We start from the raw sequence: 60,948 nt of genomic DNA, 5'->3' as shown, positions 1-60,948 counted from the left end.
CTCATGAAGAATATCAGTAGCTAAAGCACAGTACAGTAAATTCATGGCATATGAATTTGCATGCATTAAAGTAATATCATTTTCTACAGGCATACAAATTCCATTTATAATCACCTGTTAGGCCCTCCAGTTCATAAATTTTATGAAAACGTTCATTCTGATTTTCCACGTGGTGTAATCGACACCAAAAAATATAGGAGGACTGAAAGGTGACTGTCCCTCACCGAATGAGGATACACCAATTTGAACCATTGTTATCTTGTTGTAAAAACGTTTAAGTCTAGTGCAACGAGGCTCTGATACCAATTGTTAGAATTAATGTATTCCCAAGAGGGGGGTGAATTGGAATTTTAAAATTTATCTCCTAGGTTAAATGAAATACTCGTATAATGTATGCAATTCCAAATGCGCCAATAATATGCGTAAATTTAAATCAAGCACATCATTCACACCATAACATACATGTGCAGTAAATATAAAGCGTAGAATTATAAACAAGGCATACGATATGTTATCGGGGTTCGGTCAACTGTGCCTACGTCCCCGCCTCTAGATTGCAAGCCCAAGGATTTTACTAAAGGCTCACTTAACGGGTAGAGCGGCACCGATTACAACCAGGTCAATTAGCACAAGGCTGACCTCAATCTTTACAACTAGGTCAATTAGCGGGGCTGAACTCAACCTACACCTTAACAAGATGGTGCACCTAGTTTTCCTAACCGGGTCTAAGCCAATCTGGGACTATTTCACAGGGCTAGTCTCCCTCTTCAGGCCCGTGCCTAGAAATACAATAGTATGTTCACAATCAATGAAGTGGTACAGTGATTATGCTTTCAAGTAAAGCAGATGTGTACCCAGATACGCTCAGTCACATATACCACAATATGATTTAATATGTAAGCTCAGTGTGGTTTACAATATGTCAACTCTCAAATAAATATTTGTTATCGATGTAATCAGTGCGTGAGAGTGCAAACTAATATAATCTTTGTATCACAAGATATTCAATCAACGTGCTCAAACAAAGATGTCAATCAAGTCTCAAATATTCCAATTAGCAGAATACTTCAATCATGCAAATATCAAATAATATATATGCTTGGTTTGCTAAATATATTTAATCTTTGTATTCAGCAAATGATATGTAGGTCAATGAATATTGCAACAAAGATCAATATCACGTAAACAAATATCTTTTCAAAGGCATGTCAAGATAGGTTACTCAAGATATTTGAAAATGTTTTGAAGGATTTTTTACAATCCAAAAACAAACACAAACTTCCAAAGTAATTGCAACGAAAATACAATACTCGAAAGTTCAATGCAAGTCTTCTTAGGAGAGACTTATTAGCAAAGCCCCCTAAGAACACTTAGGTTTAGCTCTCATTAAAATCAATTCAATCAAACACGAATGGAAGAGCAAACCTATTAAGATAAACACTCAATCAACTTATAGAGGATTTAAGCAATCGAAGAAGGTAAGTATGAGTGATTGGAGTAAGAAAATGAGTAGTAGAAAATTTTTTGCTTGAGAGAGAATTTTTAATTTGGTTTTCTAATCTTCTTGCTAATTTTCTCAAATGAAGGGGTATATATAGACACCCCATGAATTATGACCGTTGGGAACAAGGTTGGTATTACTAGAAAAGATTTAATGACATTTAGCAATTTTAACCTTGTTAAAAAATGGTTAACCACGGTAAAAAAAACAAGGCAACCCGAGAGCACCGGTCGACCAGAATACTTTCGTTCAACCCAAGTTCATATGGTTCGGTCGACTGAGCCAAAAATGAACCCCAGGGTCGGTCGACCAGAACAGTATGTCCGAGGCGATTTTTCCAAATTAGCGAGGTTCAGTCGACTAGGACTAGAATGAACTAGATTGGTCGGTCAACCAAACTGTTGGATTTCCACCCGTGGGAACTTGGTCGACCAGGTTGGTGCAATACAAATTTTGCTTGGTCGACCAGGAAGTCAAACTGTTGACTTGAAGGGGGTTCGGTCGACCGGGGTCAACTAAACTATCATAGCTCGGTCAATCGGGTTGTGGTCAACTGGTTGACCCAGACCGGGTTCGGTCGACCGGGGGGCATTTGTACATGGATGTACGGTCGATCGAAAGTGCACATTTGGTGCATTTCAGTCCTGTTTCAGCCAACAATCACCCTGTTCAAATGAATAACACATGTGTATGCATGAGTGAATATCCTAGGGTCATTTTTAGGTCTTTTTGAAGACACCGAAAAAATACGGCGTCGGTCGATTCCCTAAGGTCACTCTAAGGTCATTTTCATTTTGAACTTACACATTACATCATGCAGATGATGCATACAATTATTACAATCAAAGAACCTATTTACTATTACAGACCTTTTGAATAAAAATGAAATAGAATACAACACGTATACATTGGGTCTTCAACTTTACTTTCTTCCATGTGCATTAAGATTTTTCAATTTAAGTTCCTACACATAACCTCGAACACTCATTAGATATAATAAGTATTTGTCATAATCAAAACCGGGCGTGACCTATAAGGTCAACACTTACAAAAATTTAAATGCAGCTATGATTATTAAGTTCTTGTGTTAATAATTACGGGATTAGTTCTTTTTAAAAAATTAATTATGTGTGTCTTAAATCTCATGATCAATTTTTAGGTACCAACTTATCAAATTTTTGGCTCCATATAAGCTTAAAAATTTAAAGTCCTACAAATTTGCTTCATTAGAAGCAAATTAAGGACAAAAATATAAAAAATTATTTGTTCGTGAAAAAAATTAGCTTCTAGCTTTTCAATTTTTAATTTTGAAACTTCTAAAAAACTAAAAATTGATTTTTAGAAAGTAAAAAAATTATACCAAAAGTTATACCTACCATTATCTTTTAAAAAGGACAAAACAAAAAAGGGGCATCAAACTCACCCTATACAGCTTAAATGTTTACCTTATTATTTATGAATTAATAAATCATAATCATATATATATATATATATATATATATATATATATATATATATTAAAATGAAGCGCTCAGCCATCCCTAATGATTTTATTTGGTTTAGTAAATGAGTTTTGAAATTAAATTTATGTTGAACTTTTTTAATAAGTAGGTGTGAATATTTTCTCGTAATGTTATTGTTAAGTATGCCCCTCTGAAAAAATTTTGTTTTGAACTTAAATCATAGGGTTTCCTCTTTACTAACCAATGTCTCCGCAAAGGAATCCTCAGGCAGCCTCAAAGCAGTAGAGGGTTCAGGACCCGCCAAGGGGAGATTCTTCTTCCAGGGGTCAAGCTATACTGAGTGAGCACGAAAGGATTTCGAATGAGATGAGAGCACCGAGGGTGACTCTTGAGGATGTGCAATTGCCCCGGCACATTTTGGTGCGCCACCCATTAGAGAGCAGTCCTCGAATGTTACCCCAGGGCTTATAGAGGACAAGCCCGCTCATCTAGTGTTGTTTCGTACAATTAGGCCAACTATGCTATATGATTACAATAATCCACCTCCGTCGGACATTCCTGACCATTTGCTGCCTCAGACCCTCAAGCCATGCCCATACAAACCACCACCCTCCCCTCTTACCCCTAACTTGCGTCATCTTATGGAGGAAATGGCACGGGACTGAGACGCCGCTAGAGCAGTAGCCTCATCTTGTTGCTCGTGCAGTTCCGATTCTGATTCTGACTCTAATTAGGATAGACTAGATGCTTGGGATCTTTTTATGCGCTTTCTCTTTTGCTTATGTACTGTGTTCATGCTCCCTTTGCTTTTATCTTATTTCTTTTTCTTTTATTTATTTTTTATTGTATTTTGTTTTACCATGCTTTTGAATAACTGCACGCATACTTCGATGTGTCTATCTACATTGTATTGCCTCTGATATTAATGAAAATACATGGAACTTTTGGTTTCTACTTGTATTTTGTGTTTGACAATAACTATTTTTGGAATTTATGTGGATGTTACTTACACAGATAAGGTAGGCAGATAAGTGTTCATTTTTTTTTTATCCTCATTGTACATTCATTTGAGATTGTGCACGGTTAGAAAATCTTTGGAACAACAATGTATAAAATACAGTGAAAGACCAAGAACTAAATGTCATATGAAGTAAACTGTCAAATTAATTACTGTCATTTCTTGTGTTTATTGAAGCTTAGACCCATTCAAGAATGGTTCCTATACATTCATGTCTCATCGTACATGTGAGAAAAAACAATTATTGAAATTCAATTGATTATTAGTCATACTATGTTGACTAATAATCAATTGAACATGTTAATTATTTGTTTCACTTACGATTAGTAATGTTTGTATTTCAACCATTCTTGGATTGTCCATCATGGACAGTTCAAGAAGTTATATTTACGTTGTTGTTATCGTTCATGCTTTGTCAATTGTCATTATATATTTCAAGCGCATTTCTACTTGTGTTCTCTGGGTGCACAGTGGGGTTTCGTGACAATTTGTTAGTAATGGAAAACTAACAACATATTCACTTCTCCCATCTTGTGTACTTGGAAAGTTATGGGGAGATGCTGCCGAAATTTATAATGACTATAACGAAGGAATTTGAGCGATTGATCGCAACGTAAATGCAACCTTCCTAAATGGGATAGGATTCGTACCCTTTAGATGGAAGGTCATCGATTATAGGATTCACAATGCATGTGTCATAAACATTATGAGAATGTAATCAACACCAATTACTTGAACATGCTATAGGGTAATTAACGAACATGGATAAGAGTTGGATGAACACTCGGGGTAGGTTTTTGCCAGAATACGTGAAAGGGGTACATGATTTCATAGAGTTCACGCGTCGTCGTGCAGACAAAGCCAGTAGAATAAGGTGTCCTTGCAAGAAATTCCAAAACATAACATTCCAACACATTGATCTGGTCCATTCACATCTATTAGATTTTGGAATGGAGAAAAAGTACATAAGATGGGTGTTCCACAGTGAAGATTATGCAGTTTCAAGCGATGATGATGACAATGAAGATGAGGGGGCAAATATAGTAGGTGGTGATACACGTTTGGAAAGGTTAATCGAAATGTTAGGTGACTTGTATAGGGGGATTGCAGTGGACACGAGCGATGTCAGTGTGTTGCGTACTGGTGATGAATCTACTTCAGCAGGTACCATGCCTTGCGATCCTAGTATGTTGAATCAACTAGGTAAACCATTTGCTAATCTCATGAGGTATGCTAGGTACCCGTGACAACCCTCCAAGAGTAACCCTCTAGCCCATATAGCTGATAGAATTTGTGGCGTTGAACACACCCACGATCCCACGAACTCATACTCCTGCTCCCAAGGAGGTCTGAACACTACTACCTTCCTACGACAATCAATTGCCGCATAACTGGAGAATAGCCAATCCATCCTCACTATGATTTCGAATCCATACATGTCATACACTACTAGGTTCCCCAGTAGCAGTCTTTCCTGAATAACCACTAGGCAGTTTCCTAACATCTTACTACAAATCGTTACACTCCCAGTTGGCGTAGCCACAGACAACCACACATCCATTACTTGGGTTTCAACCTTATACAGTTTCACAAATCTAGTAGATATAAAGGAATGGGTTGCTCCCGAATCAAATAAAATAATAGCTCTATTCGAAAGTAATAACATGGTACCTGTCACCACGTTCCCAGTGTGTTCCGCATCTATTGGAGTAAGGGAGTACACTCTCGCCAAAGTCGTGTTTGCCTGATAGTTTCCCTAAGGCATCTGATTACTTTCACGGTTCTGGCTTTGTATAGGCATATCGCTCCTCGGTGCTTGACAGTTTTGGAATATGTGGCCCGGTTTGCCATAGTTGTAGCAGTTACCCCAAAACGGCTGGCATTCACCATCATTCCATTTAGAGCACTTGGCGCACGGTGCGGAGGATGGATCCCCTTGAGAACTCTACCGCTCGGTATTCTAGCGATAACCCGAACTATAGCTCTTCTTCTTCTTCCACTGTCCCTGTCGAGGACCAATCTAAGAACCAGAAGAAACTAGCCTTTTCCTCTGCTCCTGTACCACCTCGTCCCCCTGGAGGCTAGTCTCAACTATTGTGGCTTTATCCACCAGAACAAAAAACTCTTGGATCTGCAACATCCCCACCAGCCTGCGGATGTCCTTCCTCAAACCCTTCTCGAACCTCCGAGCCTTCTCATACTTGTTCGGGACCAAGTACGGCGCGAAACGAGATAACTTGATATATCTGCTAGCATATCTCTACACCGTCAGGGTTCCCTACGTCAGGCTCGAGAACTCATCAGCCTTTGCATCATGAGTGGAGGTCGAGAAGTGTCTCTCGAAAAATACCTCCTTGAAGCGGCTCCATGTCATACCAGATGGACCAACTCTCTACTTCTCAAGCAAACTCATAGTCGTCCACCATTTTCCAACCTCTCCTTCCAACCGAAAAATAGAATAGAGAACTTTCTACTAATCGGAGTAGTGCAGAACTTCCAATATCTTCTTGGCCTTCTACACACAGTTCTCTGTCACTATTGGATCGGGTCCTCCCGTAAACGTCGGAGGGTGCATACGGGTGAACCTATCTATAGTACAACCAGTAGCAGTAGGAGAGTGCTCACGTCTCCTAACACTTCGTCCGATCTCCCGTATAACCTACCTCGTCAAACCCCGAGGCACGGAAGGAGACTCATCACTCGCAGTCCCCTCGGAACCACTATCCAAGTTGTTATCCTTGGGCTCCATTCTGAAAGTAAGATAGGAATCGGTTAGAATTCCTATATCGTACACAGTTAACACAATCATTGAAAACTAATCATGTCAACTACTACTCTCACGAGTCCAGGTCTGTCCTATCACACCGACACGAAACCATCAATGGTTTACCGTAATTTTACTGAAATCGACATTCCAGGAAAAACACAGAATACCGCCAATGAGTCCCTGTCTAGCAACAAAACAACCCTCGACCTATTCTACCCATTTCCTACATCTTATCCTCTGGTATGTTCACAGCGCTACACCTAACTAAGTCTACAAGACCAAACAACCTGGTTTATCTCTGATACCAAGCTGTCACGCCCCAAACCTGCGGATGGGTCCCAAGTGTGATTTTAGTAACCTAACCTGTCTCTGTATCAATTAAACATACATTATACAATACTAAAAGAGGGTCCAAACCAGTGGGGTACATGTAAACCTTATACACATTTACATACATATCCATCCTCATCAAATACCCAACGGAAAATGTTCTTTCTATACATACATCATACCATACTAGAGTCTATACATAAATGGAAATATACATCCCAAAATATAATACATACTTCGGGTGTCTACAAAACCCAACACTGACAATCCAGTTACAAAACTCGTACCTACACAGGTACTAAACGCAGCTAACCGACACCCACGTTTTCGGATGCTAAGATGCTAGTTTCAGCTACCCGAAGGACTAAAAAATATTTGTATATTTGGGGTGAGACACCTCTCACTAAGGAAGAAATCGGGTTATATTAGTGTATGGCATACGAGTGTTATTTCGGAGTAAAACATAACACAATATAATATAGTACAATATAGTTCAATACAATCTCGGTATTTTTCACAAATCTGTTCAAGTACATATGATACCAAACATACGATTAGTATCGTCACACTCAAGCACTCGATACCCTGTAATAACCTAAGCCTCATGGCGATATCGTTTCCAGTACGGTGTAGCTCACACCCATCGGTGACCAGCTGAAAAGAACAGGCGATATTTCACACCCTCGGATATAGAGCCGGACACTCTCGCCCACGGTAATTAGCCGAGACATGGCGTCAGCGTACGGTAATTAGCCGCCCCTAGTTGATTTACAAAACCTGGAACAATTTTGGAACTCATGTCCCTATACTCATCAGCGTACAATAATTAGCAACCCCTAGCTACTTTTACAAAATCTGGAACATTTACATACGACATTTCATTCCATACTTATTTGAGTATACAACAAATCATATAGTTTTTCAATTCAAGAATACAGTTTAATACAAATATGGGTACGGTCATCTCAATACTACAATTTTAATAGAACATATGATTTCTCCAACAAAATAGAGATGATACTCGAAACCCCCAAATTTTCCCGAAAACTGTAACCCGAAAAATTTCACATTTTTACCTGATAGATTTTTCTCAAATAAGTAATCAAAACATACATACGATTGTAACCTACAAGTTTACCGATCCCGATTTCAAAAATAACTGATATAAATAGAATCCTCTTACCTTTTTCTAATTACCAAAATACGAACTCTACAACTCCAAAACTATGAACCAGGCCACCATAACCTAAACATCCAAGAACTATACTTCACTACAATTCGTATTACAAAATATATTCCAAAACGAAATTGAAATCGGACCTTTACCTCGGTTTTGGGTCAAAACCCAAAAATCCTCAAAACGACTTTTTGACACGCTAAAAACATAGAGTTTCTTCTTTTGATCTATGTGGTAACGTTGGATCAACGAATCAGGCGACGAACAACGAAGAATCAAAGAGAGAGAGAAGGAGAGCCCGTTGGTTCTAAAGAGAGAGAGAGAGAGTTTGAGGTTTCTTAGCACCTAAGCAATGAAATAGGATATTTATAGGCCCTTTGACCCGGCCAACCTCGTCGACAAAATGGCGCCTTTGTTGACGAATCATCAATACATTCCGTCGACGAACCGGCTCCTTCGACGACGAACCCTATTCCGATATTTTACAACACGTTCGGTATCTTTTCGTCAGCAAGGCTCTAAATTGTGGTGACAAAGATTATGAAAGCCTTCATCGACGAGAACAATGGCTTCGTCGATGAAGCCTATAAAATTTACCTTTTTACTCTTTCACTATTTATTTAATCTACATACCTCGGGTCAGGTTTTTACATAAACACTAAAATACCTTACTTACTTTGATTTTGGAGTGGTGCCCAAGGACTCCAAATAAAAAATCTGCTTCGGTTAAGTTGTAGAGAATCTACCCACGAACCCCGTGGTGGCTTCTGATCGTTGAAACAGGTTGAAATGGGGCCAAAATCAAAGAGAGAATGGGGAGGAATCAAAAGTTAGAGAGAGAGAGTGAAGAGGAAATGAATTTCCTCGCTGAAATATGATTTTAACATATATATAGACCGTTGGTCATGTGTACTCATCGATGAACCACAAAAGGGCGATGAACCCTTAATAACCTGAAATTCTTTACTCTCGATATCTCCTCGTCGATGAGACATGTGTACTTCATCAACGAGACCTAGAAGGACATTCGTTGTGACGACCTGCTTAATTTCCATATTTTTTTTTTCCATATTAGAAAATCACAACCCTTTACTCAGCAGATCATAATCTACCTGGACCCGTGGGTACCAAGTATACATCAGAACACATAATGGAAGCCTAAGCAGCAGGAAACATACAATCATAATATTATAAATACGAAAACATCCATCACATTACCATAAATACCAAAGTCACTATATCCACTGTATTTCAGTATATATATCCCAAAAACAAAATCTAGGGACATTTCCCACAAAATCCAACTATCCCTACTAAAACTTACCCTTCAAAGAGGGCAGACAAACAACACTAGATCAGCGGAACTTTTCTCGCTCTCCTATCAGGGGCTCCTGAAAAGTTTATAAAATTTTGGGGTGAGACACCTCTCAGTAAGGGAAATAAACTAATACTAGTGGATGGCAACATGAGTATTCTGTGTTATACATATATCATATAGAGACATATTTAACAACTGTTATGCTATATCTAGGAAATCATATATATACATCATAACATGGCAGAACATACTGCATTTTCATAATCATATTTCATCTCATAGAATATAATACAAAAACATTCCTAGTAGGTTAGCTGACTGTTGTCATGTATTACCCCCACATGACTGGGTTGTGTGGCCCGAAGGCGGGACCTGACAATGGTTGGTCGACCACTGCCAAGTCAAAAATATAGTTTGTAAGTCTGATGGGTATGCTAGACCTGGTCCGTGCACCAGGGGCGCTCACACACTTCTTATAAACCACATCGACCATCCAATCTCACACCACTCCGTACAGCGGCGTTAACACAAATATCATGATCATGATGACCATGGACACATAGCAACGGTACCGTGCAAGTGCTAGCCTTGACCAATCTAACCAAACTCTGATATCATATAACATATACTGAAACTGTAATACATGGATATTTCATATCATTAATTATCAAATCAATCATATCATTTTACATATATATATATATATATATATATCATGAAAATCATCGGCCCGTACCCTAATATTTCACATTTTATCATAGCTCGGCCCGTATGCCGGCAAATCATATCATAGCACAGCCTGTACACTGGCAAATCATATCCATGGCATAGCCCATACACTGGCAAATCATACACATAGCTCGGCCTGTACGACGGAAAACATATATAAAAATCTCGGCCCATACGCCAGTTTTCCATTATAAAAATCCGTATCATAATCACATTTCCAAAAAACAATATTTCATAACAATTTCTACTCATGCCACACTGAACCGATTTTTCATATATTCAACATACCATCATTTTCAACAGTGTTTTCTCAAATATAAATCATATATATAGACATATTTACTTTCCTGAAATCAAATTCTATATATACATACATTTTCTTAAAAGAACTAGCTTAATTTATCCCCTTACCTGTGTCCTGAAAAGCCCCTAAATCAAACACTCCTGCACTCGCAGGGTTCCCCGTTCAACACCCTAGAAACAGCATTCCCCAGAACTAAAGTTCAGTATTTCTACGCGTATATCACTTCTTACAACTGTCAATTAACCAAATACTGAGTAGAAAGTCTTACCCTGACTTTGGGATGGTTTCCAACTCAACCCCATTGACGATCCGCTCCGGCAGACTTGTAGAGAAACTTTTTTAGGAGCGTCGTGGTGGCTTCAGATCGTCGAATTGGCGGAAATTTGGCCCAAAATCTTAGTGAGAAGGAGGAGAAACCGTGTGAGGAGAGAGAGAGAGATTCGGCGCAAGAAAATGAAGTGAAAATCACATTTAACCCTATTTATACTGCGGGATTCGTCGACGAACTACGTCACCTCATTGACGAGTCCTATAGAAAGTTCGTCGACGAACTTCAACCCTCGTTGACGAATTTCAGGCTTCCAAAAATCCTCTCTCGGTATCTTCTCGTCAATGAATCCTATCCTCATCGATGAGCTCCTATTATACCCTCGTCGACGAGTCCCTTGTATTCGTCGACAAGGTGCTGAAAAATTTCTCGGGATTATCCTTTCCAAAATGCAACATCGTTGACGAACGCTCGACTGCCTCCTTTTGTTTTTGGTTTCCATTTCCCTTTCTTTTTATTATTTAAATACCATTATTCTTCGAGTCATTACATTCTTCGATGAAGACTATGGGTTTGTCGACGAATCCCTGCTTATGCCCTTCCTTTTCCCTCTTTTATTTCTCTTTCTTTTCTTTTCTTTTATTACTTTCATAAATTAAAATTTTTCAAGTCTTTACATTCTCCCCTCCTTATAAAATTTTGTTCTCCAAATTCCTATTCATCACATTTTCATCCTTAAAGAAAATATCCCAATTTCATTAATTACTCTCACTTATGGCGGAGGAATACCATGGTTACAGAGAGAGGGTTCTGGGATATTACAATCATGCACCTACATTCAAAAGAAAACTCCCCCAAAAAAATTCATAATCAAAACCAAAACACTACCTATCATATATTATTCAATTCAAAATACATACCTTATTATTCAATTTCTTTTTCCCAGTTCAACCCTAAGTCCCACTGAACAGGTGTGGGTATCTCTGGTGCATCTGTTCCTCTAATTCCCACGAAACTTCCTCCACTGCATGATTGCGCCATAACACTTTTACCAATGAAATCCTCTTTGTATGCAACTCTTGTTCCTTCTAGTCTAAAATCTCTACTAGCACCTCTTCATAAGATAAGGCATCATCAAGTTCTAGTGCCTCATAACTGATCACATGGGAGGGATCTAGGATAAATTTCCTCAACATGGAAACGTGAAATACATCGTGTATTCTAGACAAAATCGGTGGTAATGCCAACCTGTAAGCAACTGGACCCACTCTTTCAAGAATCTTGAATGGTCCAATATACCTAAGGCTCAGTTTACCCTTCCTCCCAAATCTCGTAACTCCTTTCATTGGTGCCACTTTCAGAAATACATAATCTCTCCTACATCAAATTCCAACTCTCACCGGCGATTATCTACATAACTCTTCTGCCAACTCTGTGCTATTCTGATCCTATCTTTGATGAGTTTGACTTTATCATGAGTATGTTGTATCAACTCTGGCCCCAAAATATGTATTTCCCCAATCTCATCCCAATACAACAGGGATCGACACCTCCTGCCATATAACGCCACATATGGTGTCTGACTCACTCAAAAAATGAGCAGCTCAGAAGTTATCTCAAGTATAAAAGTTCAGTCGTGTAATAATTAGCTCAAGGGTCAAATTTTCTCCTTAAGGAATGCATTCTAATTCCAAACTCGTGTAATTCCAAAAGAAATTAAGAAAAAAAAAATTACTAAATATAGTGCAAATTCAGTTTCCTAGGATGTTTGAGATTTTGGGACGAAATTAAAACAACGTGAACTTTTATTCATGAACTTAAAATTAAAACATAAAATAACAACCCAATACACTTAGAATAACAAGAAACGAATTACGGTAATTAAATTCTATTTAGACAATAAATAAATCTTATGTATGAAATTCTGGACAAAAGCCTAAAGATAAAAACTTAATTAATTAACAAAAACATTCAACCATAAAATTAAACACCAACTAAACAATTGAATGTAACCCAATTAATTAACATAAACAAAATTAAACTTAATCCGATAATAGATTCAAACAAAAATAAATTAACCTAAACTTAAATAACGGATTAACAAAACTTATCGAACTTAATAAACTAAAGCGCAATAAAAACTCAGACTTTAATTGAACGGAACTTAAAATAAATAGAACCAAACAAAATTTAAATCCTAAAGAAGAATTTTTTTTTAAGAGACCAAACCGAACTTTAACAATGAAAAATTACCGAACCAAAATTATTTCTAATAATGATATTAAATAAGAAGAGAAAAAAAAAATAAATTAAATCTAATAATAAGAACCCAACATAAATTTAAAAGCTCAGAACTTTAATTAAAATTCAATTAAAATTTAATAATTATCAATCAAGTAATTAATTGCAAGAAAAAAACTAGAGAACAAGAGGAAAAGGAAAAAGAAAGGAAAAGAGAGAGAGAGAGAGAGAGAGAGAGAGGAGGGGAGAGGGGCTGGCCATGAGAGAGCTGCCACCTCCAGCTCCAGTCGTCTTGTGCATGAACAAAAAACAAAAAGAAAAAAACCCTTCCCTAAAACCTATATCCTACTTTCCCCCTTGACTTTTCAACCCCTCTCTTTCTTTCCTTTCTTTTCTCTTCTTTCTTTCCTTTCTTTGCCTTGCGAGCGTATCTCCCACGCCTAGACCCGGCTGCATGGCCGGGTCACATCACCTTTTATATATATTTCTTTTCTTTTCTTTTTTCAAAACACCCGATCTGCCCTCCACTTTCAAGTCCGATTTAGACCATACTGAAACTCGTATCTCTCAAAGCTCAAAGCATAAAAGTTGTAGATCTCTCTCTCAGCTTTCCTTAAAATTTTGAATTTTCTCGATCAGAGCTTGGACAACAAAGTTACGCCAAGATTACGAAGTAATGCCGAAACAGTCCATAAAACAGTGTATGGTAACTCCACGTCCGATTTCGACCTTGATGCAGCTAGTATTTCTCAAAACTCAAAACATGAAAATTGTAGATCGTTTTCTTATATTTTTATAACATCTTGAATCATCAAAATCGGAGGTCGGATGAGAGAGTTACGCATATATTATAAAGTACAGTCGGTTTTTAGCTTCCAATAATCGCCCTACGATAAAAAATACCAAAAATTCATAATTTACTCAATAAAACCCAAATATTATAAAATGGACACCGTACTAAAATATTGAGAGTAATTAGGCATTTAATTAAAAATATAAGTCTCAATGCATGAATTAAAACACCTAATTACGCAGTTTAAATACGTAATCACACCCCCTCCCCCAACTAACGTTTTGCTAGTTTCTAGCAAATAATGTGAATGAATTCCAGGGCGGTATCCACAAATATTAACTCTAACAAACATGAAATTAATGCAAATACGACACAACCATATCGTTTCACATATAGGAATATAACTGAATTTCACACAAGCTCATCATATACAATGCACACAGCTCCTTAGTAAGTCATTCATGCAAGTTTCATCATTATATAGCATTTAAGAACAGTATACTCACATGAAGTTAACCAGTGGTACAATTCAAAGTTAATGCGGTCATATAAGTTCGAGTGTAAACAAGTGAAATCTCGAGGAATGTGTGATGTGTGTGACTTATTACACCTAGGATACCAATGGACACCTACAGAACGGTCGTTTTGATTCAGCTTAATTGGTATACCCTCAAAAACACTCAAAAAGAATGGGTTTACTCATCATATGTGAGGAGGAGTGTCGCGATCAAACATCTCACATATTGCAAGGAACAAACGCTAAATGTATAGAATAGACTAGTCTAAGAAGGATCTAGCCTATCTATGAGGTGTCGGGTCCTTCACCTTAGCATCTTCTCACCTACTCGCCATATCCAAACGAAACCACCCTAGATCAACTTATTCAAAAACTTGACACGAATACATTTGAGGCATTAAACAGTTGAAGAATCTTCATACGTGGAGAACATGTGTCGTGTCCTTCACTTTTTGTGGTATTTATATGGAGCAGGTATTAACATTTCACTTCATTCATATGCATTCCTATTTCTTATTCTTTCTTCTACTCATTCTTCAATTTTTGTCTTTTCTTGGTCAATTAGGACAATCATTACACTTCTTTTATTATCTTCATACCACAAATGGGAATTAAGCTCGAACAGTAATTCATGAACTAAGTCTATCTTTAGTGGTGCCTCCGCCTTCACATCTTGAGTAGGCTACAAGACCTAGGTTTCTATCTCTCCACTAGATGTCACCTCTAAGTTAGCAAAACAAAAACAGAGACTAGTATACAAAGAATCGTCTAGAAGAAAAGAGAACTGAGTTCCCTGAACTCTGATTTGACGTTAACACTCAAAATGATGATAAATAGCTCAAGGATACCTCACTAGGTGTCATAATCGCCACAGGTGTTTTCTCAGTGCTCATAAGGAACCCTAATAGCAATGAATCACGTGAATGTGCCTCTTGAGATACCATGTAAATACTAGAGCTTATATAGCCAAATTAACACGAGTATACTACCAATCAATTCCTCATGGAGTTACAAAATAATATAAAGAGAAACTACACATAAATGACTCAAGCGTGTAACTCTTAGGTTATATGCAAGTATGTGAAGGATATATGTCAGTGTTAATCATGGCATAATTATTTATCCTCAATACTCTTTCTTTCTTTCTTATTTTTTTTTTATAATATAAAACCCAGCAAGTAGACGTGCACAGTGTCACATGCAAATTATCACCCCCTAACTAAAGTGGAACATTGTCTTCAATGTGAAAGCACAGGGGAGACAGAGAATATGTGCACGGGAGAAGTAGAGCATATCTGGATGGAGAAGTAACGAAAAATAAAAACCGAAACTACAAAAAAATTTACTTGAGAATTAACTAAAAATAAAATAATAAGGTAAAAAAAATGAAAAGAAGGGAAAGAAAAACATCACAGTCTGTCTAGTGGAGGCTTTGGAGGAACTTCATCTGGTGGGTGCAGGTATATAAATTGAACCGACGAGTCTCCAAATTTGAGTCGCCACAATGAATCTGTCTTGTTTCCTACACAAAAGTTGGCTTCGAAAAAATCAATACGTTCTAAGGTACCAAACAAAACATGTGTAGACTACCTTCCTTGTCTTAACAAAAAAGGATCTTTATTCAGTATATTTTCCAAAAAATTCACTTCTTTAAGAACCGATCTTTGAGGCAAAGTTGTCAGAGCAGTTACCTTTGGTTCTTCAGAAGTATCAACATTAAAATTTTTACCTGATTCCTTGAAAATTAAACTCTCACCAATCTGCTCACCCTATTTATTGGGTGTACCCATCACCATACCACTGTGGGAATTTGCTTCAACATTGCACTCCTTGACATTTACTCCAGTAGAGAGTGATGGTTTCACGACTATCAATATCTGAGGGTAAGGTACCACAGGTTGGTACTCCTTATTGGTCTCGGTGTCCACGTTAACTGACTTTTTCAATTCTAGGCTTGCTTCTTCTGATTTTTCTTTGACCTCATCTATCTCAGTTGTAACTTCAAGTGTCGGGACAATTGTTGGTCTGTCAATGAGTATCTCAGGTTAGGAAGCTTCTTTTCCACTTATCGAAGTAATAACAGCCTCCATTGTCTCAAGAGAAATATTCTGTATTTGTTGCTGTTGGTGTTGGTATTCTTGAGGATTAGGTTGAGGTTCTACTGGAAATTCCCCTTTGTTTAAGATATTCAATTGTGTGCTCATCTCATTAATGATGTCCTGCAATTCATTCATGGTATGATTATTAATCTGCATGAACTGCCAAAGAGCATCCTCAAGAAACTTCTCCGGTGGAGCAGGTGTTGCATTAGATTGAAATCTTGAAGGTGCATAGCTCTGAGAGATTTGTTATGGCTGACACTGATGTCGATAGGCAACCTGATGATATGACGGCTGATAAGGAGGTGCATAGGACAGGGAAGGTTGATTCCAACGTTGCTATATATTAATCTCCTTTTCCATCTCCATAACAGCCAATCTTCTGGTAAGGTCAGTCAGACATGCCTTAATATCAAAATCATATTTAAATTCAGACCAACCTCCACCATGTATTGCTTTTAATGGTTGAGCTGTATTTGGTCTTCTGTAAATCTTAGTGTTCCACTACTGGGCTTAGTCAGCTAAATGATCCAAAAAATCCAATGCCTCATCAAGCTTCTTGTTGAAGAAATATCTTAAACACATAGTATGAACGAACTATTTTGATTTAGGAGTCAACACAGTGTAGAAATAGTTGACTAGGCGCCATAATTCAAATTCATGGTGGGGGCACATGTTAATCAGATCTCTAAATCTCTCCCAACTTTCATGAAATGTCTCATTAGTTCCTTGCATTAATCGACTGATCTGTTGCTACAAAAATTGAGTTCTTTGTAAGAAAAAAAAATTATGCAGAAATTTGTTTTGCATATTAGCCCAACTAGAAATAGATTTAGGCCTAAGATAATTAAATCATGTCTTAACCTTGTTTTTCAATGAAAAAGGAAATAGACGCAATCTAATTGTTTGATTAGTAGTGGCCCCATCTATGAATGTAACACATGCAAGCTCAAAATCAGTTAAATGCTGATACAGATTTTCACATTACATCCTATAAAATTGAGGTGTCACAAATATCATTACAGGCTTAATATTAAAGTTTTGTGTATTTTCAGGTAATATGATACAAGATGGTTGTGTGGTTCAGATTCAGTTTCCTAGAATGTTTGAGATTCTGTGACAAAATTAAAATAATGTGAACTTTTATTTATGAACTTAAAATTAAAACATAAAATAAGAACTCAATACGCTTAGAATAACAAGAAACAAATAACGATAATTAAATCCTATTTAGACAATAAATAAATCTTACGCATGAAATTCCGAACAAAAGCCTAAAGATCAAAACTTTATTAATTAACTAAAACATTCAACCATAAAATTAAACACCAACTAAACAATTGAACTTAACTTAAATAACGGGTTAACAAAACTTATCGAACTTAATAAACTAAAACGCAATAAAAACTCAGACTTTAATTAAACGGAACTTAAAATAAATAGAACCAAACAAAATTTAAATCCTAAAGAAGAATTTTTTTTTTTTTTTAGAGACCAAACTGAACTTTAACAATGAAAAATTACCCAACCACAATTAATTCTAATAATGATATTAAATAAGAAGAGAAAAAAAAAATTAAATCCAATAATAAGAACCCAACATAAATTTAAAAGCTCGGAACTTTAATTAAAATTCAACTAAAATTTAACAATGATCAATCAAGTATTTAATTGCAAGAAAAAAACTAGAGAACAAGAGGAAAAGGAGAGAGAGAGAGAGAGAGTCCAACCGTGAGAGAGCTGCCTCCTCCAACCCAAGCCGTCTTGTGCATGAACAAAAAACAAGGTCAGCAATTAGCAATTAGCCACCCGGGATCGATTCTGCTCTGAGCTCCTGGTTTACCCTCCTCGTGGTGATGTGGGGCCGGATCCACGGGGCGTGGGATTAGTCGCTGGCCGGTGCAGTGGACAGTAAAACTAACACTGTTGACGGTAGGCGGATACTCGGACGAATCCAAAAAAAAAACAAAAAACAAAAAGCAAAAAACTCTACCCCAAAACCTATATCCTACTTTCCGTCTTTTCAATCCCTCTCTTTCTTTCCTTTCTTTTCCTCCTAGTTCCACTCCAGCTTACAAGAAATAATCAACTTTCTTATGAAGGTTTTCCCACAAAATAAACTTTCAAGGATCAACATTTATTAATACTTGAATTGATACAAAGAGATCAGAAACCTTTCAAATCACATTATATATCTAATTAAAATTCTAACCAACGTTCTTTTACATAATGAAATTTCTTGATAGCCAAATTACCGACAAAATAGCAAAAGAGTAGATCAACCACAACCACATACTTGTGCCTAATTATGGCAATTTGAAAAGTTAATTCCCCACATTAAAGTAAAGGTCCCACATACCTCTTGATTTCAGAAGAGCAATCTGAATTCCTTTGCATTGCTAGGTAATTCATTTTTAATTTCAACCCTAATTGATTGAGATGCTTTTGTCTGCAGTTAACCACTAGTTCTCACCAACTTTATCTCATCCCACATTTTAGTACCCATTGAAAGAAGGCAAAATCACTTTAATCTTAGATTTGATTAAAATATATAAATTTTTTTTTTGACGCTTTTAAAATTATAAGAATCTCTTTTGATAATTTTAAGAATTTGAAAAATTTTACGTAAGATTTATCAAAAAATCACACACACACACACACAAATTTCTATTTATATTTTATAAAAAGATAAATCTTTTTAGGGATGTAAGCATCTCAAAAATCAAATGTCAAGAAAAATCAATGATATTTTTATAGCGTGTCAATAAAATTTTTAAAATCTTAAGGAATGTTCCTAACTTTTACCTAATTTCAAGAAAAATTATTATGTTTTATAATAAGAATTAAATGTCAAAAAAAAAATTCAATCACATTTTTTAAATCTCAAAATTTTTTAAACTTCAAATGTTACTGACCTTTTACCAAATTTCAGAAAAAGTTAAAATCTTTTATAATAAGACAAGCAATCAATTCTTCCAACTCTAATAATAATAATAATAATATAATAATGGTGAAGGCAATCAGGTCTCTGGGCCACTGTCCATAATGCGACCCTGAAAATGGCCGAAGGACATAACTTACTGTATCGTGTCGAGAAAGTTTGCACCACTTGGATTGTTCATCATTCTATTTCAGTAGACCTAATATAATAATCTTCATAGTGAGGACATTTTATATATCTGTTTTACATTATAAATAAATATGGATCTTAACAGCAGATTTGATTTTTTTTTTTTTTTTTGCCTAAGAATTAATTTTTTTTCTCCTCATACTGTAACATATATATATACATTGTAATGTATATTAATGTGTATAACATATATGTTGTTGCTTATTAATTATGTGACTCAATTATAGTCAAAGCTATGGATTCATGAACTCCATCACACAACAAAAATAAATAAATAAATAAATAAAACCGGTAATCTTGCCACAAATCCTCCCAGTCAAATTTACATTGCACATCATAAAGTATAAATTCAAATAATTTTTGGTAGAGATAGACTTGGAGTCAATAATCCCTATAATGTTGCCTTCAATTCCCACTCCGTCTAAAGACTAAATTATTAGGGTTTGTAGATTTGCGATCTGCATTACTAGGGTTTGGAGAAGTATGACCCAGGGCATCTGGTTTGGAGCTTAGAGATGGATTCCAAATGAAACTGGGGGATTGAAATACCTGAGTGAAAAATGAATTTGAAATACATGAATTTGGGTGAATGAAGTACACCCTAAATTTGGGTCAAATCCAAATGTGTTCACCCAAGTGTTACTCCAAACAGTGCATCTATATTTCTATATTTGGAGTTCCCAAATTCAAATACACAGCGCCAGACACATTCCCAAACAGACTATATTCATCCTTCCATGCACGCCAACTCAAACATCCAGCTGATTGAAAATGACTTTTTCTTAAAACCCAATATGAGTGATACTGAAATCACAGCGAACAAAGTTAGGTGTATCTGTAGCCCTCTAGCTCCTCAATTTGAGTAGAGTTCATGTATTGCCCCCAAAACAAACAAAAATTCACATCTCAAATGGAATAAGATATCAAGTGCCCGAAATGAAGAAAGAATTAAGAAAAAGTAAATGGTAAAAAAGTCCAATAACAAGCATACAAAACATCCCTACAACTGGCGCCCGAGCAAAATGACAGACCAATCCATGCTGTTCCTAAACTGTTTTTGTTTTGGTAGCCTTCCTCTTGACTTGTCTCCTTGTCATTGAGTTCTTCATGCCGATGAAGAAAAGCAAAGCTCCAAACAGAGCCAAATTCTGCAAAACAAAACATAAAATCATACATATTATTCACTCATTCATTCATTCCATATCATCCTTTCCAGCAGGCAGAGTCTTCCTTACATGCATGAACTTGATGAAGAGTAGAGCAAATTCTTTCCTGTCAGTTTCGTAGTTGTAGAAGTCATACAAGATTGGAGTAACAATTCCCTGATGCAAAAGCTGCACCAGATAATGGTGGAACACTCAATACATGGTTATACTAGTTTCCCTATGCATTAATATAACAGAAAAAAAGGACACAGATGATAAACCAGGAGATATGCTCCAATAGAGCAGCCAAAAATGAAAAGAAGGCCTCCAATGCCCTTCAAGGCTATAGCTGCTGCAACAAGGTGTCTAATCTGCAAATAAGATCTCCACAAGTTACTTTTGATATTTGCACAAAGGCAACAAAAGTAGAATCATCAAGAGATAATCCTGATTGTATGCAGTAGGAGAAAGAACAAGCATTACTCACTTCAATTTGTGGAAGCTGCAAGCCAGTGTTGGTTGACACATGTTTCAAGAAAACATTAAGCTTTGGTCTGAGGGATTTCGCTGCGGGCCCTCCATCAACACCAAATTCATTAAACCTATAATACAGCCAAATACATCAAAACACTATTAATTCAACTGCAGAATTCAAGATACATTGATAAATCAACAAAGAAACATTAAAAGACATTGTAAAAATGGTATAAAGTTTCTGATCCGTGTTAAGATTTTGACGACAAATATGGTCGAAAGGTATTTTAGACACCTCTAAATATAAACCCAACTTTAAAAAAAAAAGGAAAAAGAATATAAGTAAAGCTTTGTTCTGAGAAATTTTGCTGCTGGCCCTCCATCCACACCAAATTCATTAAACCTATAATGCGGTTACAGGCATCTGAGCACTATTAATTCAAGATTTCAAGTGCATAAATTTAATATGCATTAATAAATCAATAAAAAGCATTAAAATACATGGTCAAAAAAGGTATAAAGCTTCTGATCCTTGTTAAGATTTTAACAATGAACACGGTCAAAAGGCATTTTAGTATAGCAACTCTATTCCTAAAGCAATATCAATTCAATGCTGACATCGACATAGACCAAATGAATTTGCAAAACATGGGGAAAAAAAAAGGTTCTAAAAACCTTTAAGTTTAGGGATTATGCACAGGAAAATAAAAAATAAAAAGGGTTTTCGTTTCTTTCCCACTATATGTACGCATTAGAGGAATATATGGCTGCATGCTATGTCAGAATGATGAAACAGAAAAAAAAAAAAAAAAAAAAAAGAGGAATCTACTATCTCAGCTGCCAACTTTTTAAAAAAAAAGGAAAAGAGAAAAAAACTATCTTAGTTAATAAACATGTTTAGCAACTTCAAGTTGCGATATTAGTAGCATATTTAGGTGTTATTGCTACATCAATTATCTATATAATTAATTATTTTCTACACATTCATTGCCATGGCCTTCATACCCTACAATAATATGGCAATGATCCTTTTTTTTGGGCTAGAAGCGCACCAAAAAAAATAACTAAGCATCAATTTATCAAGAATATTGCTCCACAACACTCCTATGTTGAAAATTCAAGAGTACTCCTCTTGGCAATGTATATTGAATTAATTCTCTAAGGTTCAAAATCATACTCAAAATATCACAAAATAGTAAATTTCTAACTACAAGTATTCTATTTGCATTTCCAAATTTGTACAAAGTAGTAGAATTGAAAAGGGGAAACCTATTATGATCTACAGAGCAGACGCATTCTAATAAGTTTGAGAAGTTAAGATTTAGGCTTGTTCACAGCATTTTTTTTTTTTTTTGGGTTTTAGTGCACTTGGCATGATAAATAAGCAAAAAAACACCAACTCATGCTCCCAAAAACAAAATCCAAAAAAGAAGAAGAAATAAAAAATAAAAAATAAAAACCTCTCAAAAAACCATAGTGAGTTCAATGTTTTTGGACATAAAATTACATGACTTGACTTGAAAACTTCATTCCTTCCATTATAAAGCAAAATCCGTGATCAAGGACCAAAAAAATAAGAAAATAAAAAGATACTCATTGCCATCAAAATTAGGACTGAATGTCTGTCAATCTGCAAAACAAAAGAACAAGCTATAGAAGGGTCTAGAGTGGGCTCTAGAATCACTCTAATGCTCAAGACGTGGACTAGGAAGAGAGATACTTAGGTCTTAGAGAGATTGTAAGTGTAGGCAACGCTAATAGAAGTGGCTGTGTCCGTTACCTTTACACTACCGTCCTTTACATAGATGAGCTTCCCCTAACTTCAATGCCCCTATTGCTATGGGGAATTGGGTTATGGCCTTTTATTTGAGGGTTACAACCCCATCATTACGCTCCTTAAACTCCTTTGGGGTTAACACACACCCCTTTTATTCCTGGAATAACCCAGTGGAATCCTTACTGAAAAGCTCTTAAGCCCTGGCCATGGTAGGTTGTATTTTTACCCTCATCAAATGCCCTCCCACACCTTGAAAAGCACTTTTAGGTATAAATGTACTATATTTCCAATGTTTTAAAAGGCTCAATCGAGGCTCGCCTTGAGGCTTGTCTCAAGGCAAGGTATGCCTAAAACACCTTAAGGCTCATTCTAAAATACCAAATTCCAAAAAGGCTAATGCATTACATATTAAGGCTTGCACATTTGTACAGAAGGCACGCCTTTTGTGCATTTTTAGCTGAGGCTTACACATTTTGGGCATGTGGTCCTCAAGCTTTATTTGGCTTAAAAATTTTAACTCCAAGATTATATAAAACGAAAGTCATAATAAGAGTTCATTTCTAAAACTCTTGAACCTCAACCATTCCAAAATACTTGAGAGTTGTATCTTAGATCTTGAAAATAATGTGAACTTTGTAATGTTACAGCTATCTCTTATCATGATTTACATAATGAATTCAGGTTGGCAATTTTTTAAATGGCCAAAGGGGAGCTTAGGCACAACGGTAAATTTGTTGTCATGTGATTTGGAGGTCACGGGTTCAAAGCATGGAAACAACCTCTTGCAAAAATGCAAGATAAGGTTGCGTACTATAGACCCATTGTGGTCTGCCCCTTCCCCAGACCCCGCATATGCGGGAGCTTTGTGCATTGGACCTTTTTTAAAAAAAAAAATTTAAACGGCTAACAAGTAGTTTGCAAATTATATTTGATTTTTTTATATTATATTTGCAATTTTCTTAATTTTTATTAATTTTTAAAATATATGTAATTTATTCGCATATTTTTATCTAAAAATAAATTTCTCAAAAAGTTTACGCCCCAATGCCTTAAGGCTTACATCTTGCTTCTTAAGGGTTAGAACACCTTGCCTTATGCCTTCATCTTTTATAACATTGGTATTTTCAAAGCTTAGTTCATGGAAGAAATTTCTTTTCTTCTCTATATATAACATTTCTGCACTTCTAGGTAATCATCCAAAGTGAATCTCAGATTCTTGGACCGAGGTGAACACTAGATTCTGGGACCGAAGTGGATTTTGGACTCTACATTTTGTCAAGTTTGTACATCGGACTGATGTAACCTTAGATTGTTGGACTGAAGTGGACATTGGCCCTCATCTCTCCTCTAGCTAAGGTCCTCAGATTCTTGGACCGGGAAAACCTCAACATAAACAACTAAGGAGAACAAAATGTTGATGGGGCAAAAATACACCCTACGATGGCAAGGGGTCAAGGTCTATTTAGTAGGTAATCGATTGGGTTGTCCTAGGAAAAAAGGGGGTGTGTGGGCACATGTATGACCCCAAAGGAGTTGAGGATGGTAGTGAACAGGTTGTAACCCCAACACAGAAAACCATAACCCCCAGCCCAATAGGAGCATCAAAACTACGGGAAGCTCACCTATATAAAGGAGGTTATGGTGAAGGTAAGGGGCACAACCACTTCTACTATTGTTGCCCACACTTGCAATCACTCTCTATTTGCCTATTTCCTAACTTAAGCATTAGAATGATACCCAAAGTCCAACCTTGGGTCCTACATAGCTCATTTGTTTTGCAAACCAGCAGACATTCAGTCTTGCCAATTTTGACAACAACAATACCTTAAAACACATGCAATATATATCTCAACAATAAAGGATTTTCTAAATTGAATGCAAAAACACATTAAGTTTCAATAACAAGAGCATGTGTTGTGTGATTAAGAGTTGACCGTCAAAAAGAAGGGCTGAAAAGCATAGGAGGAAATGGAGGAAGAACGCAACAACAATGATTAGTTTACAGCAATATGTTCAAATATTTCAATGAGACAACACTTGTAACACCACCTTATGATCAATGGATAGAGATAAAATGGTGAAGTGACAATTTTCAACAAAGCATTAATAAATTTTAACAAGTGCATAATTTCTATAAAAAAAAATTATTGAAAAAAAAACAGCACTAGTATCATGGACATTACAGAAAAAAACACTAGCAGCATAAACATAACAAAAACGCACTAGCATCATAAACATGTCAGGCATTGAAATAATTCTATCACGTATCTTGGCAATACAAAGGGTCAAGTAGCTAATTTAAAACCACTGCAGCAAGGTCCAAGTATCAATTTTTAGACACCAATTTCTTGTTTGACAATACTAAGGATTAAGTACTTTAAAAACTATGGAACCAAGGTCCAATTATTAATTTGGTCATCAACCTTTTAAATTGGGTCAATGTAACCACCATTTTATATGGCCTGGTCAATTTAACCAAACATTAGGTGAGATTTTGTTGTTTGTTATGTAGGAACTAAACAAATTTTGATGCGAACAGCCAAGAGGATGGTGTGTGGACGCTATCAAGGTAATTCAACCACATTGAGTTTAATTAACCTCACATAGAAGGGTAACTACAGTGATCACCCAACGAAAATAAGGAGTTAAATTGATTCTTATGATATGGTAGTTTACAAATACTCAAACTGGATAAACTGCTTTTTTGAGGCAAGTGATCATGTAAAATTTGGTTTTGTTTCAAACATAGAATAGACAAAGAATGACCATTCTCAAATCTCACTATCAAAATGGAAATCTCTATGTTATTCTATGTTGATTAGAATAACACGAACTTTGACATAGTCCTTTGTCTTGATTCTTGAATGACACTGCCTTTTTTGGAAACAATTATATTCCTATATTTATCCATTCTCATCTGATTCTATTCTGGGAACCAATGACAATATAATATTAGGTCTTACTTCAGTCGTTTCTAATTAGGTCTTAATCCAGATACAAATTCCACCACCTAGGCTCTGCAAAATCACATATTTTCAAATTAAAAAATCCAGAAAATGAAGCCCTTGATGGATTGAAATGATTTTTAAAAAGAATCATCTAGCCATACATCAACATTTTGGGTTAAGGTTCAGCTCGGTAGTGTTCAAAGTTGAGTTGAAATGAAAGTGTCAGTACTTTATTTGCGTGCGTTGACAGCAAAGCATCCTAAATGTTGCGCATTCATCATTACGGTGACAAGTTAAACTGAGCCACAAATACATGCATTTAATAAAGCTAACACAACTCATAATTACTCAGTTCACGCGTTTAACAGAAAGCAAATGGTTGAACGTTAACTCAGAAACAGATGACAGCTTAGAAGCGTCGCAGTAATTAAAATCAGAGTAATCAAGAAGTAATCCCTTCAAACACTCTTTTATAGAACATAAATCCAGACTATATACCAAATCGACTAAAACTCATCAGATCTGATGTTAACACATAGAAGTAAACGTAAGCGGGAAGTAGTAAAAAGCGACACAGAAACAAAATCAAAGCCGTCGAGTTACAAAACCCCAAAAAAAGTTTAGAACACATACACCGATGGACAAAAACAAAGCAGATCTGATCAACAACAGGAAAAAGTGAGAACTTTACTCTTGCCAAGCGGCGAGTATGAACACGGAGGCGAAAAGAACTCTCCCAACGAATGATAAAAACGCCATTGTTGTGCGGACCCTACTCTCTCTCGAACGAACGATGGAAGATACGAGACAGACACCGTCGAGAAAAAGAAGGGAGACGGTGAGCGTTAGGTAGGGACGGAGAGATTTTCAACCGAATAATATTATTTTACTGAGAAATATATAAATGTAACTCTTTTTTAGGTTTTTTTTTTTTTCTTTTTTTGAGAATGAAGTGTTTGGAAGGAGGAGTTGGTTTTACTTCATATTTATTAATTCATTTCTAACTGACATGCATGTTAGTTGGGTAGATAATTTTAGATTAGCTCTTGGAATTTCGGGTCATTTTACTCTCTTTCAAATAATAGACTTTTCAATTAATTTTTAGCTATTTTACCCTCTTTCCCTCACCTTCAATAAACCAATGCGTTCGGTGACTTGTCTTTCTCCTCTCCCAGTGAACCTCTTACTTTCTTCTATAATCATCCAATGGCAAGCAAGGATGTCATTAGTGACTGTTGGAGATTTAGGTTGTGTCGATGGTTGTTATGGGCTGAAGAATTTGTGTGTTTTTAGGCTTAAAAATGATGTTTTTCCCCTCGATGTCATCTTCTTCCGTCCTTGAAATTGTTTGAATTACAATGTAATTTTAGTTGAATGTGTTGTTATTTTAAAGTTTAATCTTGTTATTTGATAATTTTTCCAATTATTAATAGTCAAATTTCATACACTATTAAAAAAATTTGGGTCCAATTTGAGAAACCCTAAAACTACAGGTTAGCTTCCCTTTTGTTTAATTTGTTGTTTATTTTGAATTTAGAAATTGATTAGAGTTTGTATGATGTGTTTGACTATTTTTTATTTCTAAAAGTTGGGATCAAATTTGGTATATTATCTTTATTTTTGAACTTTTGAAACAACTGAAGTAAAATTTGAATGATTATTGTTGGTTTGCTTGAATTTAATTGTGGATTAAAAGGATTATTGACGTCAAGAATTGCACATTTACCCATATGGCTTTTAAGGTCATATTTTTTAGGACAAGATTTTGAGAATATTGGTCTTAATTATTTTTTAGAGATCACTAAAAATTTTAAAATACACAAATTAATGTTTCTTACCCCGTTTTTGGGAGCACAAACTTTGGATCTTGAATATGAATTTGTGTAAATTTGAACAAAATATATTACATAATTGTATTGAATTTCTTTTAAATCTACAAAAATCCAAATTCAAATCTCGAAACTCATACTCCCAAACATTACCTTAGCAATTTTTGTTTTTAATATATGTATAAAAGAAATTTAAAAAATTAATAAAGAACTAACTGCAGGCATGTATGATGCAGGTACTCCATGGCTTTTGAATGGTAAATATTTATTGCCTATAAATATAATATAACAAAATAAATAAATAAATAAATATACTTATATGTCAATATATGAAATAAATAGAAAAATAATAATTTTAAAAAATATTATTTTAGAATAGTTATGGATTGTTATGAAATATTTTTAGAATATTTATGGTAATTATAAGGACATTTTAAAAACATTTATCATTAGCTAAAAGGGCGTTTTAGGGATCTTAAAAATCAAAGGAAGAAAGGGGGCACTCCCTTTGCAATCTCAGCTATTAGAAAGGGCATTCCCCTTCCTTTGGTCTGGTTTTCTAATTTCCTAACATGTCCTTCACTTACAATCTAAATTACAAACACTTACCCCTCAACTACCCATTTTTTGAACAAACAAGACACTCACACAACTTCTACACTCAACCTCTTCTTTAATTGTCTCTGTCTTCATTCTCCTCTTCTTCCTACATTATTCCCAATATGTGATTTTACTTGGTTGCATCTAATACATAAGGAAGCAAAAAACTAGCCATAGCTACGTATTCTACTTTGTTGATTCTTATAGCGTTACAAATGGATTTTAAAATATTTCAATGACTTCATACTCTCAAATTCTATTTTTCTTTAAAAAAAAATTCTCTAACAAATTCTTATTTGTCTTAAGGTATAGTGGCCTTTGCAAGACATGGCATAATGTATAGTTGTAGTAGGAACATGATGTTGCCTCAATATTAGCGATTTTATTGTTCACCAATATTTTATCACGACATATCAATTTAGGTCCCCACTACTGAGAATAAGTTCCTCATCGTTAAAAACCATCATATTCTTACATTTTGTATTTCTTATAAACTTACATTGGTAAAAAAAAAAAAACTCCAATAAAATTCTTCCTCTACTACTTTCTTTTATAGTTTGCCCCACTAATCTTTATATTATTTTTTTTGTAAAGGTGAGAAAACTTTATTAGCAAAAGAGAGCAAATACAAAACAAATGTAAAAACAATAAAAGGAAAAGGAAAACAAAGATAACAAAGAGAAAATGCTTGACTCTATAAAATCTTAACATCTAGCACAACCTTCTAAGTTATCTCCTCAAAGTTGATGAAATTTTGAGCATAGAGCAAGTAGTTTCTCACTCTCTAGATATTATGTATTGCAGAAGACCAAATTAGCCTATTTATGTGCCCTGCATTGGACTTTTTAGGAGAAGAAATCTAGGTTATTTTCTTAGTCCAAAAATGAAAGTGTCTAGGTTGATCCACAAAAGTTCTAATAGATATGTTTAGTGATTGAACAATTGAAGAAGACATGGTCTTTGTCTTCATAAAGATGATGGCAAATGACACAAGTGAGGCTTTTGGCCAACAATGAGAGGCTATTCAAAATGGAGCCCTATTTAAAATGGCAAACCAAATAATAAAAGCATGCTTTCGAACCAGTCTTTTGAGTCAGACTACTTTGTGCCAAGGAATGTCTAAAGATTTAGATACGACAAATTCCTTAACAGAAATGAAAGAGAATTTGCAAAAAGAAGCCAATAGTGTGCAAAAAAGAGAAGAAAAAAAAAAGTGATTAAATATATATATATATATATATATATATATATATATATATATATATATGATACGCCCAAAATAGTCTAGCTAATAAGAGCTGGTCAACACCTGGCCCGCGCCTCCTCCGGGTCAAACATTCTAACGAGCAATCAGCTCCAACCCAATAAAGAGGATGAGAGATCCACGCCAACGGCTTAAATAGCCGAGTGATGGGCGCAAGCACTTTGTGACTTGGGAGCGATTCACCCCCTCCCCCCGGCGCAATAAAGACGAATCAACCAAGGGTCAACTCGAGCTCTTATAAGAAGGGATCTGGGGAAGAGGCCAAGGGAAGTCATTCAACCTATTCTACTGTTGCATTCAGCCTCTCTAGAGTATCCCTCTTACTTAGACATCAGAGTGATCCCCCGGAGTACACCCCGAGTCCTCCAAGCCTTTTTTGTTTTCTATTCTTTTCAGGACACCGAAGATCTGGGAGCACCCCTATTGGTCGTCACCGATTTTTCCCCGCAACAGTTGGCGCCATCTATGGGAAACCACTCTAGTGAGGCACTTTTCCTGCTCCCCCCTCCGACGTTAAAAAAATGTCCACCTCACACGGCTCTAGCTCCGGCCCCACTAGAAAGGAGTCAGCCCAGTCAATCCGTTCTACACCTGTAGATCCTTCAGGAGTCACCAGGGAGGAGTTCCTCGCCTTCCAAAAGAAAATGGATGACATGCTCAACCTGCTCTTACTCCAAAAGAGTTAGGAAGCATGCGCCCCACTTCAACAATGGGTGAGTCCAGATCTACCTTGGAAAACAGATGAAACAAAGAAGAGCGAGAAGAAAACTTTCCCTACCAAAAAGATAGAAGACATGAATAGCGTAGACGTCAACCAACAAAAAAGATCCTCAGAATTGGAGGAGAGGATCAAAAAGATAGAGCAGAGAGAAAAAAACGAGGAAAGATGGCAAGACTAACTTCCTCTATGGGGAAGCGTCTCTACGGCCCTCGGAGCCATCCTTCACAAGAGAAGTGATGAAGGTCCCGCTGCCCAACAGATTCAAGATGCCCACCTTTGAGAGGTGTGAGAGTCTTTCCGACCCAATCGACCACTTGGATACCTTTAGGGTGCTAATGCAACTGCAAGGCGCTCCTGATGCCATTATGTGTCGAGCCTTTGCAGTAACCCTCAAGGGTAGCGCCAGAGATTGGTACTGGACCCTGCGACCCAGATCAATCGGCTCCTTCTTGGAGATGGAACAACTATTCACCAGCCATTTCCTCAACAGTCAGAGGATTGTCAAAACAACATCTCACCTAATGAGCATGGTCCAGGGAGAGAGGGAGACACTAAAGAAATTCATGCATCGCTTCAACACGTCAACCCTGGAGGTCTGCAATCTAGACATGGGAGTGGCATTGGCAGCCCTAACCACAGCTCTCCAACCTGGAAGCTTCCTGTACTCATTAGGGAAAAACCCACGGGTTGATATGGGGGAGTGGATGGCCCGAGCGCAAAAGTACATCAACTTGGAAGAGATGATGGACACTAGGGGAAGCCACATTGAGTTTAAGACGAAAGGGAATAGCCAGGAGATGGGTGAATCCTCCAGGTTCGCAAAAAGGCATGAGAACGCAATGCTGCTTGCCAGCCCTAACATGATACGGCAATTTAGTAAGTTCTCCACCTATACACCCCTGAATATACCGCGTTTTGAAGTACTGATGCAAATAAGAAAGAAAGATTATGTCTCGTGGCCCAAACCCATGCGAACTCTCCTGTATAAACAAAACATGTCTAAGTTTTGCCAATTCCAGAAGGATCGCGGGCATAACACAAAGGAGTACATTCAGTTGAGAAACAAAATTGAAGCCCTAATAAAAAGGGGATACCTATCAAGGTTTATCAAAAAAGAAGATCTAACGAGGGAACCTCGCGAGCAAAAAAGACCCAACGCAAACGACAAGGAAGAACAAGTCATAGGGGAAATTGCAGTGATCTTCGGAGGATCTGCTAGTGGAGGAGACAGCGGAGGGGATCACAAAAGGTACGCTAAACAAGTGCTCTCAGTAGAAAAAGGGGAACCAAACAGCAAAATAAACAGACAAGGTGAAGATATCATCTTCGACAGCCGAGATGAAGAAAGGGTACAGCAACCGCATGATGACGCATTGCTACTCTCCTTGTTGGTAGCAAACTCAAAGTCAGGCACGTATTAATAGATAATGGGAGCTCGACAAATATTATATTCTGGTCAGTACTAAAAGGGATGAAAATAGGAAAGGAAAGACTTAAACCAATCGCAACCCCCCTGGTTGGGTTTGGTGGAGATGTGGTTCATCCCGTAGGGACAATCACGCTACCTGTGACCATGGGGACAACGCCACAGCTAATTACTTCATTGACAGAGTTCTTGGTGGTTGATCGGCCCTCGGTATACAATATCATATTGGGCCGCCCTTTTCTTAATGCAGTTTGAGCTGTAACGTCAATGTACCACCTCAAGATGAAATTTCCTACACCGCATGGAACAGGGGAGGTCAGCGGAGAACAAGCAGCAGCTCGGAACTGCTACGTTATGGCTCTAAAAGGAAAAATAGAGGCAAGAGAAACCCTAACCATGGAAGACCTAGAGGTAAGGGGAGAATATCCACAAATCAGCATAGTAGATGAAGATATTGCCCGCGTACCCCTACTTGGCTACCAGGAGAGATTCGTGCAGATTGGGAGTCACATGCCTGAAACCCTGAGAGCAGAGCTTGGCTAGCTGCTGAACAAATTCACGGATGTGTTCGCTTGGTCTACTAACGATATGTTGGGTATTGATCCTGCCATCATAGAGCACAGGTTGTAGGTGGACCCTAACCACCGACCTGTGAAGCAGAAGAAAAGGAGTTTCACGATGGAGCGAATTAAGGTAATTGATGAGGAGGTAACGAAGCTGATGCAAGCAAACCTTATTAGGGAGGTGAACTACCCGGATTGGCTAAGCAATGTGGTCCTGGTAAGGAAGCCTAACAGAAAATGGCGCACCTGCATAGATTTCACAAATCTAAATAAGGCGTGCTCGAAGGATAGCTTCCCTCTCCTCTGAATCGATCAGTTGGTAGATTCAACTTCTAGCCACGAGCTTCTCATCTTTATGGATGCATACTCGGGATATAACCAAATCCCCATGCATCAGGCTGACGAATAGAAAACGTCTTTCATCACTGAAAGGGGCCTGTATTGTTGTTGAGTGATGCCCTTTGGATTAAAAAATGTAGAAGTCATGTACCAGGGGTTAGTGAACAAGATATTTAAAGATCAGCTCGGTAAAACTATGGAAGCATATGTAGACGACATGCTGGTAAAAAGCTTGAAAACAGAGAAGCATTGCGAAGACCTGAGAGAGACGTTTGAACTCTTACACAGATACCACATGAAGCTAAACCCATCAAAATGCGTATTCATAGTTTCAGCAGGAAAGTTCCTTGGTTTCATGGTGACACACCGAGGTATAGAGACCAACCCAGACAAAATAAGAGCACTGCTAGAAATGAAGACCCCGCGGACAAAAAAGGAGATCCAAGTCTTAATAGGGAGGATAGCCTCCCTCAACAGGTTTGTCTCCTGCTTAGGGGACAAAGGCTTACCCTTCTTCAAAGCGTTAAGGAAGAGAGGAGGATTCGAATGGGGGGAGGAATAGAGCAACGCCTTCGAATAGCTTAAACAGTACCTCAGCTCCCCACCCCCTGTTGAAGAAGGCATAGAATGGAGAACAATTATACTTGTACATAGCCACAACGGCAAATGCAGTTAGCTCAGTTTTAGTCCGACAAGAAAGCAGGCAACATCAACCCATATATTACACTAGCAAGGTGTTGAGTGGAGCAGAAAAGAATTACAACACGACTGAAAGGGCAGCATTCTCCATCATCTGTGTTGCACGAAAATTAAGGCCCTACTTTCAGGCTCATAAGATAATTGTGCTGACCAACCTACCATTGAGACAAATTCTCCAACGGCCAGAAAGTTCAGGGAGGATGACGAAGGGGTCCATTGAATTGGGCGAGTTCGACATACAATACTTGCCAAGACCTACGGTCAAGGCCCAGGTGCTCGCCGATTTCGCAGCAGAAAGACCCCCCGAATTAATGGGAAGGTCAGACGTATGGGCGTTGCATGTTGACGGGTCATCAAATGCAGCTAGAAGAGGCGCAGGATTTATCCTCACGGCACCAGATGGTATCGAGACTTTGTATGTACTAAAATTGGAATTCTCAGCAACGAACAACAACGCCGAGTACGAAGCTTTGCTAGTTGGTCTTCGACTAGCAGAAGCACTGGGGGTAGCACAGATCAAAGTGTCAAGTGATTCCCAGTTAGTAGTAAAGCAGCTGAAAGGAGAATTCAAAGCTAGGGATCAGAAAATGAAAAAGTACCTGGCCAAGGCCCAAGAATACGCAAATGCCTTCATACACTTCAACATAGAGCGCGTCCCAAGAACCGAGAATACAAAGGCTGATGCGCTCGCGAAATTGGCCTCGGCAACCAGTTCAGAATAGAGGGATGCAATTTACCTAGAGCAAATCACGAACCCCTCATACGAGGTGTACAATATCAACTCACTGCATTCCGAAGTCAAAGATGGAAACTGGAGGGCAGGGCACCTTTATTGCATTACCTCCGCGATGGGTCCATATCAAGGGATAATAAGGAGTCCCTTAAATTGAGAAGGAAAGCGGCAAGATACACACTGATAAATTAGGAGCTCTATAGACGATCTTTGTTGTTGTCGTACCTCCGTTGCTTGAGTAAAGAAGAAAGAGACTACGTCCTGAGAGAAATCCACGAAGGAATATGTGGAAACCATCTAGCCAACAGGGCTCTAGCTCATAAAGTCCTACGGCAAGGGTTTTACTGGCCCATGATAAGGAAGGATGCAATCGAGCTCGTTAAAAGATGTGACAGCTACCAGCGCTGCAGGGGAATACCACACGCACCCTCCAATCCGCTCTTCCTTCTTGTCAGCCCCTGCACCTTCGCCCAATGAGGGATAGATATCTTAGGACCTCTGCCCCCGGCAACCAGACAAAGGAAATTCTTGCTGGTAGCGATCGATTACTTCACTAAGTGGGTAGAAGTTGAAGCCTTATGTCATGCCTCGAACCAGAAAATGGGACCCGGAGGTGAATTCGAGTAACCAAAGCTGTCTCTGTATCAAATAAAACATACAAGATACAACATACAAAGAGGGTCCAACCCCATGGGGTGAACGGATGTCCCTTTTTCATACACACAAACATCCATACCCATCAAAATATGCAACGGAATACGATCTTTCTATACATAACGGTACCATACTAGAGTCTATACCATACAAGGATATACATCCCTAAGAATACCATACATGCTACGGGCGTCTACAAAATCCATCACGACAACCTGATTACCAAAAACTCGTACCTATCAGGCACTAGTAGTAGCTAAACGACACCCCTCACTTCTGGACGCTAGGATGCTAGTTTCGGCTACCCGAAGGACCTGAAAAATATTTGTATATATTTGGGGTGAGACAACCTCTCAGTAAGGGAGAAAACATGTTATATCAGTGTGTGGCATACCAGTGTCATTTTACATACTTCATAACACTTACATACGATACAATTTGAAACAATTCGTACAGTTTCATACAGTTCCATACATTTCCATACAGTTCCAGTATTTTCACAAAAACCATTCCAGTTCATACGATACCTAAAATATACATACATACATACATACATACGGTCAGTGTCGTCACACTAGTTCGCAACTACACAAGGTCACCTCATCTCACAGCGATTACATTGCCACATACGCTGCGACGATCAAGGCCCAATAATGATTACATTGCTCCATACGCAACTACACAAGGTCACCTAGTTTCACATCGATTACATTGCTACATATGCAACTACAATGCGACAACTCAAGCCCAATAGTGATTACATTGCCACATACGCAACTACACAAGGTCACCTAGTTTCACATCGATTACATTGCTACATACGCAACTACAATGTGACAACTCAGACCCAATAGTGATTACATTGCCACATATGCAACTACACAAGGTCACCTAGTCTCACAGTGATTACATTACTACACACGCAACTACGAAGCAAAGACCTAGGCCCACAATGATTACATTGCCACATACGCAACTACACAAGGCCACCCAGTCTCACCACGATTACATTGCCATATGCACAACTACGCTGCGACGATCTCAGACCCACAATGATTACATTGCTACGTACGGTGTAGAACACACCCTTCGGTGACCAGCTGAAACATACCGGTGATATTTCACACCCCGAATATAGAGTCGGCCACTCTCGCCCACAATAACTACCCGATACTTGGCTGTTTTACAAATCCTTGAAATCATTTTGGAACTCACGTTCCTATACATTTCAGCGTACGGTAATTAGCCACCACATAGTTGTTTTACAAATACCTGGAACAAATACATACATCCATACATACCACACTTATTTGGTTTACGGCAAATCATATCATTTACAATTTCAAGTATACAGTTTATGCAAATATTGATTACGGTCACCTCAATAATGCAGTTTAAATAAGATGAACGGTTTTTCAAATAAAGTAGAGATGATACCCGAAATCTTCAATTTTCCTGAAAACTGTAACCCGAAAATCTTACATTTTTACCTGATAGATTTCCCCAAATAAGTAGTCAAAACAAACATACGATCGTAGCCTACAGGCTTACCGATGTTGATTTCGAAAATGGACTGATATAAATAGAATCCCTTTACCTTAACCCAAATTCCAACTACGAACTCTAAGGTCCTCAAAACTACGAACCGAGACTCCAAAACCTACAAACCACAATACAATACGTACTTACAATCTGTACTACTACACATATACCAAATCAGAAAAGAAAACCGAGCCTTACCTCGATTTTAGCCCAAAACCCAAAATCCTCCAAACAAGATTCCGATCCGCTAGAAACGTAAAGAATCCTTCACTGATCCTCGCTGTAACTTTGGATTTGTGATTCCGGCGATAAACGGTGAAGCAATCGAGGAGAGAGAGAGAGAGAGAGAGAGAGAGAGAGAGAGAGCTTCAATTCCTAGAGAGAGAGAGAGAGAGAATTTGCAAACTTAGCAACTAAGCAACCCCGAAAAGATCTTTTATAGGCCTTTGACCTGAGGGATTTCGTTGACGAATTGGTGTCTTTGTTGACGAAGTCGTCAGGGATTTCGTCGATGCGGCGAAATTTTTTTCGACGAATCTTAATATTTCCAACTTCTGCCTCTCAGCTTTTCCTCGTCAACGAACCTCTGAATTTTGTCAACGAAAAGCCTTCTACCTTCGTCAACGAATTATGACCTTTGTCGATGAATTTCGCAAAATTCCATTTTTACCCCTTTTTTACTTAATAAAGTCATACCTCACGGTTTGGGTTCTTACACCTTAGCCCACATAACTGAGCGAAACATCACCCGATTCATTTGGGCATCAGTGGTCTATCGGTTCGGAATTCCGTGGGCCATAATCACTGATCATGGGAGATAGTTCAATGATGAGTGCTTTAGAAAATTCTACTCGGACTTATCCATCTAACTACTCTTCGCGTCGGTAGCACACCCCCAAAGCAATGAACAGGTCGAAAACATGAATCGTACCATACTATATGGCCTAAGGACAAGGCTCGAAACTATGAAGGGAAGATGGGCAGAAGAGCTCTCCTCCATCATCTGGGCATACCACACAACCTAGCGAGCCGCGACAGGGGAAACCCCATTCATGCTAGCCTTTGGGGTAGAAGTTGTCATCTTGGCAGAGGTGGGTATCCCCTCTTGGCAGAGGCAATACTTCAATGAGCAGGACAACAACGAAGAGCTCAGGGCAGAAATAGACTTGCTAGAGGAGAGACAGGATCAAGCTGGCATAAAAATTGCCGCCTACCAACAAAGGGTGGCAAAATACTACAACCATCGAGTAAGAGTACTTAACTTCCGGCCCGAAGAATTGGTCCTTAGAAAGAATCAAATCAGCACACAAGAGTCGGGCTCACACAAGCTAAAGCCAAACTGGGAAGGTCCATACCAAGTTGCAGCAGAGATTAAACAAGGGACATACAAAATGGAGGAGATAGGGGGGAAGAAAATTCGTAATACATGGAACTATGATATGTTGAAAAAGTATTATTCATATAGTGTTTCATACAACGTAGTAATAAATTCTCAATTACATCAGTTGTACTACTTCAATAAGGCTAAACAGAGCTACAAATAAAATTTCAATGTTCTAACTCGCTTTGCTCCCCTCTCCTACTGTAACAACCCGAATTTAAAGGGAAAAACAAAAGGGAGTTCAGTAGGATTTCGTCGACGAATACAGGGGATTCGTCAACAAAGGCTTAAGAGATTTCGTCGACGAACACAGGGCTTCGTCGACGAGAAAATGTCGAGAGGGGTTTTTGAGTCGACTGAATTTCGTCGACGAAGGGTGGATTTCTTCAACGAAATTTTTGAAGGACTCGTCGACGAAGGTCGGACTCGTTACAAATCCAACGGGTTTATAAATATGAAAAATCCGATTTTAACTTAACAATTAAAAAATTTTCATTCTCTCTCTCTCCTCTTCGGTCCTCTCTCATTCTTTCATCAATTTCAGGCCAGACTTTCGTCGGATCGACAATCTGAAGTCACCACGACGCTCTTGGGGAAGTTCTTTCCAAATCTTCCGGAGCGGATCGTCGGTGAAAGTAAGGAGGAAACCATCCCAAATCTAGGGTAAGACTTTTTACTCAATTTTTGGAGTTTTGACAGTTGAGAAAAGCGTTCTACGCATGGAAATATTAAAGTTTAATACTAGAGATTTTCGTTTCCAAGGGTCTTAATTGGAAACATTGGGAATCATCCCTGAGTTGAGGTAAGGCTTTTAAGCCGAATTTGACTTAATGGTAGATATAAGAAATGTTATACACGTTGAAATACTAGGGTTTAATTCTGCGAGTTTTCAATTTCAGGGGTGTTGAGTTAAGAACCTTGCGGGTGCAAGGAAGAGTTTCTTAGGGGCTGTTCAAGGATCAGGTAAGGGGATAAACTAAGCTAGTTCTGTTTTTGAGAAAATGCTTATATATATATACACACACTTAGCATTTGATTTACGAAAAATGTAAATGTTTATATATATGTTTTATATTTGCAAAATACTGTGAAAATGAACGTATGTTGAATATGTGGAAAATCTGTTGTGTGGCATGAGTAAAAATATTGTGATATACTGTTTTCTAGGAATGTGTATGGTACAGATTTTTATGATGAAAAACCGGCGTACGGGCCGAGATTTTTTTTATGTGTAGCTGGCATACGAGCCAGGCTATGTGATGTGATTTGCCAACGTATGGGTTGTGCTATGTGTAGCTGGTGTATGGGTCAGGCTATGTGATTATGATTTGCCAGCGTACGGGCTGTGCTATGTGTAGCTGGCGTACGAGCCGAGCTATGATAAAATGTATAATACCGGCATACGGGCCGATGATTTCATGATACATGTATATATGTGAAATGATATGATTGATGTGAGAATAAATGATATGAGATATTTATGTATCACGGTTTCAGTATATGTATATGATATCAGAACCTGGTTGGTTTGGTTTAGGCTAGCACTTGCACGGTACCGTTGCTATGTGTCCATGGTCTTCGTGATCATGATATCTGTGTTAACGCCGCTGTATGGAGTGGTGTGAGATTGGATAGTCGATGTGGTTATTTTCAAGAAGTGTGCTGTTATCACCCCTGGTGTACGGAGCAGTCTGGGTAGACCCATCGGACCTACAGACTAGACTATTGACTTGGCAGTGGTCGGCCAACCATTATCGGGTCCTGCCTTCGGGCCACACAACCCAGTCATGTGGGGGTAATACATGACAATAGCCAGCTAACCTACCAAGATGATTTTTATGTTATTATTATGATATGAGATGAGTTATGTTTATAAAATACAGTATGTTCTGTCATGTTTTGATATACATATGTTTTCCCATATTTGATAAACAGTATTGGATATGTTATGTATGTTATATGTAGAACACGGATTACTCATGTTGCCACACACTAGTATTAGTTTATTTCCCTTACTAAGAGGTGTCTCACCCCTAAATCTTATACTTTTTTCAGGAGCCCCTGATAGGAGAGCAGGAAAAGCCCCGCTATTATAGAGCAGTTGTTTGCCCTCTTTGGAAGGGTAAGTTTTTGGTAGGAACAGATAGGTTTTGTGAGGATTGTCCCTAGATTTCATTTTTGAGATGTATATACTGTGAGATAGTGATAGTAGTGACTCTGGACTGTGTTATGCACATTATGATGAGATGTATATGATTTTATACTTTCTGCTGCGTAGGCTTCTGCTGTATGTTTTGTTATATCCCTGGTACCCACGGGACCAGGTGGATGGTGACCTGCTGAGCTGGATTGTGGGATATGAAGTATTGATTTTATGATGTGGAATATATATAAAAAAAAATGTGTGAAAAATGAGCAGGTCGTTACACCTGCCTCCTCCTCTTCCCCCTCTTCGTTTTCATCCTCTGCAGAGTTCGGACTCTCGTCTCCATAATCGTGCGAGCAAACGCCCTCCAAAGGGAGATTCGGGTGCTTAGTTCTCATTTGTTCCTGACACCTCCAGAAACCTAATCGATAGGTCTTTGCGGTGTCAAAGACGAACCGCAAAGAGCCCTTTCTTCACAGCAGTTCGAGCCGCATCAACAGCAGTTGCAGGAATTTCCTCTCTACAGATACGCTCAACTTCCCCCTAGAGAGCAAGTTCCCATTTCTCGGCATCGTGGAGTTCATTTTGAGCAATTACATACTTCTCCCTCGCATCCAGTGTTTGGCGGTACATCTCGGCCACCTTTTCCTCCTGCGCCAAGGCCATTGTCACTAGCTGAAAAAGGAAACAGGGGAAAATGGATTAGTAAAACTCCACCATAAGAAGAAAAATAACCCAACTGAAAAGTATACCTGGTAAGAGGTGTGTCGGATCTTCACTGAAAGAACATCAGGATGAGAGCATTGAGCCTGCACATAGTCTCCCACATGGACCATCCGGTGTAGAGCAGAAGCTTAATGGGTCGGCTTATGAAAGATTGCCTCAGTATAAGCCATGGGGACCAAAGGGGGAGCAGCAATGTTCTCACCAGCAGGGGCTTTAGTATCACCTATATCAGGTGCGTCCCTTTGAGATGATTCTCCCTCGAGCTCCCTTCTCTTCTTCCTGCTTCTACTCACCCTCTGCTTCTTAGCTTCCCCCATGAGAGATTCATATCTGTTAAAGTCCATATCTGCAAAGACACAGAGAAAAGATAAAAACACCAACAATAACAGGAATAACCGAACACATATATAAAAATCAAAGGCAAGGTAAGACTTGGGGAAACAGGGTTGATCCCCCACTGCACGAGTACACGCTCCTAGAGCAACTCCTCGTGAGGGACAATCCCCTATTCACCAAGGGCTCACAGCTTTTTCAAGATAGCCTGCTCCTCGGGGGAAAGCCTCGGAAGAATGTGGCGCACCGAAACGACAAAAAAAAAAGGGTGAAAAGGAAATAGGAGAGTCAACGAATAACCTACACGCATCCTTGCATGAAAATATGGATAGGGATAGATAACGTTACCATCCAGAGGAGCAGACCAGACAAGAGAGCTCGTGTAGTTCAACTCTCCCAAGGCGAAGAAGTACCGGGACTTCCAATTGTGTATGGAAGTGCTGCTCGGCATAAAAAGCTTATAACTTGGTAAAGAGTTTAAAAAATACAGCTCCTTCTCTATAGAGTGTGTCCGTATCTAGAAGTAACTCCTGAAGAGAGGAACTATAGGCTGATGGCCCAGACGAAGCAGGAGGACAGCAAAATAGGTGAGCGAAAGGTAGGAGTTCGGAACCAATTGTGAGGGCACTATTCGGTAAAAACGTAATACACTAGAGATAAAAGGGGGAAAAGGGAGTCTAAGACCTAGGTCCAAGTAATCCGTATATAGGCAGAGCTCCTCAGAGCGCAGATCAAGGGCTGATTCTGAAATAGAGGGCAACCTAACAGTAATACTTTAGGGAATGGCAAAAAAGTAACGAACATTTTGCAAATCAAAGGGGGTGAAGTCGCAACGAGTGCTCCTCACTGTAGTCGGAGGCCGCAAAGGCTGCGAGGAAGACTCCATCAGGGAAACAAAAAGTGAAGCGAACAAAACAAAACTTTTACAAACGGATCAAACGGGTGAGCCACCTTCAAAAACAAGGAAGGAAAGATGCCAAAACAGATCAAACCAATAAATTTTGCGTGAAAACAGCAAAGTTACCATACAAGAAAAGATCAAGCAAGCAAAGTGAACGCAAGAACAATGAAGAACATGAAGAACAACAAAACAAATATGCAATTCAACACAAAGAGGGAGAAAGGGGACAAGGGAGAGCATACCTAACGACAAGTAGGGGACCCTTTGGATGAAGATGAGAAACGAATGAAGGGGGCCCGACCTTTATAGAGAGAGGGCGGCACAAATCCCCAAGTAAGCGGGAATCTCAAAAAATCTCGTCTGCAGAAAAAGGATTGCATCTCTAGAGAGAAAGGGCACAAAGACCCTGTACGTATGGAAAATCATTGCGCGTGCACGGTCGTGGCACCAATACCAAGAATAGGCAACTTCCCGAGGATAGACGGCGCCTCGGGAGGACAACGTCGCCTCAGAAAAAGCATCAAACTGACACCCCATAAATGAGAAAATTTAATTTAAGCGACTTCCCAAGGTACGGCATATTTAAACATGCTTTTATCACACTTCTGCAAGATAAACAATGTCTTGAAAGGACAACGACGACACCTTGAAAAAAGGGTTAGATTGAAACCCCTCATAAATGAGTACGATTCATTAGGAAAAATAGGCCCAACTGACGAGTACGACTCGTAAGGCTAACAATAGCCCAGCAAATGAGCACGACTCATTAGGCGAAATAGACCCAATTGACGAGTACGACTCGTGAGGCCAAAGAAAACCCAGCAAATGAGCATGACTCAATAGGAGAAACAGACCCAATTGACGAGTATGACTCATGAGGCCAACGACGGCCCAGAAAATGAGCACGACTCATTAGGCGAAACTGACCCAAATGAAGAGCACCGCTCTTGAGGCCAACAACAAGTAAGCCAAAAAGCTGCACGGGAAAGCTACTCAGAAAAACCTGCTCCGCTAAAACGTACCACAAAGCAGGATGACAAAATCGCTCTACAAGGCAACTCGACTAGAATTGCTACACAAAAACGTTGCATGAAATCACTCGGCAAACATCTAATCGGCCAGAATCTGATTCGGCCAAAATACTCCACGAAGCAGCTCCGAACTTCAGCTTGGCAAAGTCTGCCCAGCTCGGAATAGCAGCTCGGGAAAAATGCTCCACGGAGCAGCTTGTAATAGTAGCTTAGAAAAAATGCTCCATGGAGCAGTTCGGAACATCAACTCGGCAAAAGTCCTCCACGTAGCAGCTTGGAATAGCAACTCAAAAAAATGCTCCATGGAGCAGCTCGGGACATCGGCTCGGCAAAGTCTACCCAACTCGGAATAGAAGCTCGAGAAAAATGCTCCACGGAGCAGCTTGGAATAGCAGCTCAGAAAAAATGCTCCATGGAGCAGCTCGGAACATCAGCTTGGCAAAAGTCCTCCGCGTATTAGCTTGGAATAGCAGCTCGGGAAAAAGGCTCCACGAAGTAGCTTGGAATAGCAGCTCAGAAAAAATGCTCCATGGAGCTACTCGGAACACCAGCTCAACAAAGTCTGTCCAGCTCGGAACAGCTCGACAAAAGTCCTCCGCGTAGCAGCTCGGGAAAAATGCTCCACGGAGCAGCTCGGAACATCGGTCCGGCAAAGTCTACCTAGCTCGAAACAACTCGGTAAAAGTCCTCCACGGAGTAGCTCGAAATATCAGCTCGGAACATCGGCTCAGCAAATTCTGCCCAGCTCAGAATAGCTCGGTAAAAGTTCTCCACGAAGCAGCTCAAAATATTAGCTCAGAAACACCCAAAAAAGAAGAAGAAGAAGAAGAAGAAGAGGGAGCATTACATATTCTGGAGGGAAAGTGCAGACATAGCGATTGTTCAAAATTCCGTCTAGAAATTTGAAACTGAGGGGGGGACAACTGATACGCCCAAAATAGTCTAGCTAATAAGAGCAGGTCAACACCTGGCCCGCGCCTCCTCCGGGTCAAACATTCTGATGAGCAATCAGTTCCAACCCAATAAAGAGGAGGAGAGATCCACACCAACGGCTTAAATAGCCGAGTGATGGGCGCACGCACTTTATGACCTGAGAGCGATTCATGCCCCCGCGCGATAAAGATGAATCAACCAAGGGTCAACTCGAGCCCTTATAAGAAGGGATATGGGGAAGAGGCCAAGGGAAGTCATTCAACCTATTCTACTATTGCATTCTCCCTCTCTAGAGCATCCCTCTTACTTAGGCATCGGAGTGATCCCCCGGAGTACACCTCGGGTCCTCCAAGCCTTTTTTGTTTTCTATTCTTTTTAGGTCACCAAAGATTTGGGAGCACCCCTATTGATCGTCACCGATTTTTCCCCGCAACAATATATATATATATATATATATGTTTGTATGTATGTATCCATAACATGCAATATTTTCCCACGTTGAAACTTTCATGTCCTATTTTTTTTTTTTTCATTTCATTAGTTGTCATCCTCAATAGATTTATCCTAAATTAATTATTGTCTTTTTTATTTATGTACATGTTATATGTCTTCTATTCATTCGTATATTAATACTACTTCAATATAAATTTAATGAAACATGAAAATTTGGATTCTGAATAATTTAATCAAAAAATTATGATTTTCTTGAGCCTTGAATAAATCTCAAATATTTAACTTTAGTTGTTGCTTTTATTAACTCATTACTCACAGTTTGCATGCATTGGAATTAATTTATTATTATTATTATTATTATTATTATTATTATTATTGGAATAACATAAATTTAGTAAAGCAATAAAATATTGGATAGTAAATAATTTAATAAAAAAATCATGATTTTCTCGAGCACAAAAAAGATCTCAAATATTTATATTTTCTTTAAATTAATATATATATATATATATATATATATATATATATTCCAATTATACTTTATATATGTATACAATTTTTAAAATTGAATGTCTCCTTAGTGACCTTATAAACTACATAAACTTTTTTATACTTTACAGATAGTTTTGAATAAAATATTAAAAAATTGTATGTTTTTCCCACCTTCAAACTAATTATTTTAATTTGATATTAACAAACTCCTAATTAAACCTAGACATATTATAATACAGTACAACTTGTATTTTGGATATTCAATATCTAAAACTAAATAAATAATTTCATGAAATTAAGTTCATATATATTTTTCTTCAACCCCGAAAACATACTAGTTTATTAACTTTTGAAATTCGTAACATATGTATGCCTCATTGTTTAATTTTTAAATAAATCTATATTATAACCTCTTTGAATAAACCTAATTAAATTATTTACATCATATAACTTTTAAGGTTTGAGTATCTTTGTTGTATGCGTCTCATTATTTGTATAACTCCTAAATTTGACCCATATGAGATAGCTAAAATACAAAATATTTTTATAAGATCAAATTTATTTATTTATATCATATAAAGTAGCATGATTATTATTCATTTTCAGAGAGATAATTTTAGCGATCACTTGAAACATTCCAATATCTAAATTTTAGAAACTTTGGCTCGAATCATAGAAAGGGTTTGAAGAGATATATAATGGAAGATATGCAATAATGAATTGTGTAGTTCATATCCAATGTAGACCTCCAATCAAATTTTAAAAAATTAAAATAATTATCAAATTGTAATACCAAGCCAATGAAATGTACATCTTCTAATGTCTACATGCATTTTAAAATTGGTTCAATGTTTATTTTAGATTTCAAATATGGAGTTTTTTTTTTTTTTTTACATAGGAACTCCAACCACCAACGAACTCTTCGGACCCCCTGGTGCGGCACCAAACCTACGGATTAGCGTCCTTTGCCTCCAGGTCTCGCTGATAAGGGTAAAGTTTGGTTGCAGACCCAACTTCTATGCATCAGTTGGACGTTCGGCCAACCAGACTCCCGAGACACATCTCCATTACCATCCATGGTCTCCGTTGGCTCACAAAGAACTCTCACTATCCACGGTCTCCGCTGGCTCACAGAGCGAACTCTCACCATCCACGATTCCCACTAGTTCACAGAGTAAACTCTCACAATCTACAAGTACCACTGGTTCCGTGAGTGTATTTACCTAGAATTGAACCCACGATACTCCTTATTATTTGCTAATGCCTTTTCACCGTGCCATGTCGTGGGGGCTCAGATATGGAGTTTTAATAGTATAAAGAATGGTGCTTCAAAAAATTGTACATATATTTATATTTGAACAACAAAAAATTTAACTATATAATATATTATTCAATTTTTTTATCCTTTTTTTGTGTAGTTTATGGTATGCATTACTAATAAATATGATAGCTCATCTTAAAAAAATATGAAATTATAATCAAATATGATTCTAAACTAACATGAATTCGAGAAATTTATACACACACCATTGGTATTATTTAATTGTTCTCTTCAACTTTCAACTTTTGACAATAATTGGCGTTATAACTTTCTTTCGAATTTATTGCTTTAGCATTAGACACACTAAAGTTCTCCATATTCTGATGAGCATTTCTTTGACTTATACTTCCTCTATAATGATTGGTTTAACATTTGGAGTGTTTTGACACCCTTAGACTAGTGAAGATGACATCACTTCTAGATAGTTACCCTTTGATAGTTACCCTTTTGTTGAAATCCATGCTTTATGTATGTATGTAATAATATCCCATGCAAATTCTTAGATTTAGTAGCATACTTCTCAATTCTGGGGGTATTATTTCCATGGAGTTCTAAATGAATCTCTCATAAATCTTAAACAAATGTCATGTAAACAACATCCACTAACTATCTATGAATTTTTTTTTTCCCAAAATTGTGGAGTCTTTCTTTTGATAAATTTTTTGTGAGTGATACTTTTAGGCATTTTGAGTAGGAAAAAAATCTAATCAGAGGGGAAAAATTGTTGTGAACTCAAAAAGGTGTCATATTGTTTCCCATATTGTTCAACACTAACCTCTTTAACCATATGTTCGTAATGATTCATTCATTTTAAACTATATTGAGCAACATCATGTCTCATGAGATAACTTTCTTTCATCATTAGTTTGTTGGCATCTTCAACATAACTATGATTGTATCTATTACGGAAATAAATACTATAGTAGATCATGACAAACCAAGTGTAACTGTACCTTGTGTCGCGACGTCCCGAAGCGCGGGTGCCCCGGGTGGCGAAATAAAAATCATTTAATATTTTTGGAAAAAATAAGAATGGAGTTGTCACTAACCTTTTAGTACGGTTAGAACACTTAGTTACTATCCAGTTAAGGGTAGAATTGGTCTGCATTACCAAAGCCGGGATCGGGAGTTTGGTTACGCGAGGGTAAGGTACAAGCACCCCCTACGCACCCGTTCTTACAAACGGTACCTAATTAATTATGAAATTATCCTAAAGTAAATTTAAAAAGTCTTTAAAATTACTCCTTTTATGAATTTACAAAATATACGAGCAAAGAAAATAAATAAATAAATAAATAAACCAATTACACAAAAATATACATAATATATACATATATTCCCTTATAACTAAAGGTACGTGAAGTCCGAAAGAAAGCTCGTACCCCTTTTTGAAATCATAAGGATAAAAATCAAGAAAATACTTTACAAAATAGCTCCCAAATTTACTTTCAAACTTTAGAGAATTTTCATAAATAATATAAAATATTTCCAAAATCCTCTGGGAGGTTTTAATATGTAATAATAGGATAATAAACCAAGATACTAAACTACCTTAATACACATAATAATAATAATAATAAGAATACATATCTACTAAAACACAGCAAATACTAAAATAAGTAATAAAATACCATATGCCATATACATTGAGATACTAAAAAAAAAGGTAATACCATAAATATTAGAATATTTAAAACAAAAAATATACACTAAATAAGCAATACAAAATATAATCATAATAATAATATACAATATAGAATGAAGTACTAAAAATGACATAATATTAAATATAACCATATCCTTAATATAACTTGTAAGAACCCAAAATATGAAAAATGGGTTTAAATATTAAGAGAGGGGCAAAATTGGAAATTTCCAAGTCAAAGGGCTATAAAAGGAAATTTCCTTTGCTTCCTCATTAAGAAATCTTAAATCTCTCTCTCTCTCTCTCTCTCTCTCTCTCTCTCTCTCTCTCTCTCTCTCTCTCTCTCTCTCTCTCTAAACCTCTCCCTACTCCTTCTCTCTAAAATTCTTCGCCGATCGTTGATGGAATCAGAAAATGGAAGCTACCACGAGGATCGTGGAAGGATTCTCTACAACTTCTACGGATTGGAATCTCGTTTCGGAGATTTTCGGGTTTCGACATAAAATCGAGGTAAGGCTCGGTTTTTAATTTTGATCTGGTAGTTTTGTAGGTATCAATCTTATGAGTATATTCTGTACTGTGATCTGTAGGTTTTGAAACTCGGTTCGCTATTTAGGGACCTTGGAGTTCAGGATTTGCTTACGAGGTTAAGGTAAGGGGAAACTGTGTTATATTGGTTATTTTTGAAATCGGACTCGATGGAACTGTAGTCCACGGTCATGTGTGTGTTTTGGCTACTTATTTGGGGGGATCTAATGGGAAAAACTATGGGTTTTTCATTATTACAATTTTTAGAAAAAAAGGGGGCAACGGGCTAAATCCCGGGTTTTGTTGAAAATCAAGTATATGTGTGATTTATACTGTGATATTGGGATGGTCGTGCCTTGACTTTGTTTAAACTGTATTTGTTTGGAAAACCATGATTTAGATTACCAAATGAGTGTGGTTTGTTTGGTTATATGAGCATGCATGTATGTGTGATATGCAGAATTGCTGATAGGAACGCGGTTTCGGAATTACTGATAGGATCGTGATTCCAAAATGATTCCAAGCACTGAGAGTGTCCGGCTCTATATCCGAGGGCGTGTGTTTATTGCCTGCCACGTAAGCAAGAGTGACTGGGTCTATATCCGAGGGCATGAGCCTATTTCGACAGATCAGGCTGAAGGATTCGGATCCACCAGTTAGCATCGGTACGATGCCATGGGAATCGAGGACTAGCCATGTGCCGGTGGTGCCATGCTTCGCAGGTTGGCAACGGGCCAATGCCAGAATGCCAGACCGGCTTCGGGCCGATGGGTGTGACGACACTGGGTTACTAATCATGTGTGTGTATTGTTATGGGGCTGCGTATAAATGGTCGTCGTGTGCGTGCATGTGTGCACTGTGTAAATTAGTACTGGATTGCATTCAACTACTTGTATGTTGTGTCATGACAACACTCAAATGCCACACACCGATATAACCTGTGTTCTTCCTTACTGAGAGGTGTCTCACCCCTATTGTATGTACATTTTTACAGGTCCTTCGAGTAACCGGAACTAGCGTGCTGGTGTAGGGAGCGTAGTGGCCGGTGTATTGCGTTAGCACTTGGGTAAGTGCTAGGACTGTAGTTTTGTTGGGTTGCCATTTTGAGTTGTATTTGGGCACCCAGTTTGTTCGTTTTGTTAGAGCCATGTTCTGCTCTTGTATAGACTCTGGTATGGTATTGCATATGTTGATATAGAATGACTTTTTTCGCTGCGTATATGATTATGATTGGATGTGTTTAGGGTGTCTGGGAACCCCACGGGGTCGGACCCTCATCTAGTGTACTGTATCTGTGATGATTTGTATGATACGGGGACAGGTTAGGTTACAATTTTCACCCCCGGGTCCCATTTTCGGGTTCGAGGCGTGACAACTTGGTATCAAAGCTAACCAGGTTACTAGATCTTGTAGACTTGGTTAGGCTTAGTTATGAGTACATACCAGAGTATAGGATGTGGATATGGGTAGAGTTGGTTGAGGGTTGTTCGTTTGCTAGACAGGAAATTGTCGATGGTATTCCGTGTTTTTCCTGGGATGACGATTCCAGTAAAAGCAAAGCAGATCATTGATGACTTTCGTGTCAGTGTGATAGGACAAACCTAGACCTGGCAGGGAGTGGTTAACAAGATTAGTATAGATCATTGTGTTAACTGTATGTGTTGTAGGGATACTGATAGATTCCTATTTTGTTGCAGAATGGAGCCCAAGGATAATAACCTGGGAAGTGACTCCGAGGAGACTGCGAGTGATGAGTCTCCTTCTGTGGCTCGAGGTTTGACGAGGCAAGTATTGGGGGAGATCGAGCGAGTGTGAGGAGACGAGAGCGCTCTCTTACTGCTGCGGGGTGCACCATTGAGAGGTTCACACGTATGCATCGTTTAACATTCTCTGGAGGACCTGACCTGACGGTAGCGGAGGATTGGGTGGAAAAGACTGAGAGGATCTTGGAGGTCCTGCACTGCACGGATAGGCAGCGAGTTCTTTATGCCACCTTCTAGCTGTCTGGGGAGGCGGGTCGATGGTGGACTACAGTGAATTTACTGGAGAGGTAGAGAGCTGGTCCTGAGGAGATGACGTGGAGCCGTTTCAAGGAGGTGTTCTTTGACAGATACTTCCCGGCTTCAGTACGCGATGCGAAGGCAAATGAGTTTTCTGCGCTGACTCAGGGGAGTATGACGGTGCAGGGATATGCGGCACAGTACATAGAGTTGTCCCTCTTTACACCATGTATGATCTTGAACGAGTATGAGAAGACTTGGAGGCTCGAGAAGGGTAAGGAAGGATATCCACAGACTGGTGGGTATACTTCAGATCTTCGAGTTCTCAGTATTGGTGGATAAGGCCATGGTGATCGAGACCAGTATCCGAGAGGACGAGGTGGATTAGGAATCGAGGAAGAGGACAGTACCTTCTGGTTCTCAGACTGGATCTCGTTAGGGATCGTGAAAGAAGAGGTGCAAGGGCTCGGGTTACCGACAGAATACCTAGCGCCAAGATTCTCAGGTGAGCCAGATTGATGGTCGTTGTACTAGATGCCACAGGTGGCACGAGGGTGAGTGCCGGCCATTTGAGGGTAGTTGTTACAACTATGGCCAACCAGGCCACAAGTCTCGTGATTATTGAGCACCGAGGTGAAACGTGCTTGCAATTAGTGGGGACCAAGGGAGCAACCAGATACCTCGGGGAACCATTCAGACGAATACAGCTTCGGCCAGAGTATACTCTCTAACTCTAGCGAATGCTGAGCATGCAGGTAACGTGGTGACAGTTACCTTATTATTGCTTTTGAATAAAGCTTCTATTTTGTTTGATTCGGGTGCAACCCATTCCTTTGTATCTGTGAATTTTGTGGGATGATGCGGGGTTGAGACTCGAGATATGAATGAGGTGTTATCTGTCACTACGCCATCTGGGAGTGTATCTTTCTGTAGGAAGATGTTGGTAGACTGCCCAGTGGAAATTTAGGAAAAGCTGCTACCAGCAAATCTTGTGGTATACGACATGTTGGGGTTTGATATCATTCTGGGGATGGATTGGTTGTTCTCTAGTTATACTGTGATCGATTGTCGTAGAAGGTGGTAGTTTTCAGACCTCCTGGGGAGCAGGAGTACGAGTTCATGGGATCGTGTGTGCGTTCAGCGCCACAAATTTTGTCGGCACTACAGGCGAGGAGGCTACTCTTGGACGGATGTCAGGGGTACCTAGCTTGAATGAAGGAACTGCCATGGGATAAGTTGAGACTCGAGGACATTCGGGTAGTCAGCAAATTCCTGGATGTATTTCCAGATGATTTACCCGGTTTACCTTCAGATCGTGAGGTGGAGTTTGCGATAGAGTTGCTGCCTGGTAAGGCACCGATCTCTAAAGCTCCATACCGAATGGCTCCAGCAGAACTTCAGGAGTTGAAGGAGCAGTTGCAGGAATTACCGGACAGGGGATTCATTCGACCTAGTGTTTCGGCCTGGGGAGTTCCAATATTGTTTGTAAAGAATAAGGACGGGTCGATGCGGATGTGCATTGATTACTGTGAGATTAACAAGGTAACTGTGAAGATTCGTTATCCTTTACCTCGTATAGATGATCTCTTTGACCAGTTGCAGGGGATGCGGGTCTTTTCAAAGATCGATTTGCGGTCAGGATATCATCAGGTGAGGGTTAGAGCGGAGGATGTAGCGAAGACGGCTTTTCGAACCAGATATGGCCACTACGAGTTTTTAGTCATGTCTTTTGGGTTGACGAATGCTCCGGTGGTGTTCACGGATCTGATGAACAGGGTTTTCCATGAATACCTAAATCGATTCGTAGTGGTGTTCATTGATGATATTTTGGTGTACTCGAGGAGTACAGAAGAGCACGCGGAACATTTGAGGTTAGTGCTACAGATTATGCGGGAGAAGAAGCTGTATACTAAGCTGAAGAAGTGTGAATTCTGGTTAAGTCAGATTGCATTTTTAGGCCATGTGGTTACTAGGGATGGTATATCAGTTGACCCTAGCAAGATTGAAGCTCTGGTCAACTGGGTAAGGCCGAAGAATGTGCAAGAGATTTGGAGTTTTCTAGGACTGGCGAGTTACTATCGTCGGTTCGTAGAGGGTTTCTCTAAACTGTTTGGACCTCTGACACGATTGACCAAGAAAGGAGAGCAATTTGAGTGGACTAGTGATTGCGAGCAGTGCTTTTAGGAGTTGAAGCATCGGCTAGTTACTACTCCAGTATTGACCATTCCTTCGGGGGATGGTGGATTTGTGATTTATAACGACGCGTCTTTGAAAGGCTCGAGATGTGTGCTTATGCAGCAGGGTAAGGTTGTGGCGTATGCTTCTCGGCAACTGAAAGAGTATGAGAAGAATTACCCTACGCATGATTTGGAGTTGGCTGCTGTTGTGTATGCACTGAAGATCTAGCTACACTATTTGTACGGGGTGCAGTGTGAGATCTTCACTGACCATAAGAGCCTCAGGTATTTCTTCACACAGAATAAGTTGAATATAAGGCAGAGGCGGTGGCTTGAATTGATTAAAGACTACGATTGCACGATCAGTTATCACCCGGGGAAGGCTAATGTGGTAGCTAATGCGTTGAGTCGGAAGTCAGGGCCTACGGCTGTATCTACGGTTGTAACTCGGTGTCACATCAGACGGGATTTGGAGAGCTCAGGTATAGAGTTGGTGATGGGTGATCATCAGGCTTATCTTACTGGTTTGGTGGTCCAACTGACTTTGTTTGAGCGTATAAAAGCCGCATAGGCTAGTGATGCAGAGTTGGTAGAGGTTATGGAAAAGGTATAATAGGGATTGACTACAGAGTTTAACATCTCTGAGGGAGGTGTGCTGAAGTTTGGGACTAGACTGTGTGTTCTGAACGATGATGAGATGAGAAGGACGATTCTAGAGGAGGCGCATCCTTCTCTATGTTTACGATTCTAGAGAAGGACGATTATGAGTGAATTGGGTTTAATAAAAATTAAATGCTTGGTATCAAATGCAAAATGAATTAAAACAACTCAAGCAAATACACAATATAAAAGCAATCAAATAAATAAAGCAGGGGTAAAGACAGAAAACACTTATATAATGGTTCAGCTCTTCTCGCCTACATCCACTCTCTCAAGGCCAACCACTTTGAGGTTCTACTAATCCCTTACACTAATTACACCGCTTTGGTTGAATGGAAGCAAGGTCACTAATTTACAAGAGATTTTGATTACAACAAAAAATTCCTCATAAGGAAAGATTTACAAATTTGAAGCACAAATTGATAACTCTCACCCCACATTTGGGAGAAGTCTTAGATTTGGGGTTGTGTGGATTTGGACAAAATGTAATACATTGTATTGATTTTTGTTCAAATCCAACCAAATCCAAATCCAAGACTCCAAATCCATGCTCCCAAATGTAGTGTCAAAGAGTAAACAAGTGATGGCACAAGAGTTTTGTGACTTATCTCACAATAAGCAATTTAAGGCACAAGAGAGTTTAAGAGAGAAGAAAGAGTTTAAGCACTTAGATATTCAATATGGAAATGTTCTCTCAAGTTACTTGGGTGTAAGAGGACATATTTATAGAGTACTTGGTCAAACTAGCTGTTTTTTTTTTTTTTTCCTGTTATGAGTTAATTAGTTATTTAGATTGGTTGACCTATTTTACAGGCCAGTTGACTGCTTAAGCTTTCTGCCTAGGCTGATAGTCTCGCGAATACTGAGCGGTTGACTGCTTGGGCATTTTGCCTTGGCTGGTCAACTGCCCTCTCTTGGCCAGTTGACCATCCCTAGCATAGCCTGGAAGAATCTCTTAGTGGCTTTTTTTTTTTTTTCTTTTTTCTGTTTTTCCAGTTTTTTCCCTCTTGTATCATGACCTTCATTTTCTTAGAGAGATACAAATATAGAACTCATTACATTTGAGAGAAACAAATATAAGTAAATAAGAAATAAATCTTCAAGTTCTCTCAATTTTTTAACTCTAATGGCTTGAACCTATTGAACCACAAGTTAAAAGCACAAAGTCATTAGAACAAGTATTTTATCATCATCAAAATTCAGTTAATGAAACCTTGTGCCTAACACAAAAACCTTTTAAAAATAGTAATAATAATTTTCAACATGTATTGGGCCATTTCTAACTTGTGTCGGATAAGACACTTGGGCCTCCTAAAGGTGTATTTGTGTTTCTTAGTACATATGTAACAAGCTAGGAGCATATGTTGGTGTTTTCTTTGTTTTCTTAGTATCATTACTTGCATTAGTAAGCATGAGTTAGTGAGGGTATTTTCGCTATTGTGATGTGTTAGACATATATCATGAATAGAGGGAGACATCCCTGTGATTAGGTTTACATTGTTAACAAGATCAGATAAGCTCAAAGGACTGAAGGACCTGAGTCTAATTATAAAGAAAGGATCTCCACAGGCTATAAATGTGAAAGCACAAAGCAAAAAGACTGATCAAGCTAAAAAATTGCTGGAAGGCTCTTGCACACATGACCCACTTCTGTATCTCTTCAAATTTGAGCAAGATGATGCATGCATGCATGCATGCACATTCAATAACTTGCTGTAAGAGAGATGGGTGTGTCCAACAATCACATCAGTAACCAATGTTCCAAGCATTCAAATTAAACATGAAAACTAAAGATCATCTAATATTTAAAATTTATTCTTCTAGAAATATGTAAAGTCAAATAGATATCTAGAACAATTAAGATATTCTAGATTTGTAGGGAATAATACATGCATAATCAAAATATTTTCTTAAGCACCGATACAAATCAATCAAAATATTGTCCGTCTTTTTTTGTGATATTTTTCAGCTGTTCTTAATATTTTGTACCACTAGTTTATAGTAGCGCAATAGGAACAGCAATGAAATGAACAAATAATGACTATAATGCTGATAATTACTTGTTGGCATCCTAATTCCCAACTCCAATGCCCCTTGCTCCTCAGTGGCTCTTCCCTACCCCTCCCCGCTCCCCTCCCACGTGGCGGGCACCCACAACTCTTTCAAAAACAAATAAATGACAAAAATAAGAACCAAATTAGACACCATCAGTATCGGGTGACCTATATTGGTCTCACCACGGGTGAGCCCCTTGCCCACTTTTTGCAACCTGCTGCAGTTTGAAGAAAGATTTTCTCCTTGATGGGGCACCTCCTAAATCACTGGCAGCATGAAGGTCCCATACATATTTTAAAGTTTCAGTTTGTGGGAAGGGATTTGTGTGGTGTTCAATCCAAGAATTGACACTCTTCAATGACTACAATTTTGTCATTAACATTAAGAAACAAATTTATGTACAGAGTTCGAGAACAAATTTGAGACAAATTGTGTGAATTTCAATAGAGCTCCATAAAATTCTGAATTAAAATTTATCCAAAATCACATGATTTCAAGATCACAATCCTGAACTTGTATTCTCAGATGCAATGACAAGACATTTTTTGGTGTCCAAGATACAAATATTTCAACTTGTCAACAGATGGTCTTTTAATTGCTACAGATTTCTGTTGTAGAGCTATTTTGGAAAGATTAACGGCATTTCAAATTTTGAAATCAGTGAATTGAGAGTAACATACAACAACAACGACGACGACAACAATAACAAATATTAGATTATAAATATTGTTGTTGTTGAGAGTAACATGTTAGATTATAAATATTGTACTGCCCTTAGATCAGCATCGTCGGCTGGTAGCCTAACCCATGTCTACTTTCGATGCACCTGCTTTTGGGAAATACAGCATTTTATGTTTTCTCCATGTTTTTATGTAATGTAATTGGATCTGTTGTTCATGACAGGTTCTTGGAATTCTCGACTTCAGTCGTGATGCGTGGATACATCGCGAGGATTGGATACGTAGTGGGATTCATGTGGGTAGTGGCAGAAAATATAAGGATTCTTACTTTCTTCAGGCACAAGCAATGTGTTACATTAATTCCTAAGCTTTGATAAATAACAGTGTTTTAAATTGTTCCATAAATTTCTATTGACATACAATATTGTATAGCATTTGCTTTGTCAGAGAAACCAGCAGAAGATGAAATGGAAAAAAAGAAGGAAAGAAAAGTTGTAAAATAGTTTACTAACTTCAAATAATCCTTCAAAAGCTTTCTTAATTTGGGATGAGAAGAAAGCTCTTACTTGAGTTGGGAATTCTATCCATATCAAGCCAAACTGGCCTTAAAAACTTTTATGAGTTTCGGCCAAACCAAATAAGAACAACTTTCTTGAGCTCGGATTAAATTCAAACGGTGCAAAATTTGTGCTAGCCAAGCTCAAATATTTAAGAGTTCAATTCAGCTCAATTTGTTTGCGGACTCAACTTGAATTGGGGGCACAAATTGCTACACCTGTGTTTCAATGTTGGGCTCAAAAATCACAAAATAATGAATTTGATTGTGTTCACTACTTCGCCATTTTGATATTTTGTCTGGATACACTTTTTTTTGTCTTATCTGAAATTTGAATAAAGTTCTCGTGTGAAGAAACAGTGATATGTTCATGCCAAGTCTTTAAACTTGATCAGTGTATCCGAATATTTATATTATTCTTAATGTCTTGAATCAGTAGTGAGGGCAATAGTTCTGCAATACACTTTCATCCATGTCCTTGAGGAAGGTGCCATGTATAAACATCTTCTAATTACATTTGCTTTTAGCAGGTATTCCCTTAAAATTAATTAAACCACAAAGCAACAATTCAATAACATTAAGATCGATGATACATGGGTAACTTATGAGATTAGATAAGTTTTCGTTATATTTGGTCCGTCAATATCTAGCATCAAAGAATTTCTCTTCCTTTAATCAAAAATCAGATGGTTGATCTAGAAAGCAAGTCCTTGGTAGGCCAAAGATCCTTCCTCATCACTGAAAATTAAGCTAGCTTATGTATCTGCGCTAATGTCACTCTTATTGACTTATGAATTTGTTTCGTCTTGGGGTTCCTCCCCATTTCACCTATTATAGTTCGAAGTGTCGGATTAGAAAGTAGGATCAATGGATTGTTGTATCTACTGAACTATATTATTTTGCGCGTTTAGTTTAATTAGTGGTAGAATTATGTGTATTTGGAGGCTCTTTTGCAATAGACATGTCTTCTAGGAGTTTATTTGTAATTTTATGTATCTTAAGACTTTCTTATAAGGCTGCGAGTCATGTTTAGTTTTTTATGACTTTAAATTTTGAAGTTTAACTTGAGTTCCACTCAATTGTATCTCCTCATTCCTCCTCTCTTGCTCCAGCTTCCTTCTTTTCTTATAGCTTGTGAGGCATGTTTAGTTTTTGATGATTTTCAATTGAGAAGTTTAACTTGTGTTTCCGTCAATTGTATTTCCTCATTCCTCCTCTCTTATACTTTTATCTCTCCCAAATTATCTCTTGGTGGTAACTCTTGATGTTATTCTACATCATTTAGTATCAGAGCCCAAAATTGACTCTGCTTTGTTGGTTCAGTGGATAAATTCTGGGAAGTGCTCGGTTTGGAACTTATGAAAATTGTGGGAAGAACTTATGCTAGCATTAAGAGGCATATAGTTCAAAGTGGAACATGTTTACAAGGAGACAAATAAAAGTGCAAATTTTTTTGCCAAACAAGGTGAATTTGGTATTTCTCGATCATATATTTGTCAAGATGATCTTCCTCAGCAAGTAAAGGGAATGATTCGATTGGACTTGTTGGGTTTTCCTTCTTTGCACTCATGATGTTTTGTGTTATTACACTTTGATTTTTTGGTTTGGTTTATGTTGGTTAAGTTAGTTTTAGGGTCTTGGAATTTGCTTTTGTTGTCCCAAAGTCTCAAAATTGTAACCACAGTTTTCCTCCGCCATAAGTGAAGGATTTTCTAATAAAGTTAGGAGGTGCCGCCCTCTTTTACCAAAAAAAAAAAAAAAATCCCCAATTTCTCAAGCCACACAGTAATTTTAAAACATATTAATCATACTTGATAAATTGTGTAAGTCTCTGCTGTGAATAATACTCTGGTGGAACATTTATAACTTTATACTGAAATCATACTCAAATAACCTAGCATATCATATTTCTCTTACCTGTTTCCTACTAAAAATCCCCTACTATAACGAGTTCAACACCCGCAGGGTTCTCCACTCAACACCTTGAAAACCATAAATGTCATAACAAAACATTACTATTTCTACGTCTATTACATTTCTTACAACTGCTAGAAACCCAAATTCCGAATAAAAGACCTTACCCTGGATTTGGGATGAATTCCGACTTCATTCCACCAGTAATCCGCTCCGACAGACTTAAAGAAAACTCTGCCACGAACGTCATGGTGGCCTCAGATCGTCGATTCGGCGACTAACGGGGCCAAAATCGAAGAGAGAAGGAGGAGAGGTCGTAGGAGAGAGAGGAAAAAAAAAATTATGCGTTGAAATTTTGGTTAAAAATCCGAGTTTCAACTATTTATAGGACTGGATTTGTCAACGAGTCCTTCAATAATTTCGTCGACGAACTTCCTTCCTCATCGATGAATTTCAGACTGTCCCAAAAATCCTTCTCGGTATCTTCTCGTCGACGAATCTTGTCTTCGTCGATGAGGTTCTCTTATGCCTTCGTCGACGAATCCCCTGAGTTCGTCGACGAGGCCCTGAAAATTTCCCCTTCCTCTTTATTATTCAAATAATATTATTATTCGGGTTGTTACATCATGTCCCTGTACTCATTAGCATACGGTAATTAGCAGCCCCTAGTTGCTTTTACAAAATCTGGAACATTTACATACGACATTTCGTTCCACACTTATTTGAGTATACAACAAATCATATCGTTTTTCAGCTCAAGAATACAGTTTAATACAAATATAGGTACGGTCATCTCAACACTACAATTTTAATGCAACATATGATTTCTCCAACAAAATAGAGATGATACTCGAAACCTCCAAATTTTTTCAAAAACTGTAACTCGAAAATTTTCACATTTTTACCCAATAGATTTTTCTCAAATAAGTAATCAAATCATACATACGATCGTAACCTACAAGCTTACCGATCCCAATTTCAAAAATAACTGATATAAACAAAATCCCTTTACCTTTTTCCGAATACCAAAATACAAACTCTACAACTCCAAAACTATGAACCAAGCCACCATAACCCAAACATCCAAAAACTATACTTCACTACAGTTCGTACTACTACATATATTCCAAAACGAAACTGAAATTGGACCCTTACCTCGATTTTGGGTCAAAACCCAAAAATCCTCAAAACGACTTTCTGACTCGCTAAAAACATAGAGTTTCTCTTTATGATCTACGTGGTAACGTCGGATCAACGAATCAGGTGAAGAACAACGAAGAATCAAAAAAAGAGAAAGAAAGCCCGCTGGTTATAGAGAGAGAGAGAGAGAGAGAGAGAGAGAGATTGAGGTTTCTTAGCATCTAAGTAATGAAATAGGATATTTATAGACCCTTTGACCCAACCAACCTCGTCGATGAGATGGCGCCTTCGTCGACGAATCATCCATACATTCCATTGATGAACCGGCTCCTTTGGCGACGAATCCTATTCTGATATTTTACAACATGTTCGATATCTTTTCGTCAACGAGGCTCTAAATTTTGGTGACAAAGATTATGAAAGCCTTCGTCCACAAGAACAATGGCTTCGTCAACGAAGCCTACAAAATTTACTTTTTTACCCTTTCGCTATTTATTTAATCTACATACCTCGGGTCGAGTTCTTACATAAACCCTAAAATACCTTACTTATCCTGATTTTGGAGTGGTGCCCAAAGACACCAAATCTATAATCTGCTCCAGTTAAGTTGTAGAGAATTTGCCCACAAACCTTGTGGTGGCTTCTAATCATCGAAACGGTTTGAAACGGGGCCAAAATCAAAGAGAAAATGGGGAGGAATCGAAGGTTAGAGAGAGAGAGTGAAGAGGAAATGAATTTCCTCGCTGAAATATGATTTTAACATATATATATATATATATATATATATATATATATATATATATATATATATATATATATATAGACTGCTAGTCACATGTACTCATCGATGAACCACAAAAGGGCGACGAACCCTTAATAACCTAAAATTCTTTGCTCTCGATATCTCCTCGTCGATAAGACATGTGTACTTCATCAACGAGACCTAAAAGGACATTCTTCAATGAAGACTATGGGTTTGTCGACGAATCCTTGCTTATGCCCCTCCTTTTCCCACTTTTATTTCTCTTTCTTTTCCTTTCTTTTATTACTTTCATAAATTAAAATTCTCCGAGTCTCTACTTTATCCCCTCCTTATAAAATTTTGTTCTTGAAATTGCTATTCATCACATTTTCATTCTTAAAGAAAACATCTCAATTTCATTAATTACCCTCACTTATGGCGAAAAAATGTCATGGTTACAGAAAGAGGGTTATCAGAGATTACAATCATGTACTACACTGCATTCAAAAGAAAACTCCCCCAAAACCATTCATAATCAAAACTAAAACACTACCTATCATATATTATTCAATTCAAAATACATACCTTGTTATTCACTTTCTTTTTCCCAGTTCAACCCTAGGTCCCACTGAACAGGTGTGGGTATCTCTGGTGCATCTGTTCCTCTAATTCCCATGAAACTTCCTCTACTACATGATTGCACCATAACACTTTTACCAATGAAATCCTCTTTGTACGCAGCTTTTGTTCCTTCTAGTCTAAAAT

The 60,948-nt window shown here is 38.1% G+C and overlaps 2 protein-coding genes across 2 annotated transcripts; one reads left to right on the top strand and one right to left on the bottom strand.

Moving 5' to 3' along the window:
- Positions 1–20,417: 20,417 nt before the first annotated feature.
- LOC131152088 (uncharacterized) lies at positions 20,418–26,941 on the bottom strand. The gene is made up of 5 exons (XM_058103715.1): positions 26,691–26,941; positions 21,288–21,402; positions 21,082–21,171; positions 20,891–20,989; positions 20,418–20,803 (listed from the first exon to the last, which is right to left on the bottom strand). Exons 1-5 carry the CDS (start codon positions 26,756–26,758, stop codon positions 20,702–20,704), a joined length of 474 nt encoding a protein of 157 aa, XP_057959698.1. The 5' UTR covers positions 26,759–26,941; the 3' UTR covers positions 20,418–20,701.
- A 3,708-nt stretch (positions 26,942–30,649) lies between these two features.
- Positions 30,650–31,834, top strand: LOC131151241 (uncharacterized). The gene has a single exon (XM_058102493.1). It carries the CDS (start codon positions 30,650–30,652, stop codon positions 31,832–31,834), a length of 1,185 nt encoding a protein of 394 aa, XP_057958476.1.
- Positions 31,835–60,948: the final 29,114 nt, after the last annotated feature.

This window comes from Malania oleifera, chromosome 3 (genome assembly GCF_029873635.1).
Source record: "Malania oleifera isolate guangnan ecotype guangnan chromosome 3, ASM2987363v1, whole genome shotgun sequence".
Taxonomy (NCBI): domain Eukaryota; kingdom Viridiplantae; phylum Streptophyta; class Magnoliopsida; order Santalales; family Ximeniaceae; genus Malania; species Malania oleifera.
This window is presented reverse-complemented; position numbering and strand designations above follow the sequence as displayed.

Coding starts and splice junctions, on each gene's coding strand:
- LOC131152088 (XM_058103715.1), bottom strand. CDS start 26,758: ATGGCGTTTTTATCATTCGTTGGGAGAGTTCTTTTCGCCTCCGTGTTC. Junction 21,403..26,690: donor ATACTCGCCGCTTGGCAAGA/GTAAAGTTCTCA, acceptor GCTGTATTATAG/GTTTAATGAATTTGGTGTTG. Junction 20,990..21,081: donor CTATTGGAGCATATCTCCTG/GTTTATCATCTG, acceptor TATCTGGTGCAG/CTTTTGCATCAGGGAATTGT.
- LOC131151241 (XM_058102493.1), top strand. CDS start 30,650: ATGAAGGTCCCGCTGCCCAACAGATTCAAGATGCCCACCTTTGAGAGG.